The 71,409-nt window shown below is 49.3% G+C and overlaps 1 protein-coding gene across 1 annotated transcript; it reads left to right on the forward strand.

The window, feature by feature from the left end:
* Nucleotides 1-35,486: 35,486 nt before the first annotated feature.
* Nucleotides 35,487-48,467, forward strand: Dusp5 (dual specificity phosphatase 5). The gene is made up of 4 exons (XM_038317334.1): nucleotides 35,487-36,013; nucleotides 40,337-40,485; nucleotides 43,799-44,018; nucleotides 46,839-48,467. The coding sequence occupies exons 1-4, from the start codon at nucleotides 35,635-35,637 to the stop codon at nucleotides 47,243-47,245; spliced, it is 1,155 nt and encodes a 384-aa protein (XP_038173262.1). The 5' UTR covers nucleotides 35,487-35,634; the 3' UTR covers nucleotides 47,246-48,467.
* Nucleotides 48,468-71,409: the final 22,942 nt, after the last annotated feature.

The following is a 71,409-nucleotide window of genomic DNA, read 5'->3' on the forward strand; positions in this document are numbered from 1 at the left end:
CCTTTCTTCCTAGTAAGTCTAACGTTAATAAAGTGGAGCCAGCAACCCTTTCCAAAGTCTAGCAGGACTTGCCACGGAGCCCTGAGGACATACCCCCTTTAGGGAGGTTCATCCTCCCCCTACAGGGTAGGGAAGCCATTCGTTCTATTGTTCATGGCAAGCTGGTCACCACTCTGAACCTTAGTATCCTTATCTGCTGACAGAGAGTGAAGTTGGAATAGCCAAGCGGACGGCACCTGCAAGGTCCAACGTTATGCTGCTGCTTTCCACCGTGCTTCCGAAGGCCTTCGTCCTTCCCAGGCCATCTCTGCTGCGTCCACTGCACCTCTGCTCCAGCCAAGGTCTGCTTCCTTGCTCCGACTTCATACGTCTGGAAAGAGCTTTGCTGGCCATAGCCTGGCTACCTCCTCGACCCAGAAAATGCTGAGCACCTTTGCTATGACCACACACCCTGATGCTGGGGTCACACAAGTGTTAAAAGCTGAGACCAGAGACAAAAGGGGGAGGGTAACTGGTCCCACATATCATCAGGGACCTCTCTAAGCCAGGGACAGATGGAATCAGTCTTGGGGTCTGGAATGCTAGAGTGTCTGGGGTAGGAGCCACAGGTGAAGGACTCTGGTGACCCTGTCATCGCCCATTAGGGGGTTCTATACTCCCCTTTCCATTGCTGGAAAACTACAGGAGGCATGTCCCTCCGAGAGATAGCTATGGGCAAGCCGGTCCATGACTTCTACTTAGAGCTGGCCGCCCTTCCCCCACACGCAGGGGGGAAGGGCAGTGCTGGAAGCATCAGCGCTGATGTGAAGCCAGGCCTTTTCAGGTCCCCATCACTGAGCCTCTGAAAATGACGACCTTCACAGTGAGAAAAACTGAGGCCAGAAGAAGGTGAAGAAGCCTACTGGTGAATCGCACGCAGCTAGTGCAAGGCAGCAGGAAGTGGGTTCTTCCTACTGCTGTCTACATGGTTGGTCATAACAGGACAAAAAAGAGTAAAGACGCATTATCAAGGCATAGAGCGCCGTTGGGAAGAGCCTCATACATTTATAATGCTGATAAATGCATAAAGTATCTTCTGGAGGGCGCTGTACAGGAAACCACTAACAGCAGGAACCTGGAAGAAGAGGGATGGGAGTGGAGGGGAAGCCATGAGAGGTGCTTAACTCCCACCCTGCTCTTTTTATACCACCTGAACTGCTTTCCGGATGCATCTGAAAAAAGTAAAAATGGTGGCTTACCTGATGGGTAGGAGGCTCACTTGATTCTCTTCTCCAGACTGCAAGCACAGACCACACATCTAGCTGTTTCTCTGACCCTGCTGCTTGACCATCTGGTTAGGCTGGGACCGCAGGCATCAGGTACCACATCCAGCTTTTACGGGGGTTCTGGGGATCTGAACTCAGGTCCTCAGGCTTGAGCAGTAAGAAATTTATCAACCAAGCCAAATCCCCAGCCCTAAAAGAATGACATTTAAAACAACAGAAACCTTCTGAAGGGCCCAGGAGGAGATAGTTCAATCAATGGGGTGCTTGCCTCACAGTGTGGGAACCTGAGTTCCATTCCCAGGAGCCATATAAAAGAGGTGTGGTGATCTGGAACCCCAGCACTGGGTAGGGGATGGCAGGGGAAGGCAGGAGAAGCCCTGGAATGCTCTGGCCAGCCAAGCCTGGTCTAACCAGCAAGCTCCAGGTCCTAGCGAGACCCTGCCTCAAAACACAGGGTAGATGGTGGCCGAAGGAACTGTATCTGGGGCTGACTCTCACTACACACACACACACACACACACACACACACACACACACACCACTGTGGACTAATCCCAATAGCTTTTCAGAAGTACATTGTTTATATAAATAAGAAATCTTCACGGGACGCCAAGGTCGAGTAAGAGCTGAATGACAGTTCTGATGACGACATTGAGACGCTGCTGTCAATAATTTAAAAAAGAAAACTGAAGGCCTCCGTTAGCGTGGTTTCTGGGAGTATCCAATTTGGCTTTGCACTCTGTGTCTTAGATGGAGTTTTGGCCACAGTAAATGCTCCAAATGGTCCCTGAGCTAATGGATGATTCGGTTTTGCTCTCCTGGATCCTGAAGCAGGTGCCTGTCAACGCTACATAACAAAAATCGGGAATCAAATGACACCGTCCCAGGACACAGTTGCTAGTCCAGGCAGGAGCAAGACTGCTTTGTGAGACCCAGGGCTCCTGTCCCCCACACCAGGGCAAGGGTGACTGAGGACCAGCCTGCCGCTGCTGAGGGTCAGGAAGTGGTGAGCAGTGGCAGAGGTCACCCCGGACTTCCTCTAGGTGCAGAAGCAAGGCAAGCCAGGGACGGAACTGCTCCCAACATCTCCTTAGAAATCAGAATCCACCCCCAGAGAATTTCTTTCCTCAGACCTAGGATATGAGACACTTCCCAGAACATTACAAGTATTCACCCCTTTGACTCATAGGTGATGTGTCTCCACAGAGCAGTGACATTTTCCTATAAACCAGGTGACTTCCAGCTGCTTCTAGACCCTATGTGCTCTTTCTCTCTCTCTCTCTCTCTCTCTCTCTCTCTCTCTCTCTCTCAAAATTGTTTAATTATCATACAAAGAAATGAGATTCAGTGACATTTTCTCATATGTGAGATATATTATTATATTATCTATTATATAGTTATGCAATATATAAGAATATATGAGATATATAATTATACTCTGTTGCTGCTTATTTCCAGTTTCCTCTTGTCTGCCCCCTTCCTCCTCAAAAGGTCCCCTTCTCATTTCATGACTTGTAAATTTATTTAACCTCTCTTGTCCATCTCTTTAGGCCTCTTTCTCTCTTTTTAGTTCTTCTTTCGTGTTCTACACACACACACACATGCACACACACACTCACACACACGCACACACTCACACATGCACACTCACACACATTCACACACGTGCGTGCGCACACTCACACATGCACACTCACTCACACACACATACACACACACACACACACCCTAGGGTTTTCATACGAGGGAAAGCACATGTTATCGGTCTTTCTGGGTGGATTATTTGCTAAACAAAATTATCTCCAGTTTCAGCCATTTTCCTGTGTATGTCATCATTTCTTCCTTTACATAAATACCATTGTATTTAGGTCCCACATTTTTTTATCCATTCATCTGCTGATGCTCATCTAAGCTAGCTGTGTATCTCCGTTGGCAGTGAGCGTGGCTGGGCAGGTATGCTGACCTAGAACCCTTCTGGTTATCCAGGAGCCATAGCTGGGCCAAATGATAGTTCCATTTTTATCTTCCTAAAAGGACATCCATCCACAGATTCCCACAGTGACTGCACCCGTTCAGAGTGTGGTGGCTATGCCAGTAATTCTAGCACTGTAGGGTAAGGTAGGAGGATTTCTAGGAGTTTTAGGCCAGCTTAGTCTACAGAATTAGACTTTGCCTCAAATAAACAAACAAGCAAACAAAAAGCCAAAACAAATAAAAATGCTGTGTGACTCAGGAGGTGGACCTCTGTGAGTTCCAGGCCAGCCTGGTCTACAGGGCAAGTTCCAGTACAGCTACATAGAGAAACCTTGTTTTGAAAAATAAAAACAAAAAACACCTCTGTGTGTGTGTGTGTGTGTGTGTGTGTGTGTGTGTGTGTGTGTGTGTGTGTGGAACGGGGGTCTGCTCCTCTTTCCTCAGCAGCATTTACTGTTGTCTAATGTCTTAGTGATATCCATTCTGACTGGGATGAAACAGACTCTCAATGTAGTTTCGACTCGCATTTCCCTAAAGGCTAAAGGTGCTGAGCACTTTCTCAAACATGTGAGTCATCCTTGTTTAGACTTCATTAGCCCTTTCTTCCCACATGGTCCGGAATATCTGGCAGCTTCCTGCACCTTTAAGATGGAGTTTTACATGTTCACTAGTGTTTGCTTAATTTAACCACTCCTAGTGCTAATCATGACAGTCACACACACACACACACACACACACACACACACACACAAAGACAGTCACAGTAACACAAACCATGAAATCCCCACACTTAGGAGGCAGAGGGTTAAGATCAGAAGTTCAAGGTCATCCTCAACTAGGAGACCCCACCTAAACAAACACGATGATGTTACACCTCCTTTGTCTGTCCAGACATCTCCCCATTACTGATGGTTAGTCCTGGGGGTTTACACCCTGGTTCTAGTGAAAGTTTATAGAGTGGAATTGTTCTCTGGTCCCTTCCAGATCATGAGTTCCTGGGTTCTACATAAAGAATGCCACCCCAAACTCCTGCTAATCCCCAGCCTCTGTCAAGGTTAAATTCCTCTCCTCTGCCCTGTGCCCTCCACATACTCCCACGCCCTGGCCTAAGGCTGGGTCTACAGTCTGTGTTGTGAAACACAGCTTGTGGTCTTGAGAGACTACCTCCCCTGGGGCCAAAGAAAGAGCAGTTGCAATTCCTTCTTCTCCTCCCCCTAATAACCACTGGCAGAGGGAGTTAGAGAGCCTGATGAGTAGAGGTTACCCCAAGTGGGGACAAGAGTCAGCTAGGGTAGTGTTTGGGTTTTCTGGGGCAGGACAGGGAAGGTCTTCTCCACCTCCTGGTCTCCCACCTCTGCTCCCTGGGAAGCTACTGATACTTTGGCTGACTCATCCTGACCTTGGGATGCTTTTGTTCCAAGGTACAAGACCAGATGATAGTCCTCGGCCAGGGAAGGAGCCACTTTCTTTTTGAGCCTCTCCTGATTCTCCCCTAGTCAGGGCATCCCTTCCTCTCCGGGCGTTTGCTTTTCTGATTCATGTGCCTATCAGTTCCTTCCGATGTTCGGTTCGGGGTCATCACTGAGATGATGACACATCACTGCCAAAGAAACTCCAGGAGGAAAGGGTTCATTCGGCTCTGCTTCCACATCACAGTTCATCACTGAAGGGAGACAGGGCAGGAGCTCAAGCAGGGCAGTTTTCCAGAGGCAGGAGCTGATGCAGAAGCCATGGGGAATGCTGCTTACTGGCTTGCTCTCCATGGCTTGCTCAGCCAGATTTCTTATTAGAACCAGGACCACTGGCCCAGGGAAGGCACCACCCACAATGGCTGCCCCCCCCCCCCCCCCAATCAATCACTAAGTAAAAAATGTCCTACAGGCTTGCCTGCAGCCAGATTTCACAAAGGCATTTTTCTCAACTGAGGCTCCCTCCTCTGATGACTCTAGCTTGTGACAAGTTAACATAAAACTAGCCAGGACACTATTTTTTACTTTGTTTTTGCTGTTGCCTTACCACTCCACCTAGATACAAGTTTTATAAGATGTGTCTCCCTAGCTGTCTTCAGAATCCAGTTAAATTTACCAAAGTCGTCAGTTTGTTGAATGAAAGGATACAGAAAAGGCTGGGCTTGGTGCTGGCTGAGCTACAGTCCTAGCGACTCAGAGACAAAGACAGGATAGCAAGTCCAAGGGCAGCCTTAGCTGAATGTCACAGACCTTTCTCAGAAGAACAAAAACAAACAAAAGTCACAGCAAAAACAGCATGGATAAAGGACCCAGCGAATGACTCTTGTTTAATTGAGCAACTGTGCATGGGTCTGTTCTGCTCCCATCCCCCAGGCAGGGAGGGACCATCTGTGACCGCAGGCCACTGACACCAAGGACCCCTTTCAGCCAATGCCTTTGTCAAGATGCCAAAGAAACCATGCAGGCAGAGCTGGAGAGTCAGGAAACAGGGTCAAGGGCAGTGTGGTGTTGGTCCTTGTTTCCTGAGCAGAGATGAACAAAACCGTCTAGCTTTAATATCAACACAGTCTTTAAGACTAAGTCTTTCTTACCAATTTAACTGGCAAAACAAGTTCAATGTAGACATAAGTCCCTTGGCAACCATTCCCCCCGGCTCTAGTATGAGCCCTAAAGTGTAAGCCAGAAGCTGTTTTTGTGGACGATGGAGCTGAGTTTAGGATATGAAAGGACTCAGTCAAAATTATAGCTTCAAGCTCCACGGCATCGTTTAATAATATTTGACCTCTTTCTTCACATTTCAAGGGGTTCATTTAGAAAGAAGAGGCCCCTTAAGCTTCTCATGATGGGGAGAGGAGAAAGGAGGAGGAGGAAGTAGAGAGGAGGACATAAGGAGAGGGAGTGTTGCATCATTTAACATAAATTAGGTGTGGTGGAGCACACACACAGTCCTAGTGTGAGGCAGAAGGATCAAGAGTTCAAAGTCATCCTTAATTGCATAGTGAACTTGAGGCCAGCCTGGGCTACTCGAGACCCTGTTTCTACAAGTGTGTTGTGTGGGGGGTGCTGGGCTTGGTGGTGGTGCATGCCTTTAACTCCAGCGCTCAGCAGGCAGAGGCAGGCAGATCTCTGTGAGTTCCAGAACAGCCAGGGCTATGTAGGGAAATTCTAGTCTCAAAAAACTGGAGGTGGGCAGGAAGGAAAGGGGAGTCCTGATGACTGTTGAGTTTCTGGGGTTCACCCAGGATCCACGGATGTTCCTATCTCTTACCAGCAGGTGAAAGGAAGTGGAGGAAGAGGGCTTGGTTGCCCTCCCAGACTCCTCCCTGAGGAGGGAGCCGTTGTCTCAGAAGCCACTAGAAGTATGTGGTGTCTTTGAACCTCTTCCGTCACTGCCAAGACTGACTAGCACAGTTGAGCTTATCACAGCAGCAAAACATGGTGGGAGCCGCATGGGTCACCCACAGTGCTTTCCCAATGTGGCCCCCACATGCTCCAACCTGTACCTGTGCAACACCTGTGGAGCCTCAGAGGTAAAAGGGCTAATCTGGACTGATCTGGAGGAGAGTATACAGGGGCCCCTGGTGGTGGGTGCTTCCCCGCCTTGTACCTTCCACCTGCCCAGAGGCTCCATTCCATGCTCCATAATTCAGCAGCAGGTTCTGAGAGTTCAGTTAAGGAGAAAATGCCTGGGGCAGGAGGCATGCTCTCTAGTGAGCAGAAGAGAAATTCCACAGTGGAGTGCCCTTGGACTAAAGAGGACTGGGATCTGCCTGGTAGAGGGGATGCTGTAGAGTGGAAGGGGAATGGAAAGGTACCCCCAGGCCTCCCCTGCCTTCACCTTTCTTCAGTAAGCGTTCACTGCCGCTAACCGTCCCAGGCCAGGCCAGGGACACTGGTTTGTTCATCCAGTCTCCTATTCTTATTCTCTCTCTCCTTTCCTCTCCCTCCCTCCCTCCCTCCCTCCCTCCCTCCCTCCCTCCCTCCCTCCCTCTCTCCCTCTAAGAACCACAGAGCCCAGAGGCAGGAATAAGGGAATGGAGGGGCTGGTGAGACCTCAGACCTTTTCTGCCTTCCCATCTCCAGGCTGTCAGGACAGTGATACTCTCCACCCTGATGAAGAAGGGAATAGCTGGTCTCAGCCCAGGATGAGTGGAATTCAAGTCCCAGGCAAGTCAACAGCTAGAGGAGGGGTTGAAGAGCTAGCTTCCCTGACCCACCAAGCCCTGGAGTTGGTGGGGGGCTCCTTCTAGCTGAGCCCATCAAAATTCCCCCACTGTACTACATCTCTTCTGCCAGCCCCTATAGGGGGTGCAAACCCCTTCTCCCTGCCCAGATGGTCCACGGTATTTACTCCTCACAGACCCGTACACAGGACAGAGGGATGTGCCTTTGCTCCTGTTGATGTCCTTTCTCTGACTCCAGGTGGCCCCTGAAGACTGTGAAGAATCTTTACTTGCAGCAAGAGCTCTCAACAAAGTAAAGGGCTGGTAGAAAAGTGAGCTGGGACCTAACCAGTCAAGGTTTCTATGGCTATGATAAAACACCATGACCGAAAGCAACTCAGGGAGGAAAAGGTTTACTTGAGTTACAATTCCCAGGTCTCACTCTGTAGTAGCTTGAATTGGCCCCCATCATCTCAGGGAGTGGCACTCCTAGGAGGTGTGGGTTTGTTGGAGTGGGTACGGCCTTGTTGGAGGAATGTGTCACTGTGGGAGTGGGCTTTGAGGTTTCCTATGCTCAGGAAACTTCCCAATGAGTCAGGCGACTTCCTGTTGTGGGCAAGATGTAAGACTCTCAGTTCCTGCACACCGCCATGCGCCCCGTCATGATAAGAATGGACGGAACCTCTGAAACTATAAGCGAGCCACCCTCAGTGAAATGTTTCCTTTATAAGAGTTGCCACGGTTATGATGTCTCAGTAAGTTGACTAAGTTGCTCTTGAACTTCTAACCCTCCTGCCTCGAGCCCCAAGTAGCTGGTATTATTAGCATGCACCAAACCCTCACAGTCTTATCATGTTTTTTTTTTTTTTTATTTGCGGGGGTGACTTGGGAGTCAGTTGGCTCTGGGAAATATAGCAGCCTCATGCCCTCCCCTGGAAGTGATGCTGAACACAGAATGCCACCTGTCTAGACCGCAGACTAGAGGAAGGCCTAGGGAGAAAGGGTTGAGAAGGGCAGGTAGCCATGTAGCGTTCCTTCAGTAGCACCCCAAACTCATGTCCTTCCAAGACTCAGAATTGACCTCATTTGGGAAGTAGGGTTGTTGCCAGTGTGATTAAGATGAAGCCGCACAGGAGCACAATGGGCCCTTAGCTCCATAGGACTGGCATCCTTATCTTAAAACGGGAGATGCTGGGCTGCTGAGCTGGCTCAGTGGGGGAAGTCGCTGGCTGCCCAGCCTGATGACCTGAGTTCAGTCCACATGACCAACACTGTGGAAGGCAAGAACTGACCTCAGCAAGCCGTCCTCTGACCTCCACGCACACGCTGCCGTGGCATGCACATCTCCCTCCACACACACTGCCGTGGCATGCACATCTCCCTCCACACACACGCTGCTGTGACATGCACATCTCCCTCCACACACACACACACACACTGCTGTGGCATGCACATCTCCCTCCACACACACGCTGCTGTGGCATGCACATCTCCCTCCACACACGCTGCCGTGGCATGCACATCTCCCTCCACACACACGCTGCTGTGGCATGCACATCTCCCTCCACACACACGCTGCCGTGGCATGCACATCTCCCTCCACACACACGCTGCTGTGGCATGCACATTGCCCTCCACACTAAGCAAACAAATGAATGAGGTGAAAAGAAGAGGCATTGCTGAGGGAAGGCGGCTGTGGGAAGATGGAGTTGGTGCGACTGGATTTCCCCGAAGATAACACATAGATTGCTGGCAGGCACCATAGCCGGCGTAGTATCACAACACTTTTCCTGGGTCTTCCAAAGGAACCAGGGAAGCATGCACCTTTTTAAAGGCTGGCCTCCAGAACTGGAAGAGCATCTCTAGTGTAAGCCACCTGGCTTGCGGCAGCTTGTTACGGTAGTGTCCCACTTGCGGTGGCAAAGAGCAGAAGTCAACAGTGCTTCTGAGAGTCTGAAGTCCCCTATGTCACCAGATCCCAGCACTGCAAAGGCTGGGCCTCTTTGGGTCAGAGTTCAGTGCTGTGTCCTGTGTCCCGCGCTCCTTGGAAGCTGTGCTCACTCAGGTGTGCAGACAGCTCCCAGCTGGAGAGACTTCCCCTCATGAAGAGCCAAACCAAACATGCTCCCCTGGCCTCAAGTCACCTGCCACTTGGCAGTGAGAGGACCTCAGCCCAGTTCCTGGCTGGCAGCACTGACAGGCGTCCATCTGCTCCGGAAGAGCGTGGCCTGGATAAACAGAGTGTGTTCTGCCTCCCACAGCCACCCCAGCTTGGCGGGCGGAAGCCCTGGGCCTCGGGCTGCGAGCTCCACGCCCTCTCCATCACTTTGCTCTCCAATCCGGCCACGGCTGGTTGCTGCTGCAGCGACAAGATTCCTTGGGAATGGGGGTCAGATAGGAGAGGAAAGGAAGAGCTGGTCTTAGTGGGACTTGGCCCACTTCCTGTCACCTCTGAATCCCTGCTGGGTCCAAGGCCACTGCCCCCTCCATCTGCCTCCCTCCCACCCCCCATTCCACTCATGCCTGACAGAGCCATCTGTCAGTCACTCTCCCCCCCCCCCCCCCCGCAGGCACCATGGCCTTATGACTCAGCACCCAGCCTTAGCTGCTCTGTGGGTGGCCACTCTGGCACTTTGAACTGGGGTGGGGGTGGCGGGTTAGGAAGGGGGGTGAGCTGGGAGTGGGCAAAGGGAGAAGGCATGTGCAGAGCTCCAGGCCCGGACAGTACCGGCTTCATCCAGTTTTTAAGGCACACCACATAGCCTCGCCTCAAATGCTAGAACCTAATGAGGTGCACCCAATTCTCGCCTCCCCACCTCTCTACCCCAGCCCACCTCTGCCGGATTCTACTACCCGCTCTGCAGCCCCAACCCCAGGCTAGACCATGCTTTTCTCCAGGGTTTCAGTTGGTGTTTCTTCCTGTATCCTCAGATCCTGAGCATAGCTGCCCCACCCCCACCCCTGCCCTGACTGAGTCTCACTGAGTAGCTCGGGCTGGCCTCCAACTGTCAGGGCTAAAGCTGCACACCACAATATCCAGATCACCCACACGTGTTTTGAGTAGGACATAGAGATTCCACGTTACTTCTAACGAGAATCTTCACCCCCAGGGCTTACTTCAGTGGATTCGGGGGAGGGGGGCAGTGATGAGGTTGCAGGCAGCCTTCTGGGAAAAGGAGAGTGTGCCACCATCCACCCTAGAGGAAGTGCAAGGGTCTAGTCCCCCAACCTGGCATCCTGGGGAAGTGGCTCCAGGTCTGTCCTGAGTCAGAAGTGCCTTGCGTCCGTTGCTCCCAGTCAGGGTGTTTGCCTTTCCAGGAAACCCCACAGGCTGAGTTTGTCCTACAGTTGGAAGATCAGGAATTGAGGTCAGGCCCCAAGCCCAGGGTGAGGACAGTCCCTGCCCTGCAGGAACCTGCCTGAGAAGATGTCTCCGTTCTGCTCCTGCTGAGGCCTCTCAAGCCTCTCAAGACCCAGTCCCTCCGCTGTCTGGCTTCAGAGTGGTTTAAGATATGTCCTGGTTCTCTTCCTTCCTGGGTGACCCTTATGGAGACCATTTTAGATTCCTTCATGACATTAGTGGCCCTGCTTCTTCCTAACCCCACTGTCCCCAAACCAACCCTCAACACCATCTCTTTTCTTTGTGGTTGTTTTATTTTTGGCAACCACAAAGAAACAGGGCAGGGCTAACTAAGAATCCTAGGAGGGTCCTAGAAGCCTCGAAACTGTAGACAGCAAACCTAACTATACTTGCTTCTGAGCCCTGCAACTGAGACAGACCTCGGCAAGATCCCTTTCTGTACCCAGGTTCCCTCAATCAGAGGAAGGGCATGACAGGAGTATTTGCCCAAGTCGGCAGAGCTGGCACATACCTGTAGTCTCAGCTACTTGGGAAGCTGAGGTGAAAGCATTGCCTGAGCCCAAAGGTTCAAGACTATCTTGGTAACACAGCTAGACCTTGTCACAGGCAGGGAGGTGGGGTGAGTGAATTAGCCCACAGGGTTGTTATAGAAGGTAAATGAGGCAGAGAATTGTCTGAGGTAGTCTGACTTGTTCCACTGGAACAAATCCTATGAATACCCTCTATGGTATGATTGTGGTGACCATTCACTTACACCCTCTGTGTGCACACAGTGAGTTTGAGCATGGGGCTGAGGGTTCCACTTGTACCAGCTTCCCTGATGTTTGTCTTCCCTGGCCCAGTCTTTCACCTTCTTCTAGGTCATCTCTCCCAAAGCATCCCTCCCCTTCCTCTCCATCTCCCACTTCTCCGTTCCCAGGCACTGGGCTATTTTCCTGGCCAGCCCTCTCTCCAGGGAGAGCCGTTCCCAAGAACAAGTGTTGCTTCCCAGAACAGGAAGGTGGGCAGGAGACAGCCCCCGCTGGAAAGCCAGAGGACGCGCTTCTGCACCGCTTTAGAATAACAGAGTTGGTAGCAAAACCGCTACTGCTACCCACAGCTTGTCCTGTTTCCCTGCTTCAGAACATGTGATTTCTCCCCAAAGACACACAAGTAAGTAGCTGAGATTCTGCTGATACAGGGCACCTGCTGAGTGTTCCACAGGGTCACACCCATGCCAGTGACATTCTGTCCAGGCACGGGTCAGGGCCTGAAACACCAGAGAGATTAATGCCAACAGTGCCCCTGTGCCTCCAGCATTGACATTCTATAGGAAGAGATGAGAATTCCAATAAGCTAACCAAGGGGCTCTGACAATCACTATGAAGAAAACGTGATCTGGGCTGTGTAGTGGGGGGTGGGGGAATAGAGTGGCAGCTGGATTTAGGGAAAAAGCATCATCCTCTGCACCAGCGCGACCAGGGAGGTTTCTCTGAAAGGTGACATTCATCTGGGAGCCAGATGGTGAGGTACACTTAATAAGGAGAAGAGTGGAGAGGCCTTCAACTCCTGGGAGCAGGGGATGCAAAGACTCCAGGGGAGGGAGTGGGCTTGGCTCCTCTGGGGCAGGGACAAGGCAAAGATGCTTAGAGCAGACAGATGACAGATGACAGGGAGCAGGGGCTGAAGAAGTGGATCAGGGTCAGACCGGGCGCCTTTGTCAGGGTGCTGAGTTTGGATTTTAGTCTAAGAGCAGCAACTTACGGGTGGAACTTTCCTTTCCTTCCCTTCCTCCCTCTTTCCTTCTTCCCTTTCTTCTATATAATTGCTCATGTAGTCCAGGCTATTCCCTAACTCACTAAATGAGCAAAGATGACTTTGGACTCTTGGTCCTCCCGTCTCCACCTCCCAAGCAAGTCCTGGCATTACAGGTATTCCCCACCTCAATTGCCATTTTTTTTGTCTGTTTGCTTATTTGTCTGTTTTGAGACAAGGTTTCCTTTGTAGCTCAGATGGCCTTTGACCTGAAGATCACACCCCTCCATCTTCCCAGTCCTAGGATTGTAGGTATGTGCTAGTATGCCCAGTTTGGTCAGGAATTAAACACTGACCCTTAACTACTTACAACTGAGATAGCTCACTCTGGCAGCTGTGTGAAGAACAGACATAAGGGACAAACATTTGTTAGGCTGCTCTGGTGGCTGTGAGGAAGGAAGAAGGCAAAGCTGGAGGCCCGTGTATGAAAATGCTGTAGCAGAGCTGGAGTCTGAGGAGGGGGCTGGGGGCTGGATGCGTCCACAGTGAGGTTCAGTGACTGGCTTTCCTGCCTTAAAGTCACGGGAAACTTCTTTTGGAGGCACACTCACCGGCACCATCTGTGAGTACACGTCCTTGCTTGGTTCCCAGAAGTGTGTGGTAAATTTCCATTCTTCATAGGTCACTGTCAGAGCCGCTATCTCCATCACACGAGTGTTCTAGAAATAAACGGGGGGGGGGGGGGGGAGTCTGAGCAGAAATAACATACGTGCTTTTCCTTCCCTTTTTTTAAAATATTGGTTTGTTTGTGAGACGGATTCTCCAAAACATAGCCCAGGCGGGCCTTGAACTCTCTGTCCTCTGGCCTCCTCCACCGCATGGGTGTTGGTGTGGTTACACGGGTGTGATTACAGGCACACACCAGCACACCAGGCCTGTTTACCCTCTTCCTTCATTTCAAAATTTTGCTTACACTGCATATCTCTGCATGATAAAAGGTACAAGGGCACACAGTTTAACTCACCCTTCCACCCCGCGTCCTCTCCCTAGGAAGCATTCTCTCTCTTCCACCCCATGTCCTCTCCCTAGGAAACATTCTCTGATTTCTGCTTGTCTTTCAGTTGTTTCCAGAAGTAATCTCAGGTCGTGTGTGAGTCGGTAGCTGTGCAGGGATCACAACCTGTGCTCACCCCTGGGACAGCGATCTGCTCATCCTATCAGAAGGGGCAGAACAGTTTCTGCTATACCATTAACACTGTAGCAACAAAGATACGTGGGCCTTTGTTCTCCCTCCTGGCTAAATTCCTAGAAGTAGAATTCCTCGCTCCGGGATAATTATACTGTACTTTCTGCTTTGATAAGTGTGGATCCATTGCTCTTTCGTGAGGCCTGGAGTCTGTTTTCTCCTTCCCCTGCCCCAGCTCACTTACAGAGGCCTTTGCTGTGTCAGTAGGAGCCCTGAATTTCTATTTTACCTGTGCCGCTCCCATAACCTGACACTTGCACTTCTTAATGTAAGCACGCGCACATCAGTGCTGTGAGCATCGCCACCTCAACGCCGCAACTCAGAAACAGCAGGACTTGAAGCAACAGAGAGAAGACAGAAGCCACAAGCTGGAAGACCGCAGGACAAGGTGGAACAGAACAAACAGGCAATGCAGGAAGGAGTGGCTGTCTCAGACTCTCAGACCCTGGCTGCCTGGGTGAGCCAAGGATACACAAGCCACAAACCAAGAGTCAGTACAGGTCTGTGACCACTGACCAGGTGCTGCCTGTCTGTCCGTACTTCAGCCTCTGGGCCAGCCAGAGGTCTGCATCTGCATGTCCAAAAGTCAGATGAGGGCCTCGGGAAGTCAGCCATGCACTGGAGGAGCAGGAGCAGAGACAAGAATGGATGCTGATGTTAGCATCCAAAGCCAAGTTTCTATTCCCCATAAGCAGGAGAAAGCAGGAGGGTGGGGGGGGGGAGGGAGGGAGGGAGGGAGGGAGGGAGGGGAGGCCCTTCGATAAGATGAGCTGCAGTGGCTGAATGAGACCAGGTTCAGCAGCACTCTGACTGCCCATTCTTCTAATGGGGCTTCACTTCCGCACACGCCAAGGTAATGGAACGGGCATCAGCCAAAAGAATATTCTAAATAAAGACACTCAATCAAAGCTGATGACCTTACACAGAAAATTCTTACAGGCCGGAGAGAAAGGATGGGAAGAATGTGAGTCTTGAGAGGGGTGGGGGGAACATGCTTGTTCTCTCGTTGTGTGTGTGTACGTGTATGTGTGTATGTGTACGTGTTTGTGTGTGTGTGTGTCTAAGGCATGAGTGTTAACAGTGAGAAACTCATACCACACTACTAAGAGCTACTCCTTTAAAACACAGCTACTAAAAGGATTTGGTACCATATGTGAATACTCAGCACTCAGGAGGCTGGAGGATCAAGAGTTTGAGACCAACTTGGACTAAACAGGGAGGCTGTCTAGGGTTAGGGGACAAGGTAATCCAAACACTTTCTTTTTTTCTTTTTGGTTTTTTGAGACAGGGGTAGCTTTTGGAGCCTGTACTGGAACTAGCTCTTGTAGACTAGGCTGGTCTTGAACTTAGAGTTCTGCCTGCATCTTGCCTCCCGAGTGATGGGATTAAAGGCGTGCACCACTGTCCAGCTAATACAGACATTATCTAAGAAAATCATACAAAAGGCTTTAAAACTTTCTACACCAAGAAATAATGTACAAAAAACACTTAGACAATGGTCTGGTACATCTAGATCTTGGGCTGCATAGTGTGTTAAACGTCCCACCTCCAACCCCTCAGACAGGGTCTTACTTTGTAGCCCAAAATCTTGGCAATCCTTCTGCCTTAACTGATATGAAAAGTGTGAGCAACCACGCCGAATTTTTCTTATTAGTCACTGTGGTGGTTTAAATAAAATGATCCCCATAGGCTCATAGGAAGTGGCATTATTAGGAGGTGTGGCCTTGTTGGAGGAAGTGTGTCACTGGGGGGTGGGCTTTGAAGTTTCAGAGCTCAAGTCAGTAGTGTGGCTCAGTTTCTGCTGCTTGCTGATCCAGATGCAGAACTCTCGATTCCTTCTCCAGCACCACGTCTGCCTGCATGCACCACGTCTGCCTGCATGCATCACGTCTGCCTGCATGCACAGTGCTGTCTACCATGACAACAAGGGACTAAACTTTGAACAGTAAGTGTCTTAGTTAGGACTTTTTATTGCTGTGAAGAGACACCATGACCACAGAAAGCCTTATAAAGAAAACATTCAATTGAGGTGGTGGCTCGCAGTTTCAGAGGTTCAGCTCATCATCACCATAAATGGGAGCATGGCGGTATGCAGGCAGGCATGGTGCTGGCTACATCTTGACCAGAAGGCAACAGGGAGTCGCCTGGTTGTCACAGTGAGGGAAGTTCAAACAAAAGAAACCTCAAAGGCCATCCCTACAGGGACGCACTTCATCTAACAAGGTCACATGTCCTAATAGTGCCATTCCCTTTGGGGGCCATTTTCTTTCAAACCACCACAGTAAGCCATCCCCACTTAAACGTTTTCCTTTATAAGAGTTACCACGGTCATGGCGTCTCTTCACAGTAATAAAACGCCAAGACAGTTACCTATGTCATACCCCAAACCATAATTTCTGGGCATAGTGGCACATACCTGTAATGCCCGTGCTAAGGAGATAGAGGCAGGAGGGGCTTCAAAGTGAGATCCTGTCTCAAAACGGACAAAAACAACAAAAGGAATTTAAAACAGATTTATGAAACAACAAAAGGACGATTTTAGAGACTTGCTTCACGACTCCTGCTCTCAAGGGGACTGAGAAGACAGCTGCCTCAAACGCATTTGGTATGTCTTCACACAAGATCCCTGGCCCTGACAGGGCATGTTGGGACTGGTGACTGCAAGTGGCCGGCACCAAAGGCTAGTCCAAACTACAGTAACAAGTCAGTGAGTGACTAAGAGGAATGGCATCACGGATGCAGGGAGAAAAAAAAAAAAACCCTTTAAAATGAGTTGCTTACGTTTTCACTCTGTCTCTTTTTGTGTTTGCTTCAGTTTTCCTAGGACGATAGCAGTCCCTCTCTGGCAAGGCAGGAGAAAGGACGAGCAGCCTGTAGCCTGCAGTTTATCAAATCCAAAGGAATGACAGAGACCTAGTTTTGTCCCTAGGGTCCTTTATACTAATCCCAGGCCAGTTCTGATTGGGCAGTATGAGTCACGTGTCTCTTTCTGGGCCAATCACGATGGCTGAAAGAAAATGCGTTGTGTGATTGGTGGCCCCACTTAAATCTCAGGGCGTTGAGGCTGAGCAGTGTATGGGTCACTAAGTGCAGAGGGATGCTGGGCCAGCGTTAGGGCGCGTGTGTTCCCTAGTAGTTCAGACGGCTCGGTGGAGTCTGGATGGTGTCTTCTGTGGAAGAGAAGATCTTAAGAGTGAAGCTGAGGAGGGCTTCCTTGTCAGACACTGGAGGCAGGAGAATGTGTGGTGCAGTCATTGCACTGGGTACCTCAGGGGAGCCATTTTAATTGTTCTATGCGCTGTTTGGCTCCCGGGTGAAAAAAAGAAAAGAAAAACGAACCTTGATGGGAGGAATTCCCTGGGAATGGAAAATAGGTATGCAGAAGGCAGAGCACAGGATGTTGCCGAAGACCAGAGGACGCCCCCACGCAGGCCTTGGGCTGACTCAGGCAGAAGTCTGGGCTGTGGAGGGGGCAGACTGGAGGCAGGATGGGAACAGAACACAGCTCTGGGCCAGGAACTCTTCCTTCTGGCACAGATTGCCCAGCTGAGCGGCTGTGGCTCACCACCCTCGGCAGTCCACACTCAGCAGTCAGACAGGCTAGTGGGGGCCGCTCACGGTGGGAACCAGCAGCCAGGAGGCCTAGCGGGTGTCTCATGGCCTAAGGGTACACTGTGACCTCCAGACCCAATAGTTCATGCAGTAGCGTGGGAGAATGGGTAAGGGATGGCAAATTATATCAAAACAAGCCTATCGTGTATCAACTGACTATTGGGAGGAGATGGTTTTTTGACTCAAATTTGCATTCCTCAGAGTCAGCACGGTCCCCCGTCAGTAAAATTCTGTGAGGGTTAATCTTTACTGTCAGTCTGACAAGGGTTAGAATCGCTGAGGAAGCGGCCTGTGGGGCGTCTGTAAGAGCGTTTCCAGAGAGATTTAATTGCGGTGGGAAGAACTGGTCTCAGTGTGAACAGCCATGAATCCTGTGGCTGGGGTTCTAGACTGAATAAAGGAAGTGGAGGGCTGGAGTGTGTCTCCGCTGGGGTCACCAGCGTGCACAGGTCCTTGGATTGGATCCCCAGCACCACACAGAACCGCACACATCAGCAATACCCGCACTGCAGAGGTAGGCACAGGCAGGAGGCTCCGATTTAGGTTATTCTTGGCTACATAGCTACAGCAAATCTGGGGCTAGCCTAGGCTACATCTAAAGACAAAAGAAAGAAGGAACAGAACACTGTGATACTCAAGCGAGACAGAGTTGCGTGTTGGCATGTGGTTCCACTGAAGCTTGCCGCACCCACAAGCACTATTTCATGATTACAGAGCCTCTGAGTTAGAGCTGCGGGCCCCTAGGGGATGCACACAGATACCCAGGGACAAGGGGTACCTCTTGCTTAGGAGTACCTTCCTACTTCAGCACCTCTGGATCCTCAAACTCAGGCTTAGCTTAAAGAGATTAAAAAAGAGAAACAAGAAAGTAGAAAAGGCCCTACTGGGGGCGACAAGAAGGGACCTAGTGGGATTGGGATGGAGCTGAGAGGGGGATGGGTGGTATGATCAGAGTACAATTTGTACATGTATGATAATATGACAAAACCCATAATTCCATATTAATAATTATGCTAAAAATATCCTGGAGCATGGCACTGTGTACCCAGGGGCAAAACGGGGAGACCAGAGAGATGGAGATTACCTTCAGCTACCTGAGATCTGTGAGATGCTGTCTCAAAAGAAAAGGAGAATACACGCCATACATACTATTAGTAAAAGAAATTCAAATAAGCGTTAAGAATAAAAAATCTTAAACCAGGTGTGGTGGTGCACGCCTTTAATCCCAGCACTCGGGGCAGGGGCAGAAGCAGGTGGATCTCTGTGAGTTCAAGGCCAGCCTGATCTACAAAGTGAGTTCGAGGACAGCCAGAACTATTTGGAGAGATCTTGTCTCAAAAAAAAAAATGATAAATATAAAAATTTTAAAGCGAAAAAGGGAAGGCGTGGTCCCTGGTGTTCCCCGCCCCCGCCCTATTACTCAGTTCTGTCTCTTTCATCATCTCTGAAACTAATTCTGTATTTTGCCTATTGTCTGACCTCCCCAGTACAGACTTCCCATTGCAGCCCTTGCCGGGCTGGGCCCATGGTAGTTGCTTAAGTACTCGTTTTGTTTGTCTCTACATAAAGTTTTATTAGTACACAGCACAAACTGATCCTGTGACCACAAAGCTGAAACTCCTTGCTGTCAGGGCATATATAAATACTTACTGAGTAAACAGCAATGGCCTGTAACGTGAAGGCCTTGAATTTCAAGCCAGGGTCACAGGGGAAGTCTATTCAGGCATTAGAACCACATCCTCATCCCCAACACACACACGCACACGCACACACACACATACACACACATTTCCCGTGGCCTCCTTTGCATCTGAATTCTCTAGGCTCCAGGTTATGAAGTCCCTATTCCAGTCAAGCCACGGAGAAATCAGAGCTGGGAGCCATCTCCTAGACTCCCATTCTAGCCAGTCCTCTGGTTCATGTGGGCAATTTATACCCTTTCTTGGGGTTCAGTCTAGCCGGCTGCAGGGGTTGGCTGGAAAAATCCTCCTGTATATCAGGACATTTGTTATAGGGAGCCTCTTCCAGGCCTAAAGATGAAGAGAGGGTGCTCGGCATCGGTGGTTGGAGAATGTCTGGTATGGTCTGGCAGAGACATGGCCTGTAGGATGGAAGCCCCCTTGGGTTGTACTGTCTCCTTCATGGCACTTACGGAGTGGCTTGATGTCCCAGTGTCTAACCTCTGATGTCCCAGTGTCTAACCTCTGATGTCCCAGTGTCTAACCTCTGATGTCCCAGTGTCTAACCTCTGATGTCCCAGTGTCTAACCTCTGATGTCCCAGTGTCTAACCTCCCATGGTGGTAGGAATAAGAATGGCCCCTACTGAGCCGGGCGGCGGTGGCACACGCCTTTAATCCCAGCACTCGGGATGCAGAAGCAGGCAGATCTGTGTGAGTTCGAGACCAGCCTGGTCTACAAGAGCTAGTTCCAGGACAGGCTCCAAAGCTACAGAGAAACCTGTCTCGAAAAAACAAACAAACAAAAAAAGAATGGCCCCTACTGGTTCATATATTTGAAGGCTTGGTTCCCTAGTTGATAGAACTTTGGGGAAGAACTGGGGGGTGTGGCCTTGTTGGAGGAACTGTATCACTGGGGACAGACTTGGAGGTTTCAGAAGCCCACAGTGTCATTCACAGATAGCTCTCTGTCTTTCTCTCTGCATCAGGGTTGCCGTCTCAACATGGCTGTTTGCCTGCCTGCTGCCATGCTCCCTGTCATGATGGTCATGAACTCTCCTGCCCTCTGGAACCATGAGCCCCCAAATAAATGCTTTCTTGTGTGAGTTCCTAGGTCATGGTGTTTGTCACAGCGCTAGAAAGGAACTAAGACACCTTCAGGAACACCTTCTGATTTCACAGGCAGCCATGATAGCCCAGTTTGACCATCTCTGCCTGGTGGCCATTGGTTTTCAATGTGTGCTCTACAGACCTTAAGCAAGTAACCTTAAGATTCCTGTAAAAATGCCAATTCTTAACTAGCCCTGACTTGCCAGACCAGAACCTTGGCACTTAGCAGATAGTAAGTAAACATTTCTGTCTCTCTGGGTTTCACCTTCCCCAGTGCGGCAGCTAAGACGAGGTAAGTCTCCTATGCTCAAAGACTGGAACCCATTTGATATTTCGCTTTCACCTCTGCCCCAGAGCCTGATCCCGTAGAATGCCATTCAGCTCAGGCCGGGCTCTAGTCCACCTGGAGAATACAGAATCCTACAAGTGATTGGCAGCCCATTTCAAGCCAATTCCCATTGTATGCTCACCAGTCTAGAGTTCCAGCCTCACGGTGTCCCTGGGGCTTAGGCCAACAACTCTCCATGTGGGTGCCTGTTTCCTATCTACTGTAATAAGGCCAGGAACTTACTGGCTTAAAACAACATCAATACAGTATCTTACAGTTCTGGAAGTCCAAAATAGATTGTACTGGGTTAAAAGGGAAGGGGCCAGAAGGAGTATCCTGCAGGTTTTTGCCAGCTCTTGGATGTCTGCTTCCCTGCCTAGGATTCCTTTCCTTTACCTTGTTTTTAGACATGGGCTCATCAAGCAGGCTGGCTGGCAGGCCTCAGACTATGGATCCTCCCACCTAAGTCTCCAAAGTGCTGAGATTACAGCTGTGCTCTGCCACACCTGGCTTTCCTCCTTCTGTCTTAAGTAAACGCAAAACCGAGCCAAATGCAATCCTTCTCTCATCAAAGCCCTCTGACTCTGTCCCTCCCTCTTTGGTTTTTAAAGTCCCTTGTGTTTACAGTGACTCACTGAGATAATTCAAAATAATTTCCTGCTCTCAAAATTCTTGGCTTAATTGCATCTGCAAAGTCCCTTTCTCTAGGTAAGGCCACGTGCTACGTGAGAGCAACTGTTGGGCCCTTGTGCAGCCTGTCACTGTCAACGTGAGCGCACTGGAACCCTTGACCTTTCTCCCCCTCGTTCTGCTCTCGCCTTAGCCTTATTTTCGCAGTCTCAGGACATGTTACTCCCACGAAGCCCTTGATCTTGGAGATCTGCTTGATTCTCTCCTCACGAAGCCCTTGATCTTGGAGATCTGCTTGATTCTCTCCTCCCGTGCTCCTGCCTGTCATTGCAGCCTGAAAGGCTTGCAGGCTGCCTCTCTCAAATTCTTCCTCTACTTCTTTCCAAACCACCGTCAGGCCCTATCCAGAAGGTGACAATGGCCTCCTGACTGTTCTCTGCTTTCACACCGTCCTCTCTCCTGTCACTATCCCAAGCAGCTTGTGAGGTCCCACCATCATTCTTTCTGTTTTCCTTTGCTTTGCTTTGTTTGTTTGTTTTCATGTAGCCCAAGCTGACCTCAAACTCTCTATATTAACACAAAAATTACTTTGGGCTCATTGTTCCTCCCTCCCCGACTACTTCCCAATTGCTGAGACTGATCCCCGCCTTCAGGCATGCTAGGCGGGTGTTCTATCAGCAAGACTGCACCCCTAGCTCATGGCTCTGCCTTTCAAACTGCCCTAACGACTTCCTGGCTTGGTCAGAAAGTCTGGTCTCTTTGCTATGTCCTTCAAGGAAGACCCCATACAATCCTGCCTGGCAAACATCTCTTGGTTCCTCCTCCCCATCCCTTAATTCCATAGCTGCAGGCATATCAACATACGTAAGTCCTAAGTGTGGTCCAGACCTAAGGACCTGCTAGCTCATCTTGGTCAACCCATGGCTGATGTGGGATTCTTCTCTGTATGCTGTGAATATGTTTTATTACCATTGGTTAATGAATAAAGCTGTTTCAGCCAATGGCTTAGCAGAGCAAAGCCAGGTGGGAAATCTGAAAAGAGATATAGAGAGAAAGTAAGTGAAGTCGAGGAGACAGACACCGGATCCTTACCAGTAAGCCACAGCTCATGCCGATACACAGTTTACTAGAAATGGGCTAATTTAAGATATAAGAGTTGGTCAGGAATATGCCTAAACTATTGGCCAAGCAGTGTTGTAATTAATATAGTTTCTGTGCTATTATTCGGGTCTGGGCAGCCGGAAAACGAACAAGCAGTCTCCATCTACACATGGCCATTTCGGAAGCTGACTCCTCAGAAAGGTCTCTGTGGCCTCCAGTTCTAATGCGCCTCCTGGAACCGGACCCGGAATCTGGTTTGGCTGAGTAGGTTCCTCTGTCTTTCCCACCACACAGAAGCACCAAGACATCAGGAAACTCAGTTGCCTTGTTTACTATTGGATCCCTGACACTTGGTTCTTAATAAATTAAATACAAATAAATCTGAGTCATAGAATATATATATACAGTCCTTGGTTTATGTTCACAGAAGTCTGTAGTCCTTTTTGAGGGGTGGTGGGTTTGTGTGTGTTTACAAAAGTGTGGGCCTATGCATGCATGTGTGGAGGTCAGAGGTCAATTCAGATATCTGCTTTTGTCTTCTTCTGAACCTGGGGCTCACCAACTTGACTAGCCCGGCCAGTGTGCCCTGAGAGTCTGCCTGCCTACCTCCTCAGGGCTGGGATCGCAGTCATGTGTCACCACACCTGACTTTCTCTGTGGGATCTGAACTCAGGTGCCCATGTTTGCACGGAAAGGGCTTTACTTACAGAGCCCTCTCTGTATCTCCTAAGTCTTAATACTTAGGAGTCGGCGCGCCGTGAGCCTACAGTGTGCTGTTCTGGGGGAGACAGCACTGGGCCAGGACTTGTCAAAAGGAAGGGAGATCTGGGAGTTCACATGCCAGTACCTTCCAGAAAATTCCACAGAAGCTACATGGGGCAGAGGATTTAGGACCTGGGGGCTCAGTCCAGTTGTCTTTCTGGGCGACAATCCCAGCCCATTCAAGAAGCTTTGATCTGAGGAATACAACCACAAACCCCACTTTTGCCAAAGTAGTTTGAATATAATGACTAGGATAAGCGACAGAAAGTGAACAGTTCAACAAGATCAAAGTAACTCAGGGAAGTGCCAGAGAGCTTGGGATTGGGGTCAGATGAATCTGTCACTCCGCACTCCATAGGCCTAATTTCCTTACAGGAACTTTAATTTCTTCATCAGCTTGTTTTAAAACTTAAGGAAAAGCAATAAAGGTAAAATTATCAACCTGGAACATTCCAGCATAAAGACATATTATGACTAAAATACATAGATGTGACACTAGACTGAACACCTAATATTTTTGAAATCTAGGGTCTTGAGGCTGGGGCAGTGTGGCCAAAGGTGGATGATTCCATCACGGACTAGGACTATTGGAAGGCCCAGTGCAGTCCACAGCCCAGCCCCCATCCAGGAAGCTGTGAATCAAAGGGGAGTGGTGGGGTTCACACGTAAGTACTGTAAGAGGCTCCTCCAGTCATACCTGAGTCACACGTGTGTGATGTGGTCGTGCTTAGCAAGACAGCTTCTTCTGGGGTTTGCCTTTCGGCTCTGGGATTTCTTTCTCTTGGAAGGGCCATGCAAGGCTGGGTGCATGAAGCCACCTGCAAGGTCCTGGACCTGGGCTTTGCAATGTGTGACCAGAGCACCGGCCTTGCAATTCTTGAGGCTGTGAAACATGCCATGTTAGCACTAGATCTAGGCCTTCCGCATAAATGTGGCCATTTGCTAACAAAACAGTTTCGTTTATTTATTTGTTTGAGGCAAGGTCTCATGTAGTCCAAAATGACTTGGAACTTATTATGCAGCCAAGGATGACCTTGCGTTTCTGATCCTTCTGCTGCCAGAGACCTCCCGAGACTTGGGATTACAGGCATGCACACCCAGCTATTTCAGTGCTGATGCTGGCCAGGCACCCAATATGCAGTCCCTGCCATAGGCGGATGGATGTGACTGACAGTCCCCCTCCCCTACTTCTGATGCTCCCAGGCAAGAGAGAAAACAAACTCCTGTCCATTCTTCAGTCTTCCCAAAGACTCCCACAGTGGGAGTCAAGACTGCCTGCTGGCTCTTTATCGCCTCCAACAGCAGCCTTTCTCTTAATTGCCTTTCTGGAGAGTAAAGTGGTTTTCACAGCTCCCGAGCGGTCCTTCTTTCCAGCTCTTTCTTTTTCCCTCTTTTTAGTGTAGTACTAGGAAGCTAAGCCATCGCCTTGTGCACACAAGTGCTCCACTGGTCTACATCACACCCCTTGTCTATTTTTCTGTATGTGCATGTATGAAGGTGAGAGCACACACATGCACACACACACACACACACGCACACACATGCACACACACATGTGAGGATGTAGAGGTCAGAAGTCAGTGATGGCTACCTTCCTCAATTGCTCTTCACCTCATTTTTTGAGACAGATTCTCTCACTGAACCTAGGGAATACTGGTTTGTAGAAGCTGAGTGTGTGTGTCTCAGTCACTATTCCATTGAACCTAGGGAATCCTGGTTTGTAGAAGCTGAATGTGTGTCTTAGTCAGTATTCCATTGCTGTAAAGTGAGACCTGACCAAGGCAACTCTTAAAAAAGAAAGCGTTTTGGGCTGGAGAGACAATTCAGTGGTTAAGAGCACTCACTACTTTTGCACAGGTCCTGAGTTCCATTTCCAGCACCCACGTGGCAACTCACAACTGTCTGATGCTGTCTTTTGGTGTGCAGATGTACATGCAGACAAAGTATCCATATGCATAAAATGCATAAATAAACTGAAAATAATAAGTAAGAAAAGCAAAATACACGAAAGGAAGGAAGGAAGGAAGGAAGGAAGGAAGGAAGGAAGGAAGGAAGGAAGGAAGGAAGGAAACACACATTGGATTGGGGGCTTGCTTACAGTTTTCAAGGACTAGTCCATGACCACCACTGCACAAAGCCCAAAGGCATGGTGCTGGAACATGGAGTTGCTGAGAGTTTTACATCCTGACCCTTGGGCAGCAGGCAGAGAGAGAGAGAGAGACACTGGGCCTGGCATGGGCTTTTGAAACCTCCACGCCCACCTCCAGTGACACGCCTCATCTACAAGGCCACACCTACACCAGCAAGACCACACCTCCTAATCCTTCCCCAACAGTTCCACTATCCTAGGACCAAGCATTCAAGCCTATCAGCCTTTGGGGGCCATTCTCATTCAAACTCACCCACATGTCGGACACACATTTGCAGGTGCCAGATGTTGATGCCTGGGGTCTTCTTCAATTGCTCTCCCCTTTATGTACTAGGGTAGAGCTTTTCCCTGAACCCATAGCTAGCTGATTAGCTAGCAGCTTGCCCTGAGGATCTCCTGTCTCTGCTTCCAGAGAGCCAGGATTGCAGGCACTCAACCCACCCAGCATTTACCTGCGTGCGGGGGATCCTTACTGCGGTCCTTGAGCTTGTACGGCAAGCACAGTGTCCATTAAACCATCTCCCTCTTCCTGTAGCGTTTGATATCTGGTCTCACTGTATAGTCCAAGTTGACCTCTAACTATTCATCCTCCTCCCTCCACTTCCCACACGCTAGGATTACAGGCATATGCTGCCATGCTATACAGCCCAGCTATACAAGTAATATTTAGTCCACTTTTGAGTGTTTACTGAGTGGCAAACCCTGTGCTGGGTGTCCAGCTCCAGATCCTCCTCTTTAGCCTGACAAACAACCTAATGGGGTCAGTTTTATCATTGCTGTCCTTTTCCTTTGTTCTGTGCAGTCCAGGCAATGATAGGACAGCTACACTTTAGGTTGTGAATGAGTGAGTTTATTAAGTTTATACAGCCAGAGTAAAAGAATAAATAACAAGGGATAGATGGATGGGTGGATAGATAGCAAAACATCCTGCAGAAATTGAGTAGGAAAACTGGAGCTCCCGATAGAGATCCAGGGCAGAGGGAATTGTCCCATCTGCTCAGGTCTCCATGAACAAGAACAAAAAGGGACAGATAGAGATGATATCATCAAATCGAGTACTCATAATACCCCACAGACTGACTGGGGAAGCTGAGGCAGTCTACCAGGCTTCCCATTGGGCTTGCTCTCCACAGCTCTGCTTCCTGTGCCCGAACTTCTGGCTTTGCTTTCTTGCTACAGACACTTTTACATCATGGAATAAACAACAGTCACATCTGCTGCAAGTGATTTACCTTCTGACTGTCTTCATGAATGCAGTGTGGTTTTTTTTATTTCTTTTTTGTTGCTGTTAAAGATTTACCTTTATTTTTTAATCATGTGTATGTGTGTGGGCAGTGGTGTGTAACCCTCGGAGGCCAGAGGCATCAAATTCTCTGGAACTGACGTTTAAAGGTAAAATTGTGAACTGTCAGGTAGGTGCTGGGAATTGAACCTGGGTCCTCTAGAAGAGCAGTCAGTGCTCTCATCCAATGAAACATCACTCCAGCCTCCCCTTTTTTATCTTTAAGATAAATTTTTCAGTATGAAATTCAGCTGGCCTCGCACTCCAGGCAATCCTCCTGCCTCACCCTCCCAAGGGAACGCAGGTGTCTGACACCCAGCTTTTGATTCTAATAACACATCTTGAACATAGTCTTTAAAGTTCACTGAGTTGATACCGTTCCTCTTGGGGATAGATTGGTGTTCTGGCTGCTGATGCTAAGCGGAAGAGATCGGAATGAGATAAAGATGAAAAGGAGATGGACACAATGTCCTGGCCAGCACAGAAGCAGGACAGGTTTGGACTTCGCTTTGTTTAGGAACTGCCTTCAAAAAAGTGTTTGCTTATGGTCGATTTTGTCTTTTTGCTTACGTGGCTTCAAGCTGCCATCTCACAGACTGAGAAATGAGAAGGCTTTCCAGCCTGGACCAGAAGTTCTCAGACAGAGCTCTCTGTGGGGATAAAGGAAGGCAACAAGGTTTCCTTCCTAGGATACATGGATTGAACCCATGACTCATCATTAGTCTCCGATGTAGACAGAGTGTTGACTGGATACCCAATGGCAACACATTTACTCCATACAACCTTATCAGGTAGCATCCACGAGCACTGCACATAGATGAGAAACTGGCTTGCCCAAGATCACAGAGCTGGTTGGACCCCTAACTCCAGTCCTTTCCTTCACGTAATTGAAACAGCAGCGCATGGCCCCCAACAAAGCTGGCTGCAGGCCACAGGGCAGGTGTAAGGAACTGGCTGAGGTTCCCAGGTTTTCAAATGACATTTGCTTTTGAAATACCTCCAGGGAAAGAGAGGAAGTGAATGAAGTGGAATCACATTTGCATCCTGGTGCCCTGTGGGCAGCAGAGAAACTGTCTTTCTGAAGAGGATTTGCCCAAAGCTAAACAGAATCAAGCAGCTTAGCCAGGCATGGAGATACCTCGTTAATCCCAGTACTAGGGAGGTCGAGGAGGACTGCCAGGAGTTCCAGCCAGCCTGGGTTGTGTTTGGAGCATCAAACCTTGAAGGTCAAGAAAAAAGGGCTAGGGGTATAGATCAATAGTAGTTTATCTAGCGTACTCTAGTTTGTGTGATGCTTGGTGTTACCATTACATACACATGCATGCATACCCACAAGTGTATGCACATACATTTATGCATGTCCACGAGTGTACACACATGCATATCCACAAGTGTATACACACATGTATATATGTCACACACATGCATAGCCATAAGAGTATACACACATGTATGCATGCCCACAAGTGTACACATATATGTGTGCATACCACAAATGTATACACATACATGTATGCATGCCCATTAGTGTACACACAGACATATGTATACCCACAAATGTATACACACACATATATGCATAGCCACAAGTGTATACACACATGTATGCATGCCCACGAGTGTACACACATATATATGCATACCCACAAGTGTATACACATACATGTATGCATGCCCAATAGTGTACACACAGACATATGCATACCTACAAATGTTTACACACATATGTATGCATAGCCACAAGTGTACACACACACACATGCATACCCACAAATGTATACACACATGTATGGATATTCACAAGTGTACACACACATGTATGCATAGCCACAAGTGTACACACACACGTGTATGTATACTCACAAGTATATACACACAAGTATGCATGCCCACGAGTGTACACACACACATGCATAGCCACAAGTGTATACACACATGTATGCATGCCCACGAGTGTACACATACCACACACACACGCAATACACACCAGAACCACATCTAATATCTGTCAAGGGGTGGCTGTCAGAGATGGAATGGGGGTATCCAATCTCTAACTTCCCTCAAGGAGAAAAGCCCTGGACGTGCCCTGGTGAGTTCAATGTAGGAATGTTCTGAGGGGAAAGGTGAGGAGTAGGTGGGAGGGGGATATGCTGAGAAGCTGCTGCCTTAACCACATCCTCACCTTTGTTGGATCCTGACGGTAACTCCATGGCCTTCGTGCAGCACTGATGCACCCCAGACCGCCATTTTAACAATGACAATCATCTTTTCCCATGTGGGTCCCGCAGTGAACTTTCTGCACCCTCAATCTGTGAAAGCCCGTCTTTTCTCTGAAAAGCAAATACTTTGTTTCTAAAGGAGGATAGCCTGGACTACTTGAGACCTTGTTTCAAAAACCCAAAATAAACCAATTAAAGTTAGAAACCTCAATGTCCTTCAAGGTAAATAAATTGTGTCAAATCCACACTTGAAACAGTCTGTGTTTCGCCTAAACTCCTCCTACAAAAAAGGTCAAAAGCACTGGAAGACGATAACGTCACCAAGACCTGCAGGAAAGGGAAAGTAAAGCTAACTGCAGACTGACAAGCCCAGTGGACAACTGAAAATCGGGAAAGGACACAGAAGATGTCACAATTCCATTAGGAAAATTTTAGAAAATTGGACCAGTGAGATGGCTTAGGGGGTTAAAAGCAGCTGCTGTACAAGTCTGAGGACATGAGCTCGAGTCCCCTGAGCCTAGATAAAGGTGGGAGAACCAAGTCACTAAGCTGTCCTCTGACCTCCAAGCACACACTGCACCATCTGCCTTCCTCTCTGAATAATAAGAAATAAAGCTTTAAAGAAACTAATTTAGAAAATGAAGAAAATTCGGGGGTGTATGTGGGGCGGGGGGGGATTGTACTTCCTTTATCTAAGAAAGAACCATTGCTGTAGTTGATGCTTTTCTCACCAGTGGGGGCGGTGGGGGTCTTGCCGCCTCTGGGCCTAACACAGAAGGTAATGGTGGGAACACACTGTTGGAAATTCAGGCTCAATCCCACCGTGTGCACCCCCTACCTGGGTGAGCCTCCGTCTCTAAATCCGTAACATAGGAAAGGTCCTACCCTCTCTGGGGTGTGAGTGGACAGTCGATGAAAAAACCCCCCGTCAGTGCAGTAGACAGCAGCAGCCAACAAAGGGCCGCTACTGTTTCGCAAGCTGTCAGTTCCCTTACTGTGTTAGCGTAATTGATTGGGAGTGTTGTGCCGTTTCTGAAGGTGGCTTCGGAATATACTATTTGCCTTTCTTTGAGATGTGTTGGCTGCTTCCAATTTTATTCTTATAAATAGCTCTCTGATAAACACTCTTGTGGATGTACTTACTTCTCCCTCCCACGTATTTCGATTTTAAGATTATTTCCCAGAATGGGAATTACTAGGTGAAAAGGGAATAAACATTTTTATCCCTGGTATGCGTGATGCTTGGTGTCACACAGCAGGTGCTATGTCTTCTGTCTCACCTCCCCCACCTTCTCAGCATTCTGGAACCTCCCTGCCCCCCACCAAGGAGGTTTCATCCTCCCAGGAAGTGACACAGGACTGCTTCCTTCCTCCCACTCCCTGTGGGACAGTATCTCCTTCAGTTACAGCCTTTCCCCTCTTTCTGCATGAGCAAATCCTCCCCGTCCAACCCTTTTTCCAGCCTTCCCAGGTCAGGACCGAAGTCTACCAGTCCCATTCAGCACAGGGTGCTAAAACTCAGTCCTTGGGCAGTGCTTTTCTTGGGTAAACTGTCTTCTCAGGCCCAAAATAGAGTACGTGAGCTGTGGCAAAGAAGCCTATCAGCTGACTCCTCGGGCAGTGGGAGAGTGAAGCCTAATGGTGACTGCGAAGGACAGGGCCTTTGGCACAATTTCCTGACCAAGCGAGAAGGCACTCAGCTGGATGGTGTTAGGTCTCGGGGTTACACTTGTCAAATGTTCTGTGAGACAGTGAGCAGGTCACTCTGGCTCTAAGAAAATGAACCGATTCGCAGCGGTGACGCTGCTGTCTCTATCCTGGAGTGAGTATTAGCTTTGTTGGGTTCTAAGATCCTGGGAAGGAGAGGTGGGAGTGGCCACAAGGAAAGAAAGGCATATACGCTATAAATAGTAATGATATGATGTGGGTCAGCAGAGACCACATAGCAGCAATCGAGAACTTTGATTCCTAACAGTTCCCTTTCCTTCCTCTAAGGTCAAAGCAAGGTCAGCTCTGGATCTGTCAGCTGAAAGAAGCTGCACCCTAAAAAAACAAAACAAAGGCTGGAGAGATGGCACAGCCTGTCAAGGTGCTTGCCACCAACCCTGACAACCTGAGCTCAGCCCCCAAGAACTCCACAGGCATGCTGCGACATGCTTGCGCCCATCCCCACCGGTAAACACATAAATGTAATAAAGAGTTTTTTAAAATCCCACCCATTTTTCACTTCTTTGGATTTTCTAGTTCATCACTGAAAATGCTGTCGTCGGCAAACACACATTTCTCTTACAGTGCGGAGCAAACAAGTGAATCGCGGGGGAGTGGGGCAAGATACAGCCTTCCAGGAGGACTGGCCCTGGGCCCATCGTTGTTTTGCTCTGAGCTCTGCACTGTGGACACTCGTTAATCCACCCCTCCATCTGCCTGGCCCACATAGGACAGGCAAGAGCCCCAGGGGCTCCTGCTGAGGATGCCAGGAGCCCATACTCACCACAGTCCATGAGCTCTGGAAGTGTTAGCTAAATACAGTGTGTGCTGTGTTCCAGAGAGAGACCCAGGGTTGACAAGGGCCTTCCAAGTGCAAGACACTAATGAACAAAGCATGAGGCTCAAACACAAGTCGGAAGCCCTCAGAAAATAGGAGCTTACTCTGGAGATAACTGGCCGAAGGGAGAAAATAACAAATGGGACAAGATCCTGTCTTGTGGCTTCGTCATAGTAAATTCCACTTTTGTCTTTACTTCACCTTCATCCCATTCCAAATGGGTGGGGGGGGGCAGTCATGATTATTATGCCATTAAGTATCGCCTTACTGAGACACCTCTTCTTCCACTGAGACCTATGGCTGTGGACTACGGATCTTCCTTGCTTCCTTCCCAGCGTCTCTGGCTTTGATTCCCGTTGCCAACTTGCTCTCTGGGTGCCTCCCACAGGGCCAGCTGCTCCACGTCTCTCAGCAAGCAGTGAATTCCATTCCATCAGCACTGGCTAGCCGGCACCATGTGAGGGACACTCAGAGGTCAGACAGGCCCTGAGTGTGGCAGGAGAGATAACACTCTATCAGGCGGGGGGGGGGGGGGAGCTGAGCTGTGGCTGCACCTATGTGGAGGGGAAGGATCCTTGCACAGGGACAGGAGGAGAAAGGAGGTTACATGGCATCTGGACTTGTTGCTTATTTGAGACCAGCCTCACTGCAAACTCACAGACACTTGTCTGCCTCTGCCTCCCAAGCAGTATGATCGTGTACCCATCCAGCCCAGTGGAATTTGGATGTTTATCTGCACACCATCGCCATGGAAGGTTGTGAGGAACAGCAGGTGGACTCCCTGTTCAAATTCATTCTTCAAACCCTGCCAGAGAAGAAGCATCTGAAAGGCTTGGAAAGTGAGACACAGAATGCTAGTCCTGTGGGGTTGGGGGAGGACGGTAGTGGCCCAGCTCTGAGCAGCATCAGCTACATAATTTATGGGATTCAACTGCAAAAGAAATATGTGGGGTTCCTTGTACAAACCTTAAACATTTCAGGATGACAGTATAGGGTTAAAACTCTGGGGCAAGCTTTTAGATACAAGACTGTGTGGGAAACAAGCTGTGTTGGAGAAGCCAGCCCTGGTGACATGACAGAAGAGGACAGGTCTAAAGACAGACCTGTACAGCAGTTCCAGGACCCGGAGAAGAAACAATACAGCAAGGCAGCTGACAGACCTTTGTACCTTGTTTCCCAGGCCACCTTGATGCTTACCAGACACCCCTACAGTAGCCGTGACAAGCTCTGACTTGTAACTATGTCTACACCACACCGCAGCCCCCCTACTTTCCCTCCAATCCCTAAATCTGTGCTGTAGGTCTCTATCTAATGGTACTACCATCCATCCAGTCATTTATTAAACTCTGATGTCACCCTCCCATGTGTGTCACTCACCCCTTGTGATGAAGGTGAAGATCACATCTCCTTGGGCCATTTACATTTTAATCTCTCATCTGTGTGGCTTCTTTTCTTTCTTTCTTCCTTCCTTCCTTTCTTTCTTTTCTTTTCTTTTCTTTTTTCTAGACAGTGTTTCTTTGTAGCTTTGGAGCCTGTCCTTGAACTAGCTCTCGTAGAAAAGGCTGGCCTCGAACTTACAGAGATCCACCTGCCTCAGCCTCCTGAGTGCTGGGATTAAAGGCGTGTGCCATCACTGCCCAGCTTCTGTATGGCTTCTTCCCAGCTATGATCATGGCCAAGTTCAAGAAAGTCCTTACCAACTCAATTGACTCCCTATAGAAACCCCCATCCCTCTCCCTGACCTCAGTCTGGATCCCACTTCCCTTCTCAAATAAACCCTCCTTCCTCCAGTGCTGCTTCACTGTTAACCCCAATGCTAACCCACTCAGCTCACTACGGCCAGTGAAGCCAATACCTGAAGCTTATGTCAAGAGGCCTGTGGATGCCTTTTTACATTAGGAGGTGTGGCTTCAGGTATGTAATTCATGCCTCTTGAAGGAGGGCAGTTCAGATTGGCTGGTGTGAATTCTAGATCTTAGTGTGAGCCACCAGGATTATAACTTCCACTTGAGCAATCTAGATGTACAAACCAGAGTAGCAATGAGTGAGGGGCTCAGGGCTCCAGGCTGCAGCTCAGTGGGGCCAGTCCAACCTGGCCTGGCTTTCATCATGATCTTCAGCTTTGTAGGGAGAAGCGCCACCTAAAATATATTTTCATGGGCTGAGGAGATGGTGGGTGAAGGCTTAGAGGCAGAGTTTGATCTCTAGGTGGAAGGGAAGAAAGGTTATCTTGTAAGTTGTTGTCTGACCTCCACACAGGCACCGTGACACACATACAAAGTTACCAAGTAAAGAAATAGAATAAAAACAAATGAAAGCATGTATTTATAGAAGTCAGTGTTGGGTGGGGCCCGGAGGATCCTGAAATCCAGGGAAGCTGGAAAGAGACAGCTTGATCTTCCTCCCTGTCAGGAAGTAGGGTGGGGGGAGGACAGGAACAGAACTGCCAATCAAATGATAAATGAGACTCTGCCTCAACAACACAAATTATAGTAATAATAAATACAATTAGCAAATCATAAACAATGTAAATAAACAAAAATCGGGGAAAGAAAATGAATCAAAGAGAAGGAAAAAACAGGATTCCTGCCATCAACCAAGCAATTCCAGCTTTTTTTTTCTTGGTTGTTTTGTTGTTTCCTTAATGTCAAGTGGTTTCTATTCATTCTTGGAAGTTTGTCTTAGCTGTCATCTCTGAAAAACTTTCTCTAGCCTCCACCCTAGCCCACCCACCGTGGGTGAACAGACACAGACACCTAGAGACCTGAGACTAGGCCAGGCTTCTCTGGGGCTCTTGGAGTGAGTCTTGCCTACAGTGGTGTTATCAAGCTCCTCACAGAGTCTGGGCCCTGTGGCTGCTCCACATCATCTGTGAGGCCTTAGAATGAAATGCCTGGGGGTGCAGACTGCTGGTTACACAGACAGAACCCTCTGGAAGAAGAGCAGGTTATGGGGAAGCTGCAGTAGATAACCCAACCTATTGCAATAGTGTGACCCCACTACCAGGGTTAGGCCAGCATCTTTTGTTTGCTTGCTTTGGTTTTATTAGACAGGGTCTATTTCATTTAGACTGGTCTTAGTTCTGTGATACTTTCATTCCTGACCCACTCCCAAATGCTGGGATCTCAGGTCAGCCACTGAATATTCAGGACAGGGCTTTTGGTTGAATGCAGCTATGACCCAGAAACAATGTCAGCTATTCCTGTTGTTGGGATGGATTGATTTGATCTCGGAAATTGATTTCTGCTTTCTCTTAAAAATCTTGTTCCCTTATGTCAGTTGTAATAAACCCCCTCTCTAATGGACAGACGTTTTCTCATCAAAAGATAACAGTAAAATGGCTTGCAAAGGGCTTGGAGATGCATTTGCAGCCCACGTGTCCTGGGAACTAGCAGAGTCCTCAATAGACACTTGCAGAGGGGAGGGGCGAATCACACCTAGCCCCCCCACTCCATGGAGGCGGGCGCAGAAAGCTCCAGAGAGAAGGGCAGGAGTAGACAGCCTGGGATTACACTGATCCACCATAATCCCCCAAATCCAGAAGCCACCTGGACAAGTTTACGGGACTGAGACCTTCTGTTGGATCCCTGTGGACAATGTTGCTACTGGGTTCAAGACAGGCTTCCCAGAACAGCTCCTAAATTGGTGCATTGTTCTTGTTTGTTGAAACAGGGTCTCATTAGCTCTGAAGGTAGATTGTTCTTATCAATGGAGAGAGTCAACAGAAGAGGGCGGTCAATCCTTCTGAGACAGAATCCGTTTGATTCTGACAACTTCCCCCTTTGGGTTGGTTGGTTTGTTTACTTTCCGGAACTTTGTATTAAGGAAAATGAAAACGTAACAGAAGTGGGGAAAACGTGTTAGAAGCCTCGATTAAGAGGATCAAGCCATGCCCCACGGCGGCTCATCTCAGATGCCACCTCCTTAGACTGGAGTCCGCTCGGGATCCACCGGGAGGCCCCAGAGGCTCCAGAGCGCGGCCCCGCGTCGGGTTCCAACCGAATTTGCTTCCTCCTCTTCCCGCACAGCGTGGGTCACCTCGGCCTGCTGGCGTTTCTGACAACCCACCGGCAGTGCCGGGTGATGTGTGAGTGAGTCTCTCCGCGCTGGGCCCCCCGAGAGCGAGCAGGCGCCCGCCACTTCCTCTTTCTCGCTCTGACTAAGACACCCTCCCTCCATCCCGCTCCTGGGGTGGAGGCGGGTGCCCTCACGCCCCGCCCAGGAGGCGTGGCCAATGCCGAGGGGCGGGGAAACACCCATATTTGGCCTTATATGGGCAGTCACGTCACAGGACGCGCACTCATTCACATAAAACGCTGCGCTGCCGGCGGAATCCCCGGCTTTCTGGGGCAGCGAGTGGCGGGGCCTGGTGCGGAGCTCGCGGGACGTGAAGAACAACGTCGCGCGGCCCCTCGCGCCGGCCGGGCTAGGTCTTTGCAAGGCCACAAGCACCGCGGGGGGTGCTCCGCTCGTCCACGCCGGCCTCGGGCCGCTGGGTGGCGGAGGCATGAAGGTCACTTCGCTCGACGGGCGCCAGCTGCGCAAGATGCTCCGGCAGGAGGCCGAGGCGCGCTGTGTGGTGCTCGACTGCCGGCCCTACCTGGCCTTCGCCGCGTCGAGCGTGCGCGGCTCGCTCAACGTCAACCTCAACTCGGTGGTGCTGCGGCGGGCCCGGGGCGGCGCGGTGTCGGCGCGCTACGTGTTGCCCGACGAGGCGGCTCGCGCTCGGCTGCTGCAGGAGGGCGGCGGCGGCGTGGCGGCGGTGGTCGTGCTGGACCAGGGCAGCTGCCACTGGCAGAAGTTGAGGAAGGAGAGCGCCGCGCGCGTCGTGCTCACCTCGCTGCTGGCCTGCCTGCCCGCCGGCCCGCGGGTCTACTTCCTTAAAGGTGAGCTCGTCCCGGGAGCCGCGGGTCCCTTGCCGTCTGCCTCCTTCCCCCTGCACCCTGGGCCTGGCCACCGGGGCCCCGGGGTTGCCTCGTTGCGTGGGAACTCTGGCCCGGGGAAAGTCACAACTCGAGGGAATGTGCACCCCGGGGTTTCGCGTGCGCTTGGGAGGTCCCTGCGAACGTCAGCGTCCGGGGCTTCCTTCTCCCCACCCCCGTTTTCCTCGAAAGCGTCTGGCAACCTGTCTGTCCCCTTGGCTGGGTGGGCTGGGAAGGTGCGGCGGGCCGTGCTCCTTAGTTCCGGGGGCCGAGGGCCCCTGCTGGCCTCTGGCGCAGTTTGCATACCACGGGGGTCGGAATCTTTCTTAACAGATCTGGCGCGATCAAGCAAGTCGAGACCCTCCCCCGGGAGAGTGGCGCCGCAGAGTCCCCTTTCTTCCCGCCTAGACAATTACTGTACGTTAGGTTGCGTCTTGGTGGGCCTCTTGCCTTTTTGACCCTGGCAAGTCCCTCCCCTTCCTCTCCCTCTATTGCTTTTTATTGTTTTCCTCCAGCCTCCTTCTCCCACCCTAGGCCTTTCTCGAGCTTAATTTGGAACTGACAGCTTTCCCAGCCCTTTTATCCTCCCTTCCCCGGCTGGGATTATCCCTGGGACCGTCTCAGAGACTGCCAACCGGCCAGCCCGGTTAGGAGAGGTGCCGCAGGGGCTGTGAGATGTGGAGATTCTGTGGCCTTTGATTTTAGGCCTTCAAGGGCTGCCTCCAGGCCCGACCATTTCACCTGCTGGGGAGATAACTTTGGCTTCCGGTTGTGGGTGGGTGATTTATTCTCAAACCCCACATCATTGATTTCTGGGTCATTTCCTGTGACTGCTCTTGCCTTCTAACCTCAAACGTGTGGGAACCCTGGCCGGGGTGCAGAGGTGATAGCAGAACGGATAGGGCCCCACAGCTCTGTTGACTGAGTACCTGGCGCGGGAAGCCTGACGTCGTTCAGAATTCGGGTGCAGTGAGCTAAGACCCTGTTTCAAATCGATGCAACCTGAAATGTCACACCACACTGCAGGCCAGGAAGATTCCAGAGCTCCTTATCTATTAACACCTCTTGCTAACTGTCCCTTGTTGATCCCATTGGGAGATAACAGCTGCAGGGTGTTGGAAGGGTGGCCCTCTCTAGGCTCTGCAGAGGTCTCTCACTTTTTAAAAATGAAGTAATGTGTATTCAGGTGAACATGAGCAGCACAAAGTATGTATAAAGAGATGCATGGCTTCCTCACACCCTAAAACAGGTTCCCTCGTGGATAGCTTTTAAACCAATTGGAACCATCCATTTCCCCAGTTGGCCTCTTTTACCCAGCTAGATTCTGGACACATCCATGCTGCTTGGTGATAGGTAGTGCCCCAGGATGAGCTGGGCACCCGGGTTGCTGGGTTGCTTCCGGCCTGGCTGTGTGAGGGAGAGGGGAGATGTCGTTGTAAGGTGCTCTGGCTTGTGCAGTCTTGCCTCTCATTCAGACCATAAAAACGCTAAGATCAAAAGTGGTGTGCATTTGGGATTTCAGTGGAAATTGCTACCCTTATAACTGCCGAAGTTCAAACTGTTGCAGGGGAGAATGCCTTTCTCTTACATAGCACGTGTCCAGATGGGCATTCGGGGTTTGACCTGGTGGCATCCAGATGTTGGTGTCAGGCCTGCCACACTTCCTCTAGTCAGTCCCCTCTCCCGCTGATGAGGCGATGAGGACCTCATCAGTTGGGTAGTTGGAGCTCATACGCTGTCTGATTGTGCCCTAGCGTTTGTGTGTGCCGTCTCTGTTCCCTGCAGTGCAGGGATGTCTGAAGGAGGTCGAAGCAGCCGGAGGAATTGCTAGCACTCTTGTAGTTGGAGTGAGGTGTGAGTGAGACAGCACAGAGGAATGTTGTCTCCACACCTCTGGTGGGAGTGGGTGGAGGGCAGAGACCTAATCTCCTGACCCCAGTTTGAAGAGACAAGCCCTGTTGTTTATCTGTCCTTCAGCTGCGTGGAGACACTTGGCCTGTTTTATTTTGTTAACTGGCAAGCAGTATCCCACCCTGACCAGCTCTTCTCTCCACTTTCCTGCCTACCAGCTCTTAAATGCTCTATTGAAGGCCTAGAGATGAGGTGGCCTGAAGGCTTCTCTTCCCCGAAGCCTTGTCCTCAACTTTGGGAGTGCCTGAGCTATTCTTTGTCCAGATGCCCACAAACCTGTCATTTTGTTTCCTGGAACCCAAACTGTGGAAGCCAGGCCTACCCCCGTGATTTATTGACTATGAAATGCAGCCCCCCCTCCTCCACCACCCCTAAGGCTGTGTGGGTTGGTATAAGTCTGTAACATTCCCTCTGCCTCCTAGAAGGGAAGGGGGCTGCCAGGGGAAGCTAAGACACCAAAGCCTTCACCTCTGCTCCCTTCCCCTTCTAGCCAAGCCCCCTGTTTTCATGGCAGAGAACGTGACCATTTGTGGAGGACCAGCAGTTTCTCAAGGGCGCTAGTGAGCTCTTTGTGAGTGACCACAGGGGAGATTTGGGGGTACTAGATGGGGGCAGGGGCAGAAGCTGAGAGGAAGCCAGAATGACAAGATGACTCATTCTAGGAACTGGCTGTAGCTCCCAGGAGGGTGTAGGAGACTGCCATCTAATCCATTAACCCTTTGCTGACTGCAGAAGGGAGGGAGCCCTCTTACTGGGCTGCCCGTCTAGCACCCAGAGACAGAGGCATAAAGGGAGCTCCTTGGGAAGGACCTTGTCGCAATGTGCTTATGTTACTGGTGGCTTGGACCCTTGAGACTAGTGAAAGATAGGTGGGTTTTCTGGAGGCTCTCAGAAGTACCTTGGGTTGCTGTTGGTGAAACAGAAGGTTCCTAAGCAAGATGTTCAGTCTACCTACTATGCCGAGGCTTTCTGTGGGCCTCCAGGCCAGGTTTACTGATTCTTCCCCGCTGGTCTTGAGACTATTTATTGATGTGGGTACGCTTCTGTTACTGGTCATTTTTATACCTTGGGGTGCGGGCAGAGTCTTGCATATAGCCCAGGCTGGCCTTCGACTCATGACCCTCCTAACCACCTGCTCAGATTGAAGGCATGTGCGCCATGCTCGGCTCTCCAGGATGCCCTTTGACCTCACGGGAGCCTTCTGGAGGAATTGAAATATAATACCAGCATCCTCCCATGCCCAGAAGTCTGCATTTTTCCATTTGGTTTAAAGTGTATTAACTTGATGTGTGACTAAATTGGACCTATAGAAGGGGTTGTCAGTGACCTTAGGAGTGAGAAAGGGCATGCTTCTATGAATGGAGGCCGGTACAGCTATGATTTTTGCCTAGAGCAAATGGACTAGGAAAAAAGCCAGTTTAGGAGTCTTCTTAGAAATCAATGAAAGTTCACATAATCACGCCTTTGTTTTAGGTAAACAAGAGAAGAAAATTGCTTTTGTTTTCTGAGGGGATATGGTTAATATTTACCAAATGCCAGATAAGCTGCTTCTGATAAACACAGAAAGTTAATCATTGCCTCTCTTTGAGAGACCTTTAAAAACTTGACGTATTTATTTATGTGTGTATGTGTGGGTATATGTGCACCATGTGTGTACAGGAACCCAAGGAGGGAAGAATAAGGTGTTAGACTCCTCCTGGAGTGTGCATTACAGGTGTTGTGAGATTTCATGTGGGTGCTACAAGCTGAAGCCCAGGTTCTCTGCAAGAGCAATAAGTGCTCTTAACTGCTATCCATCCCTCTAGCCCCAGATGACAGACTTTTAGGAGTGTGTGTATGTATATAAGTGAGGGAAGTCCACTTTTTTATTCTAGAACTGATGGTTTTGCTCAGTTTTCTTAAATTACATTTATCAGCCGGGCGGTGGTGGTGCGTGCCTTTAATCCCAGCACTCAGGAGGCAGAGGTAGGCGGATCTCTGAGTTCGAGGCCAGCCTGGTCTACAAGAGCTAGTTCCAGGACAGACTCTAGAAACGACAGGGAAACCCTGTCTCGGAAAGAAAAAAAAGAAAAAAAATTACATTTATTTACTTATGTTTTTATTGAGCATGCTTATGTCATAGCACACATGTGGGGGCCAGAGAACAACTTGCAGGAATTGATTCTCTCACTCTGTTCTGTGGTTCTCGGGTGGTATCAGTTGTCAGGTTTGGGGGCAGGTGGCTCTACCCACAGAGCTAGCTTTAGCTGCTCAGAAGTTGCTTTGCCTTAGCCGGTTTGTTGTAGCTCTCTTATAGTCGCGATGGATGTTTGCTGACAGTCCGAGAACCCAGTGCCTTTGCTTGTCTCACTTTCGTTTGTTTGTTTGTTTTTGAAGGGGGGTACGAGACGTTCTACTCACAATATCCCGAGTGCTGTGTGGATGTGAAGCCCGTTTCCCAAGAGAAGACCGAGAGTGAGAGGGGCCTCCTCGGCCAGTGTGGAAAGCCCATCCTCAGTGTCACCCTCAGGCCAGCTTATGACCAGGTATGTGACTCGCCACTGCACCGGGGAACCGACGCTGAGCTGACGGAGCTGCTGTGGCTTGCACACATGCGTTCCCATCGCAGAGCGAGTGGGCAGTCTTCCAGCACACGGGGCTCACTAGGGTCCCTGGGCCACAGGATGCTGGGCAGCTTCTGAAGAAGAGAGGAAGTGAGAGAGATCATTGTTATTAGCTGGCTTGGGCAGTTTGGGGAAGCTTGAAAATACTGGTTTAGGTTTCCCTGAAGACATTCAGAGCTGACTCTGAGGCTTCCTGTGTTGTTCTGTTTTTCGCTTTTTAGATTTGTTTTATTTTATGTGTGTGAGTGTTTTGCTTGCATGTGTGCATGCAAGTGCTCTTACTTAGCTGCCGAGTCTTTTGTTTTGGGAGGATAGGCTTGCTGTGTATGTGTAGCCCAAGGCAGCCTTGACTTAACTCCCTGAGCCCAGCAAAGGCTGGGTTTGTGGGCTTGTGCCCCATCTTGGCCGACTCCTGAAGGCTTCTGGTACTTATTTCCATACATTCTGGTGCCAGAGGAAATGGAGATTCTAAAAGGCTAGATGTTTCTGTAAGCATATGGGGTTTTGTTGGTTGGTTTTTTATTTTTGCTTTAAAAAGGTATACTTTATACAACTCACTGACAAGAGGCTAGGTACCTATAAAATGATAGGGGAAGGCGGGGAAAAAGCAGGCGAAAGTCCAGGTCTGACAGAAACTAGAGTTCAGGCGCTACCTTGCCGTCTCACAGAGGGCAAGGTTCTTATCATTGGCCAATGGAATGTCTGACATTTGCAAAGACTCCAGCCACTGGCCCACAGCAGCCCCAGACTTAGGTGGCCCCTCTTCAATTCCCTGCTCTGGTTCTTTCAGGATCTCTGTATCCCATCTGCCCTTTGGCCTACACATCTGACTTGGAAGTTTTTCAGTCTTTGCTCAAAACAAAGAACATAGCAAAGCCTAATAGAGATATGACTGAAAAATGCCAGCTCCCTGCCGTGGGCAAAACTCAGGCCCTGGAATTCTGAATACAAATGTGTGACCTTGCTTCTAATGGGACTCTTGGTCACTGCAAGCCTTAGCCTGACCACATGCCAGTCACAGGTTATGTTTGTCTTTCAAGAAAAATCAGCATGTGCGGTGAGCCTGAAGCCCCAGCACGTATCTAAGCTGGATGCGGGGTGTGTGTGTGTGTGTGTTGTGTTGTGTTCTGCCTCTTTCTCAGAAAGTGAAAGAGAAGTAGGAGTTGACAACAGGTTATGAAAGCTCTGTAGACCTTTGGCCTACTGGGGGTGGGGTGCTCTGATGTGTCCTCAGCCCTCATCTGGGAAACCCCCGTACACTGAGAGGCCAGACAAGCTGTCATAGTCTCCGGGTTTTCTGACAGCTTTGGTGTCTTCCTCTTGAGTTGAACAGAAGATTTGGAAAAGGAGAGAAATAGAATTTCAGGGGTGTGATGGGCCAGCTGCAGGGAACTTTGGATGGTGTCCCAGGCTGGTGTGTCAGCATTTTCTAGGAAGTGTCCAGCATGCTTCTTTGAGGGGGTGGCTATTGGTGCCATGGGGAAGGGGTGGGTCTATATCTGATCAAAGGTAGAATGGAATTAGATTGAGTCTCGGGCCTCTTTCCCAAGCAGAGTCTACCATCTCTACCATTTTTTCTAGTTTCTAACCAGTGGGGTGCTTGGGCAGGGCTGGGCAGGGCTGGGCTGGGTGCAGGGGACAGTCTGCTCTCAGGCCAAGACCAGAGCTGTTGGGATTGCTGGGCTTCAGGATCTGCCCTGTGTCTTCTCCAGGATTCTAAAGACGGTAGTCGCATAATATACAAGTTAATGCAGCTATTTCCAAAACAGCTATGACTGTTACACACACACACACACACACACACACACACACACACACACACACACACAAACCCTGTCTCGAAAAACAAGACAAACAAAAGAAAAAAGAAAGAAACTGTCTGTAAAAGGCATTATTACCTATCTTACAGATCTGTTTTAAGATTAGTACCTATAGGTATCTGAAGCCCCCGAAACGCTGGTGAGAATAAAAATGCTGATGTAGATATGTATGTAACTCGGTTGCTGGTTGCTAGAGTGCTTGCTTACACACTGGACCCGGCGTTCAGTCTAAGACCACAGAAACCGGGTGCGGAGGCATACGCCTATCAGGCCGGTATTTGGGAGACAGAGGCAGAATATCAAACTACACCCTGTGCCCAGCCCAGCTATGTGTAGAGTTTGAGACAAGCCTGAGTTACATGAGACCCAACTCAAAAAGTGTGCATGTGTGTGTGTGTGTGTGTTGTGTGTGTGTGTGCGCGCGCGCACGTTACCCCTTCAATAAATTCTCTGTTACTTTCTTCTGTGTAGTTGAATTGGCTTTTGCTTAAATACCTCAAGTGCTGGGTGGGTTGCCTGCTGCTGACCCCCATCTCTTGGTCCCTTACCTTTCTCCTTACTATGGGTCTGGCTAAGAATTTCCATTCTACCGTTTCTGTGGCAGGAAATGGGGGTGTGTGTCTCCAACAGTCAGTGGCCTTTGCTTGGCAGCTTAGAACCCTGTAAATGCACGCAGATTACTGAGTCTGTCTAGCCTAGAGCTCTGTTCACCTAGGGGTAGACGGTCTTTGACTCTGCCTCTTTAGGAGCTTCTGAACTAGAAGCCTGGGGTGTGGGCGATGACCTCACCCTGTCTAACTCCTACACTCCATGTGAAGGTCGGGGGTGGGGAAGCCCCTCTGCTGTGGTCTGACAGCTTTCCTGAGTCTAGATTCTGGGTAGGTAGGGGTTATTTTTAATTCTAAGAAACATACTTTTTTGGGGGAGAGGGGGAACGGCACCTTTGCCATCCCTAAAATGTAGATGGCTGTGTGTCAAGGTTTATGCAGTACGTGATATAAAACGCTGTAAAGGGAGGATACTTTGCCAAACCATTTTCCGTGTTCGCTATGGCTTAGGAAGCTGCCCTGCAGAGCCCACTGGCTTTCCCTGGTTGTTTCAGGGGGGAGTTTGAACTTAAACAAGAGCCCTTTCAGTTCCGACCACTTCCCACCCCGGAAGTTAGCACCGGAAGGCTGCTGTGTGACTTCTAAGCTCCTGGTCCCTGAGAATTTTGCTGTCACTGAGTCACAAGGGCTTGCCAAGATGGAGGTGCCACCCACTCTTGGCTGACTTGCCCTGGCTCTGAACTCTCTACCTGGGAACCAGAAAGGGAACCTCACACTTAAACAAATAGGTCAGGGCTTTTGTTTGCCTTCTCCCAAATGAATGAGCTAATCTAATGTCTCCTGGTTGTCCTCTGTCCCTGCTTCCAGGGTGGCCCAGTTGAAATCCTTCCCTTCCTCTACCTTGGAAGTGCCTACCATGCATCCAAGTACGAGTTCCTCGCCAACCTGCACATCACCGCCCTGCTGAATGTTTCCCGCCGGACCTCGGAGGCCTGCACCACCCACCTGCACTACAAATGGATCCCTGTGGAGGACAGCCACACAGCTGACATCAGCTCCCACTTCCAAGAAGCAATAGATTTTATTGGTAGGTTCAGCCACCTCCTCTCCATTGTTTTGGGAGTCTCCTTGGAGTGGAATATGTATTCTTTTCTTTTGATATCTTGGTATGGTTACCTTCTTGGAAAGAAAGGAGTCTGTTTTTTGGAAACAGCAACTTCTGTAACCCTAGGTGGCCTCAACTGTGCTATGCAACCAAGACCGGCTTTGAATCCCTGATCTTCTCCCAGCTCTCAAGTGGTGGGATCAGGAACCCACCACCGTGCCCAGTTTAAGAAAGGGTCTTGTCTATGCAGCCTGAAGACTTGGGGCGAAGAGCAGGCATTTTAGCCATCACAAAGGCAGTGGGAGGAGCCGAGTTACTCCTGTTAGGAGTTTTAGTTTACAAGATAAATGAATTAATATCATTTTATGGCAATACTTTGCTGCTCTTGTTATTGTTTCAGTGGTCGGGAGCAGAGTGCAGCCATGTGTAATGTTCTGCAGAGGGGAGCCTCCTTCTACGTAGGTTAGGCTATTTTTAAAGCAAACAGAAGGATGGAGGGAACACTCCTTACACACCAAGCCTTGAAGGTCCCAGCAGCTTTGCATAGCTCTGGCAAACAGCTTTGGAGGCAATTGATTTTGCATTTTCAGCTAACTCTGGGTTAAAGATAGCACTTGACTCAAAACCCCGTGCCTTGTGCACAGAAAACTTGGCATCGTTTGCATCCCTGTATCCTGCGAAGCAGTTATTGTCTTCCCATCATACGAGCCTGGAGGCTGGAACCTTGGCCTCTAGTCCCTCTGCCCGGACAGAGCTTGGGCTCTCAGTGTGTTGTCTTGATTACCCTCACATTCCAGATTGCTTCCCCCATTGTGTTTAGCCTGACTTCTCTGTCTCCCATGTACAAACACACTCAGGATCCTGCCCCCCTTTTCTCTTCCTTCTTTCTCTTTAACATGCATAGTTGCTGGGATTGAGACATCATTTTCCTATGTCTTGTTAAAGGCAGGTGTTAGGCACAAGGGTAATTATTTAGTGCAGGCAGCAATTAAAGGCTCCCTTCAGCCACGTGGAAGGGCCTGCTTACCACACACGGTGTCATAAGAAATCTTGACAAACTCGTCAACGGCACAGACTGAGGCTTTCCTTGTCGCCCAAGTCTCTAGGCTGAGACTCTTTTTGAAGCCTGAGAAGCAGCCAAGATGGTGGGTTCTAGATGGGAACTCTTGACTTTTCTTCATGCCCTTGGGAGGGTTCCTTCTCAGCCTGTTACTTAATTACCTGCATAGCTACCGAATGAGGTCATGCAACCTGCCCCCGTCCAGTTCTGAGAAACCTCCCTCCACATCCTGTGTGTATGTTGTGTCTATATTTGTGGACACAGTCCCACAGTGTTTCCAAAGCCTTGTACTCAAATAAGCACTGACATCCAGGGGAGGATGATGCTGTGGGTAGCAGGAGCCTGAGGTTTGGAAAGTTCTGGAAACGATGCACTCCATATCCTTTGGGTCCTTGAATGTGGCAGTAGTCCACTGAACGCTCACAGACAGCGGAGGAGCAAGGGGAAGTGAGACACAATTCTGTAATTGCCCTTGACCCCATAATCCCAAGGACTGTGAGTCTGGGCTTTGAACCGACTTTCGGGGACTCTTGTTGGGGACCGGCTCTTTATTATTCCCTTTGTATTGATGTGTTGCTGTACCTCCAGTGAGTTCCTCTGGGCATGCTCTGGAGGTTTGTTGTTTGGATTGGAAATCTCAAAGGTTCCTCCCTGACCCCTTAGAACTGTGATCTTTTAGATACAGAGTCATTTTCAGACTTCCTGAACTCTAAGCATATGGGTGGAGGGTGGTAAAAGAAGTAATATTTTCCCCTTCATTTTTTTGAATACTGTGGTCTTCCAGAGTAGCAGTTATAGCTACATCTAACTTCCCATGAGGTGATTACTTCCTCACTATCAAGAGAGGGAATTGGGGAGACTTGTGTGATTTTGATTTGAGATATATTCACCTTCCCTATTTTTAGCATGTTTTTGTTTTGTGGGGGAGAGCAGAACAGGAACAAAGGACCGACCCTTCATGCACGTGTGCGCGCACACACACACATGCACACTTGGTCATAGTAAGCAAGAGATGGTGACTCTATAGCAGTGCCTCCCCTTTGTTGAGCAAGGTGGGGTTTGCGGAAGCCGATTATATCCATCCAGTGAGCGTCACTTAGCCAGGACTGTAATTAGTGACCGGGCACTGTTTGTTGTATGTTTGGTGGTGAGAACCCTGGAACCTCACCAAGCATCCCGCCCTGTCACAGCAAGACAGGGTGCTCAGGGAATCCAGAAGACCTCTTCCAGCATGGGCCTGTGTCGTCACCATTAGAATCAGAACTGGAGAGGCTAAGTCTCTGAGCCTTAGACACTCAGGGAATGACATCCGCCCAACAAAAAAAAAACCCGCGTGTGATGTTAAGGATGTTCCCATGCCCCTTTGAGCTGAACCTAGAACACGGATTGAGAGGCTGTGTCTAGAGGGGACGTTTCTGGGTCTAGCCCTGTGCAAGGGCCCTGCAAGGACCTGTGCAAGGGCCCTGGGAAACAGTCCTGCCTGGGACATATGTCATTGGGATTTCAAGCTCTATTACAGTCTCATTTGTAGCCCAAGCTTGCCTTGAACTTGTGGTCCTCCCATCCATCCCTCAGATGCTGGGATTATAGATACATGCCGTGCTCAGCGTGAGGACCATGACCCTTGAACTTGCACTGTGGAGGGCTGTCAGGTCGCACAGGTTGTCCCTCGTGTGTCCTGCAGTTGGTGTTCCTTTTAGATCCTAGCTCTGACCGACTGCCCTTCTCTCACTCCCTTCCAGACTGTGTCAGGGAAGAAGGAGGAAGGGTCCTCGTGCACTGTGAGGCTGGGGTCTCCCGGTCGCCCACCATCTGCATGGCGTACCTCATGAAGACCAAGCAGTTTCGCCTGAAGGAGGCCTTCGACTACGTCAAGCAGAGGAGGAGCGTGATCTCTCCCAACTTTGGCTTCATGGGACAGCTTCTTCAGTATGAGTCAGAGACCCTGCCTTCCACCCCCACCCCTCAGCCTCCCTCCTGCCAAGGGGAGGCAGCCAGCTCCTCGTTTATGGACCATTTACAGACACTGAGCCCTGACATGCAGGGTGCCTACTGCACATTCCCTACCTCGGTGCTGGCACCGGTGCCCACCCACTCCACAGTCGCAGAGCTCCACAGGAGCCCTGTGGCCACGGCCACGTCCTGCTGAGACTGGGATTGGCTGCCAGTGAAGCCCCAAGAGCAACTGTGATTTTTGTTTTTTTAAACTTGCGGACATTTCATACCTGTGCAATACTGCAGACCTCTCTCTGTCCGCTGCCCCAGTGAGACGGTGGTGGTCACCAGGCTTGCAGGTGCACTTCGGACCGACCCCGAGCGTAGCTTCTCGGGACTGTAGGAAGGCCAAGCCATGCCTCCAGCGCAGCGCTTGCTGACCGCTCTGCTCCCAGAGCCCCTGCCCACTCAGGACCTCCCGGTCCGTGCATCTCAGAAGTTCGCCTTTTCATTTCAAGCATAAGGCAATAAATCCCCACAGCCCAGTGGGGGCAAGACACCACTGGACCAGGAGAGAAGGCAGTGACGAGGCCCATTCATTTTGAAGGAAGCACAATTCTCACTCTGTTTTTTTGAACTTTGGCAAACTTTTTGTCTGTCTCTGTCACTTTAGGGAATAAAGCGGGTCACCACCCAGTCACAAAAGTTAGCCCTGCTAGATTTGTCAAGACAGAAGTACCTTCCGTCTGACCCCAGAAGTGTTGTTGAGATTCTGTCTTGGGTTCCATGAAAGCTGTTGGCTGAAGAAGATGCTGAAAAGTCAGGGTTTCTTATCAAGGGTTCTGTGACCGTGGACTCTGGCATAGTTTTTGTGCATACTTGAACCTGTCCCATTGAATCTCTCTTTAAAGCCACTCTGCTGTCAGTTCAGAAAGTTTGCAGCCCCTAGACCAGAAATCACCCCTTTGAGGAGGTGGCAGTAAGTGCCTGGAGAAAGGGGGTGCGCACTGTGTTCTGGGTCAGTGACAGTAAGTGCCTGGAGAAAGGGGGTGCGCACTGTGTTCTGGGTCAGTGGCAGTAGTGCCTGGAGAAAGGGGGTGCACACTGTGTTCTGGGTCAGTGACAGTAAGTGCCTGGAGAAAGGGGGTGCGCACTGTGTTCTGGGTCAGTGACAGGACTTGTTCAGTTTAGTGTCCTTTGTGTACTGAGTCGTCGTCCGTTGTGACTGTTTCCCTCCCTGCTCCTGGGGGGTTGTCTTCGAGCTACTGATCCTGGGGTTTGTCTCTTTTGCAGTGTGGTACTACTTCTGTTCTTTGATAGGTTATTTCTCCGGGGGAAAGGCAGTAAGCCCCCCCAAAATCCATGTGAATGTGAAGAAAAGCAGTGTGTTGCTGGTTGTTTTTTACGTAGTGCAAAATAAAAATAACTTAAAAGTGCTTGTTCCTGTTAGTGGTGACGAGTAGGAGGGAATGCTTTTCAGGCAGAGATTTAAGCCTGCCTTACTGTTTTGTGTGTTTATTTTTAATTTTTTTGTTTTATATGAGTGGGTATTTTGCCTGTACACCACATGCACACCCAGTACCTGCAGAGGCCAGAAGAGACACTGGAGTTAGAGACAGTTGTGAGCTGCCGCGTGGGTGCTGGAAATCAAACCCAGGTCCTCTGGAAGAGCAGCTAGTGTGCTCTCAACTGTTGAGCCAATCTCTTCCACCTCCATTTATTTCCAACTAGATGTCAGGGTGGTGGTGGTGGATGTGTAGCACTCTCTGTGTTTGCTCTTGAGACTGGTTTTTTTAACAAGGACACAGAATGTTGCTAGAAAAATCCTCGAGGTGGGCAGACCTCCCGCCTAGGCTCTCTCCTTAAACAGCCTGCTTGAACTTTCGCTTCATCCCTGAAGAAAGGGAGCTTGATGCTCTGCAAAGTTCCTGGAAAGACAACACCCTTCTTTCTGGAAAACCCAGATGCCAGGCTTGTGGCAGCCCCCTCTGCCCTGCCTGGCATATGGTAGACTCAGGAAAGGCTGGCTCAGATAGCTGAGGGATAAAGGTTCCCCTTAATGTCCTGCCTCCCTCTTTTTCCTCTTGTAAGTAATTCTTTAAGATAACTCCCTCCGGAGTTCCTAGGTCAATCCCTTAGTGAGGGGGTTTCAATCCAAGTGAAGCTTAACTTGCCTTCTGAGTAATTTCCTCTGCGTCAGTGGAGGAAGGAAGAAGCAGAATCAGCTGTGCGGTTGGTACAGACTAAGTTCCAGATTCGGGGCCTGGTCCCTAACCAGGCCAACAGGAAAATAATGGCTTTTGTGCCATCCTGCTCACCTGATGCTTCCAGCCAAACCTCTCGCTTCAGAAGGGCCCAAAGAGGTCTCCAGCTACCCCAATGTGTGCTTTGCTGGCAAACAGCAAGACAGCCGCCGACTAGCCCTAAGACTGCATGGGACCTTGTTATCTTCCTTTCCTTTCCCCAAAGCGAGCTCCATGGGCCCCTGGGAAAGGCTGCAGATGGGAAGGCCACCCAGACCAAGAAGACCTAATCACTTTGAGTCACTCCCTTAATGCATCCAAGTCTTACTCTGTGTAGAGCAATGGACAGGGATGAAGAATTCCTCACCTTCCCCCTAACTCCTGTTTTGAAGCCAATCTGCAGCCAGCTTGGCTTGCCTGATTCATGACTGCTTCCAAGTCCCACGTCCCTTAAGCCTCTGCTCAGTCTGGAGTATCACCTGGTAACTTACCGTGCAGGACTGTGCAGGTGCTAGAGGACCTTGGAGGGAGAACTGGGGAATAGGCAGCCAGCTGCAGGCTGGACTGCTGTGCTAAGCCGCATCCCACTTGCTGTCGTTCGCTTTATTGCATTAAAGTCTGTCTCTAAAGGGTGAGTAAGTCCTCTAAATCAGGATATGAGGATTGTCATAAGCCCCGTGAGTCATGGTGGGGCAGAGGGGGGCAGAAGTGAAGCCCCACAGCTGGGGAAGGCTCCGGGACTACTGCTCCATTTGCTAGTCTATTAATCTCACCTCCATTTCTGCTGGGATCAACCACGTGGGTGTCCAGCACCAGGTGGAGAAGTCAAGCTAGTGTTATTGTCAGTTAAACTTCAGGGTTTGGGAAAGCACACTCTGGTCTCCAGCATGGTCTCATGTGAAGATGCATCTGAGCCTGAGAGAATAGGAGCTCATCTCCCAACTACACAGATGCACAAACTGTCTCAGGTTCACCCTAATTTCTGAGCTGGGATTGATGGGAGGGTGAGGTCACATGACTACCAAGAGTGTGTCAGGAGCCCTGTGCACCCATGGCAAGGACCCTTAGGAAATGTCTCCCCAACTTCAACAGCCTGAACAGGGGTACCTCTCAGAACTCCTGCCGATTCATCTTCTGAACAACCTGAAACTCACGACTGCCTGTCTCTCTGCTCGGGCTATGTGAGTTCAGAACTAAACTTTCAATCTACAGATGCTGATAGCACTGTGCTTTTAGTTTAGTCTTATTTTTGTTTGGTGGCAGGACCTGCTGTGTAGCGCAGACTGGCCTCAGGCTGCTGAGTGTGGAGATCGGGGAGCACACCACCATGCCCAGTGCTGAGATCGGGGAGCACACCACCATGCCCAGTGCTGAGATCGGGGAGCACACCACCGTGCCCAGTGCTGAGATCGGGGAGCACACCACCGTGCCCAGTGCTGAGATCGGGGAGCACACCACCGTGCCCAGTGCTGAGATCGGGGAGCACACCACCGTTCACAGTGCTGAGATCGGGGAGCACACCACAGTTGCCCAGTGCTGAGATCGGGGAGCACACCACCGTTCACAGTGCTGAGATCAGGGAGCACACCACCGTTCACAGTGCTGAGATCAGGGAGCATACATCATCTGAGATCGGGAATCAACACCTACCATGCCCAGTGCGGAGATCAGGGAGCACACCACCGTGCCCAGTGCTGAGATCAGGGAGCACACCACCGTGCCCAGTGCTGATGAGATCAGGGAGCCACACCACCGTTCACAGTGCTGAGATCAGGGAGCACACCACCGTTTCACAGTGCGGAGATCAGGGAGGCACACCCACCATGCACCAGTGTGGAAATCAGGGAGCACACCACCATCTGAGATCAAGGAGCACACCACCGTTGCCCAGTGCTGAGATCAGGGAGCATACCACCCATGCCCGGTTGTGGAGATCAGGGAGCATACCCACCATGCCCAGTGCAGAGATTGGGGAGCACACCACCATGCCCAGTGCAGAGATTAGGGAACACACCCACCATGCCCAGTATATAGAATATATTCCTTGTTATCAACTCAACCTCAGGTCCATTAAAAAAATGCAATTTTCTTTTTCTTTTACTTCCATTTTCTCAGAGACTTAAAGTAACCACAAACCCTTTAAACCCCATTTGAGAGACTAAATGTACCATTTATGGAAAGAGGTGGGGAATATGTACCTAGAGTGGCCTTTGAGTTGCTGTTTGTCATTTGAACCTGAAATGTTCCCTGCCCCCCAACAGGCTCATGTTTCAAATGCATATTCCCAAGACAGTGGATGTGTTTTAGGAGGCTGTGGAACCTTTAGGAGACTGGGTCTAATTGTCTGAAATAGATCTAGGGTGGGCTTTTGGCTACACGTGCCTCTGGGTCCTGTCTATTCTCTACTTCCTGGTTCCCCCTACTTCCTTCCAAGACCTGAGTTGATGTACCACGCCTTCCTCTGTTATGGCTTCCCTGCCGCGATGGACAAGCAAGGTGAATCTTCCCTCCTGTAAGGTCTGTCAGGGATTGTGGTTCAGAATACAGAAATAACAGATGCCCTGTCTGCCATCTCATTCGGAAGGACTCATTGATGGGACTGGATTCCTTAGTGACTTGGCCAAGTTCTGTAGAGTGGGATAAAAATTATGTAAATATATTATTCAAAAGGTACTTATTAGATGGGTTCATTTGATAGGGTGAGTAGTCCAATCGTGGCTGTCTTAGGGTTTCTGTTGCTGGGATGAAACACCATGACTCAAAGCAAATTGGAGAAGAAAGGGTTTGTTTCAGCTTCCCACTTCCACTTTGTAGCCCATCACTGAAGGAAGTCAGGACAGAAACTCAGCAGGGCAGGAACCTGGAGACAGGAGATGCAGAGGCCATGAAGGATGCTGCTTACTGGTTTGCTCAGCCTGCTTTCTTTTAGAATCCCAGAACACCAGCACATGGGTGGCCCCACCCACAATGGGCTGGACCCTCCCCCATCAATCACTAATTAAGAAAATGCCTTACAGCCGGATCTTAATGGAGGCATTTTGCCAATTGATGTCCCCTCCCCCCATCAGATAACTCTAGCCTCTGTTGAGCTGACACAAAACTCGCTGACACGGCCCAGTTTAGGGTGGATTTTATGTGGACATTTTCTGGGTTTTCTTATGAAACATGGAAACATGGCTCATTTAAATGGACGTCCTAGAAGACAAGCTGCTCATGGCTTCTAGCTGGAACCGGCTTATTGTGAGGCCCCTTCTCATTGGATCTGAGTAGACAGTCTCAGAACTGAAGGAAACTGATTGATCCCAAGGTAGACACCTGACTCAAAGACAGCCCCACCCATAGGCTGATAAGAGACCAGTGAGTGGTGTGGTGTCACGGGTTCTGAGTTTTATCTCTGTCACTTCCCAGCTGTGTGGATATGGACTAATTGTTTCATTTCTCTAAGTCCAAAAGGGATTTTGCTTTTGGTTTCGGTATTTTTGTTGCTATTTTTGTTTGGAGACAGGGTTTTTCTGTGTAGCCCTGGCTGTCCTGGAACTCTCCCTATAGACCAGGCTGACCTCGAACTCAGATATTCGCCTGACTCTGCCTCTGCCTCCCAAGTGCTAGGATTAAAGGTGTGTGCCACTATGTCCAGCCAATGGTTGGTTTTATTATTTATTATTGTTGTTGTTGTTTTGGGACAGTCTCACTGTGCATCCCTGGCTGGTCTGGCACTCACTGTATAGAAACTATGTAGACCTCACAGAGATCTGTCTGTCTTGGTAATGCTGAGATTAAAGGCCTGTGTCATCAAGTCTAGCTGCGGACTGCTTTTTTTGTTTTGTTTTGTTTTGTTTTTTGTTTTTTGAGACAGGGTTTCCCTGTAGTTTCTAGAGCCTGTCCTGGAACTAGCTCTTGTAGACCAGGTTGGCCTCAAACTCAGAGATCCGCCTGCCTCTGCCTCCCGAGTGCTGGGATTAAAGGCGTGCACCACCACCGCCCAGCTGCGGACTGCTTTTTAAATACTGATCAAATCTTATTTCTGGGGAAAACCTCCTCTGTGTTGTATTTCTGTAGACATATGGCTGCCTTTAATTTGCTAATATTTTGTTAAAGATTTTGTGGTTATGAAGGATATCCATCTCTAATCTTTTCTAGAGATGCATTTGTCTTGCTTTGGTATCAGAAATGATGCTTCCCTCGCTAAATTCTTAGGGAGGGGTTGGTGAGATGGCTTGTCAGGTAGAGGAACGGACGGCCCAAGCCTGACACCTAGGTTCACTCCCCAGGTCCCACTTGGTGGAAGGAGAGAATGGACTCCTGCAAAATTGTTCTCTGACCTACGTATGAGCTTGCCACATACACTGAAATAAACGTAACTTGTTTTTACTGTTGTGTGTGTGTGTTGTGTGTGTGTGGCCCCAGATGTGGTCTCGGTGGCCACTGCATGCACACGGGAAATGTGTGATCTGCTGCTTGAGACTGGAGTGACAAGTGTCAGTTAGGTCCAGTTGATCGATAATGCTGCTTAATTCTTGTTCATCCACACTGGCTTTCTGTTCGCTGTTCTATCAGTCATTTAGACATGAGTGTGCTCAACTAAATTGGAATTTTACCTCTCTTTTGGTTCTGTTGGTGTTTGCTTCATGAATACTGAAGTTCTGCTTAGAATCAGTATGTTCACTGGATAAATTCATCCCTTTATTATTAGGACATGTTCCTGCAATGTTTCTTAATATGTTGTGTATCATGCTCAATATTATTATTCTTGTTTCTTTATATTAGTGTTTTCATGGTGTACACACATACACAAATATATATATATATATACATATATATATATATAGACATGTGTTGGGGGGCAGAATCTTGCTATGTTGTTCAAGCTGGATAAACTTGTCATCCTCCTCTCTCAACCTGAGTAGTTAGATTACAGACATGTCCTACCATACCTGGCATGGTATTAACTTAGATTTTATCTTTTTTTTCATTTTATGTGTGTAGGTGTTTTGTTTGTATTATGTATGTATATATGTATGTATGTATGTATGTATACTGCATGCATTCAGTGCCTGCAGAGGCCAAATGAGGATATCAGCTACCCTGGAACTGGAGTTACAGATAGTTGTTAGCCTCTGGGTGTGTGGTAGTTTGAATGTAATCGGCCCCCATAATCTTATACAGAGCTGCACTATTAGGAGGTGTGACCTTGTTAGAGGGAGTGTGTCACTGTCAGGGTGGGCTTTGCGGTTTCCTATGCTCAGGATACTGCTAGTGAGTCAGTCAACTTCCTGTTGCCTGCAGAGGTAGGACTCTGTGCTCTTCTTCCGGCACCGTGCCTGCCTGCACGCTGCCATGTTCCCCACCATGACAACAATGGACTGAACCTCTGAAACTGTAAGCCAGCCCCCTCAATTAAATGTGTCTCTTATAAGAGTTACCATGGTCATGCTGTCTCTTCACAGCAATAAAAACCCTAAGGCAATGTGGGTGCCGGGATTTGAACCCCTGCCCTCCGAAGAGCAGCTATGCTCATTCATTGCTTAGCCATCTCCCCAGCCCCTTTGTTTTTCCTTTGTGGTTTTTTTTTTGGGGGGGTTGTTTGTTTTTGAGACAGGGTGTCTCTATCTAGGCCTGGCTGTGCTGGAACGTGCTATGTAGACCAGGTTGGCCTAGAACTCACTTGTCCTTGCTTCCCTTCAGAGTGCTGGGACTAATGGCATGTGCCATCGTTTCTCTCTGTTCTGTATGCAAGCCTGGTGTGACGAAAGCATGCATACTGTCACCCAGGACAGTACAGAGCCCTAGACAGGGAGTCGGGGCTTGGGTTCCCAGTCCAGCTTCTCTGGGGACTCTCCCTATTCTCTATTCTGTCTTTCTGTTTGATTTCCTTTTAATTATGTGTATGTCTGCCTAGTAGGTATACGCGAGTGAGGTGCCTGTGGAGACCAGAGACATCAGATCACCCAAGAGTTGGAGTCACATGCAGTTGTGAGTCTCTCAACGTGGGAGATGGGAATTGATCTCAGGTCCTCTAGAAGAGCATTGTGTGCTCGGTGCCATCTCTCCAGCACCCATCTCTTCTTCTCTTTTTCATCTTGTCTTTTCTTCCTTTTTTTTCTCCGCCTCCTCCTCTTCCTCCTCCTCTTCCTCTTCTTCCTCCTCTTCCTCCTCCTCTTCCTCTTCTTCCTCCTCTTTCTCCTCCTCTTTCTCTTCTTCCTCCTCTTCCTCCTTTTCCTCCTCCTCTCCCTCCTCCTCTTCCTCTTCTTCCTCCTCCTCCTGTTTTTAACACCGAGGGTTGAATCCGAGCCTCATGCCTGCTAGGCCAACGCTCTTTCATTATACTATAACCCCAGCCCCACCTTTTACTTCTTTCTGAGTCAGGGTTTCACTAAATGCCCCAACTGGCCTCAAACTCACTCCATAGCCTAGACAGGCCCTGAAGCTGTGACTCTCCTACCACAGCCCCTTGTGGCTGGGACAGCAAGCTGTAGGCCTGTGCCACCACTCCTGTGGCATCCATTTAGGTATATTATTTAATGGTCTCGGGCTTGTGGCTTCTCAGTAGGAAGGTAAGGGGATTGAACAAGATGACCTCAGTGGCTCCGTCAAGAGCCACTCACCCTTCCAGGAGTCTTCATCTGCGGCCTTGCTCACAAAGCTAATGAGTACCTGACCCTGGCAGCACAGCTAAGATTTATTTACTTTAATAATACTTATCAAAACCACAGAGCTCACTTCACACTCATACATCACTGCTGCCTTCCTGTTTATGCCACGGGTTATCTTTTCAAACCGCCCTTTGGGCTTATAAAAGCGCCTCTGTGCTCCTCACATATGATGCAGTGAACAAAGAGCCGGTTATAAAACTATGTCTCGGTTAAGGCAGCTGTGGCCGTGAGGAGACCATGACCACTGCAACTCATCTAAAGGAAACATTTAACTGGAGCTGGCTCATAGTCCAGAGGTTCAGTCCATCATCGTCATAGTGGGAAACATGGCGGCGTGCAGGTGGACATGGTGCTGAGGGGTAGCTACATCTGAATCTACAGGCAGCGGGTAGAGAACTGAACCACAAAGCCCACCCCTTAGAGACACACTTCTCCGACAAAGCCACACCTCCTAGTAGTGCCTCTCCCTATGAGCCTATGGGGCCATTTTTATTCAAACCACCACAAACTGACAGTAGTATATATGTATATTTGTATAAATTTACTTATTTATTTAGTTTTAGTTTTTTGAGACAGAGTTTCTCTGTGTATCCCTGGATATCCTGGAACTCACTCTGTAAACCAGGCTGGCCTTGAACTCACTGACCTCTGTCTGCCTCTGCTGGCATTAAAGGCGTGCACCATCACTACCCATCTTTGTGTGTGTGTGTGTGTGTGTGTGTGTGTGTAGAATACATTAAATATTTTCATGTGACTACAGTTTATAAATGTGTGATTGTAATCATATAATCTGAAAGGTTCTACACATAGCTTTTCCTTTCTCTTTGAGACAGTCTTTTAAAGAGCACACAGCACATGGACAGAGCAGTCTCATCCCTGGAGAGGCCCCAGTTTTCCAGCCACCCTCACTGCCCTCATGTAGCCCAGATGGGTGGCCTCAATGTACCGTGTGACCAAGGGCAACCCTGCCTCCACTCCTGAGTACTTGAATTACAGGTAAAACATAATCTCACTTGCTCTAGGCCATGCTGGGGCCTGGATCCGGAACTTGCACATGCGTGGGCCAATGCTCTTCCAACTGAGCTAGACCCCTAGTTCCTTTATCTGGATGGTGAAATACCTGTTTATTCCCCTCCACACCCCACCCCCTACCCCAGGTACTGGGGATCGATCCTAGGGCCTCTGCAGATTGGATAAGCACTCTGTCACTGAGATCTGGTCCCTAGTCGTTTCTGTTTTGTTTTATGAAACGGTTGTCTCAACTAAGTTGCTCAGGCTTGGCCTTGAATTCACTAAGTAGCCTTGACAAAGCAAGGCCTTGACTTGTGATCCTCTGTCCCTGCCTCTCTGCCTCTGCCCTTGCCAAGGACCTGGGATTATAGGTCTGTAGCACCAGACAAAGCTCTTTTGTCAATGTTTGTTGACATAGTTCATTATCACGCCAAGGTTGGACTTAAAAATTGTATTTTATTTTATTATTACGTACGTATATGTGTATGGTATGTTCACAGGGTAACTGGTGTCCCTCAGAGGCTTCAGATCCAGCATTACAGATGGTGGTTAAGCCTGCGTGGATTCTGAGAACGGAACTCAGGTCTTCCGCAGAATTAGAATGTGCTCCCAACTGGGGCCATCTCTCCAGTCCACCAAGGCTGGGGTTTGAACTTGGGAGCTGAAAAGACCCATGCACCCTCAGCCTACTGAGCAGCTGGGATTAAGTTATACCGTCATACCCAAACTTTGGTTTGTTTATTTATGCATTTTTTTGTCCTTTGTATACTAATTTTTGTTCAGGGAAACTGGCTGTTTTCTTAGAAATGGGAAACTCACATAGACCAATAAATACTGTTTCCACTGGTCCAGAATCTTGGTGCCCCTTCAGCTTCATCCCTGATCCCAGGTTGCCTGCGTGCTTTTTTTTAAAAATCTTTAAATAGCAAGACAACGGCAGAGGGAAGACATAGCACATGGACAAAGCAGTCTAATCACTGGGGCCTTATGCTCGGGTTTCCAGCCACCTTCTTTCCCTCGTCTGTGTTCACTTGCCCCCGTTTTTCTGTCTTTTGTGGTCAACGAAGACCAACAGCATCCTCAGCTGCCCTGCTGACCTCCAATCCCCACCCCCACCCCCCGCAGTCAGTCTTGTTCACCAGCATTCATCATTTATCATAGAGATTGGATCAGAGGGAATTGTCTGGCCAAGACTCCGAGACCCCATGGGAAGACCATGCCCAAAGCTCTTACCGTTGTTGGGGAGGGTAGAGGCTGCCTGTGCAGGGGCTGGGAGGGAAAGAGAAACCACACATCCAAGCCAAGAGACTGCCAGATCCCACACAGGAGCATGAGTCAAACATCACCATGGGGCCTGGGGCCCTGGGACAGAAATAGTGATGCCATCATTCCAGTTATCCATCTATGTATTCATTCCACAAATACACTCACAGCATCTGCCATTAGCTGTCACAGGTGCCGGAGAGGCAACAGCGAACAAAACAAGATAATGATCCCCCACCTACCCTATTTTGTTTATGTTCCGTGGGACTCGGGAGCAAAGGAAGTCAGCATGTGTATAAATGATCGTTGCTGAGGGTGTTAAGGGCCATGAAAATAAAACTGGCTAGTGTGTCAGAGGGCACCGGGGGAGGTGACGTTGGTGCTGATGTATCACCAGCTAAAATAGAATTTGGGAGGGTTGGAGAGGGAAGGCAACGTGATTCGCCTCCTGGCACATCTTCTCCCCCCCCACCCCCTGGCTTGCATCATAGCATCATATCCTCCTAGGGCTCAGAGACTTAACGGGGGTAGGGGTGTCTCTGGAGTCTTCTGGGCAAATCCTAGGCCTTTAACTTGGCACTTCACCGCCTCTATCGTCACTGGTGCACCCCGCCTGCCTGTTCACCAATCCCACCCCATCCTCTTGGGAACTTTCCATTCTGACCCAGATGGGCTGTCTTCCTAAGGTTCACTTCAGCTGCATGCCTTTGGGCCTCCACACCTGGAGCCTGGGACAGCTTCCGGACTTCTCCAGTTCCGAGCACAGGCCGGTCCTAACTGTTCCCTTAGGTGCTTAAGTCAGTCTTCCTGGGGGAGGGGCTGGAGCCTTCAAGGTCCTCTCTTACTAGAGGTGGCGATTATGCCTATAATTCCAGCACTCAGCGAACAGAGCAAGAGGACGGAAAGTTTAGGTCAGCCTGGTCTTTAATGCAAGACCCTCTCTGAAAAAGAAGGAAAGAAATTTTAATTAAAATACATTTTTAAAAACCGTATATAAAAACCTGGTATGGTGGTGCACACCTGTAATCCCGGAGCGTGGAGGCAATGTCAGGAACTGGAGGCCAGTTGGTCAGCTACCTATCAAATTCAAGGATAGTCTGGGGGCTTCATGAGCCCTTGTTTTAAAAAACCAAAATCAAAACAAAATTTAAATTCAGCCAGGCATGGTGTTGAACGCCTTTAATCCCAGTCCTGGGGAGGAGGCAGCAGATCTTTGTGAGTTCAAAGCCAGCCTGGTACAAAAGCAAGAGCTACACAATGAGACCCTGTCTAAACTAATAAATAAACCAAAGACCTCCCCCGACATTGGATCCACTCTGTCTGCCTGGCTAGAAAGCTCACAAGGCCCTCACAGCTCGTTTGTCACCGTGCATGAAGATGGAAAGGCAAAAGAAGACTTAGCGAGAAAATCAGAGTTCTCCAGCAGGGAGGAGTAACAGGACCCCGTCTTCTCAGTACTCAGGAGCCATCAGCAAAAAGTCAGTGCAGTTTGCAGGAGAAAGGCATTGCCGCGGACTCCACCTGATGTCAGCATATAGGGTGTGAGCTGCCAAGTACTGGTGAGACCAGAGCCAGAACATTCTAGAATTCCTCCCATTCCTCAACTCTAAAGATAGAGTTAAAGTTCAGGGTTCTAGGCTGGCACAAACGAGAACTACCTCGGAAAATCCCATAACCCCTCTCTGCAAGCCTCGGTTCCCTAGCCTTGCTGTCCTCCCCTTTAACCTGAGAGACCCGAACACCTGGATAACACAGGATGCCTGACACCTGTCGCAAATCCTTCCCTTCCTCCTCCATTATCTTCCCCCCTCGCTCCTCCCCCCACCTCCGGCACTGATTCAATTCTGAAGCTCGAACTTTGACACTTTGAGGCAGGATGTCCAGGCAGTGGAAGGCTACGGGAGGGACATGTGATTGTTATGTCGGATGTTTAGGATGAAAGTCAGTACCGTAAACATGTATTCATCATGAGTCTCCTTCTGCTGGGTCTTTCATCTGGGGAATCTCAAAGTTCCAGACAAATGGTAATTAATTTTCACAACAGCTTCCATGGGAGGATGGGAGCAGCCAAAGGCCAGGGGCATTTTCTCGCATCCTTTCCCAAGCCTTCTACTCAGCACCAGTGGGTTGGCCGCCCCAAGGGGACAGTGCCACTTAGGTAGGAGGCCTAGGTCTTAGACTCCTTCGACCTAGAAGGCTCCAGGGCCAGAAGGAGGCTCCTTCCAACTAGCTTCCTGCCCCTGCCCCCTGCTCTGATCTCCCAGAGGATGACTAAGAATGACCTAGGCAAGAGTGGGAGCATTTCTCGCCTCCACTGGCCAGCTGAGGCTCCACGGTGTTAGGTGACTCAGCAGAAACCTCACGGCCCCAGGACTACGACAGCCTCTACCCTGCCCCACCTTTCTGTCCACACTGTGCACACAATCGCTTGTCTGCCCCTACCCTGGAGGGGAGAAGTTACTTGAAATTATTTTTGTCTTTAATGCACATTATAGAGGAAATACACGCTGGTTGTGTAAAGCTTGGAAAATATTAGGCCAGATGTGGTGGTACACACCTGTAATGCCAGCACTTGAGAGACAGGAACAATATAAACAGTATTTCAATAATTCTGCTACTGCCAGCAGAACCACTACTGAGACATCGTTACTTTATTTTTGTCTGTTGCTGTTGCTATTTTTGTCTTTTTATTTTGTTTTGTTTTGTTTGAGGCAGGTCTCTATGTAACTCTGGCTATCCTGGAAGGAACTTACTATGTAGACCAGGCTGGCCTCAGACTCAGAGATCTACCTATCTTTGCCGCTGGAGTGCTGGGTTACAGTGCGCACTACCATACCCAGCTGATATTAACATGTACTCACAGTGGAGCTAGAGAGCAGACTCCACCAGTAAAGCTTTTGCTGCTCAGTCGTGAGGAGCTGGGTTGGGATCCTCAGCTCTCACCCGGCCTGGTGGTGTCTTAGGCTACAGTGAAAACTCGAATTCTCCGCGTCAATTTCCACAGAAGGAAATCACTTAGAGTTTCTTGTAGACTCTTCCAGAAGCTGCCGATTACATATACAAGCATAAGCATGCAGCAGGACATATGTAAACTTAGCTCCTTTTCCATCTCACGGAAATGCGCATTTTCTATGCCACTGGAAAAACATACTGCTCAAACTTTTTATCAACTACTAATATTTTCTCGTCTTGCTGGCAGGCTCTAGTGTAGCTAACCTTTTCCTCATTTCTGGACTTTTGCTCAGGTGAGGAACAGGAAGGATTAACTGAGTCAGAAGGAAGCGTGGGAGGAGGAAGTAGACCAGGCTGGCCTGAGGGCCCACGACACTCTCCAGGTGAGGAAACGAGGCACAGGAGAGTCCGCTTGTGGGTTAGAGGCCAGGGCTCCAAGCACAGTCTATCGGTGCTAAAGGCCAGAGCTGTTTGACTTAACCAAGACTTGTTGAGAAACCCTAGTTTAATGGTGGCACGCGGCTCGGCTGGAGACGGGAGAGCCCTTCCGGCACTCACCTCCCATTCACTCTGACATCTTGTGACAGGGATTCAGGGTGGAAAAGGCCCAGTCTTTGTCCTGTAGACGTTAGCAGTCACATGGAGGTGGACATGGACACAAGCTGCCACAATCCAGCATAGGAAAGGGACGTGTAAGGGGCCGTGGGGGCCCAATCCACCGTGGCTTCCTCTCTCAGACTCTAAAGGTCAAGGAAGGCAGGGAGGAGGCCTATCCTGAGTCAGGCCTCTGGTGCTGGGCAGGATGTGCCAGGGAGGCTGACCCACCCCTGCACCCTCTCCATCCTCTGCATCAGCTCCCCCGTCCCATTCTGGGTTTACCCCTAGCCTCCTGTCCTTCACAACATGGTTTCCCCCCCCCCCCCCCGTTCCCACAGCAGGAGAGGAGTGCGCCTAGGCTTTCAGCTTCTGGAATGTTTTCAAGAAAACAATTCTGGTTTGTTTCTAGAAATTCAGGAAATTTCCATCACACTTAGGGCAGGAGTGGGAGGCCCAGGGGGCTTATGTGCATAGGGTGTGATGAGTATTTCCCATTGGAGCTCTGCTCTGGATACTGGAAAGTGGCTGGTAAGGATCAGGAGGTTCGCAAGGCATAGAAACACAGCCTGGCCATCTTTTGTTTTTAAATATAAATCTTTTAAAATGTCAACAGCATATCACAAGTCTTTAAAAAAAAACTAACAGTTACCACAAGTATCATAAGATTCAGAAACATTACATTTGTCTTAAGTAGATTAGGTGCATAAATATCGAGGATTGGTGAACAGAGGGAAGGGAGCCTGATGTTTTCCTGTATCTATTTTAAACTTTCACGTTATACTTATTAATCGTGGGAGTGGTATGTGTGTCATGGAATGTGTGTGGCGGTCAGAGCCATCTTTCAGGAGGTTCTCTCCTTCCATCAGAACGGCCTGGCAACCTTAAACAGCAAGAGGGTCCCCTGCCTGGAACTGGCAGTCCTGGAAATAAGCCATAAGTTAAAACATCCAGAGGCCCAAAGCAGCAAGGCCATAAAAGTGAGTGTGTTCAGGAAGAGGTCACCGCAGTGGAGAGCACAGTGAAGCGGGCGGCAGCCGAAGGCCTTGGGGGCCAGGAGCCAGGCCTTGGGCTGCAAATGCTGACCGGACTGACAGTGCTCTGCACCAGGCCTGCCACTGGGTCTGAAGGCGGCTGATCTGCCCTTGGCCTGAGACAGGAGGAGATGGGGCGCAAGGGGAAGGCCAGCCTGCTAGACAGAGGGCTTTGAATCTTGTTCCCCCTCAGAGATGTGCGCATCTCAGCAGTGCACAGAGATTTAAAGGGAAACATAAGTAAAGTAAAATACAGACCGTTTTCACTCTGGATAGCAAAAAGAACACATATCGCTTGTGCCCGCAGAAAACCCGCCAACACTGGACGTCTAAAGTCTGGTTTCTGGGCATTAGATTTTCTTTTTTTTCTTTTTTTTGAGACAGGGATTCTCTGCAGCTTTAGAGCCTGTCCTGGAACTAGCTCTTGTAGACCAGGCTGGCCTCGAACTCACAGAGATCCTCCTGCCTCTGCCTCCCGAGTGCTGGGATTAAAGGCGTGCGCCACCACCGCCCGGCCTGGGCATTAGATTTAGTCTTCCTCTGGCACCTCCTTCCATCCATCTCCACTCCCTTCTCCTTGGCAGGCGAGGATGGGGCACTCCATTCCCAAGCCTTTGAGCAGGTATGGTGGTCTGTATACAAGCTGGGCACCTTACCTTGTAGTGTTTGAAATTCCCTATATTAAACTCGGTATCACCATTCCTTAACAGCTGGATTGGGGGGGGAGGAGTGGGATGTGTGTAAATTACGAATATCCTTTAACAAAAACCACTTCAGATGCAGGAATTATTGTTTGAAATACTGATACTTAATTGACATTTGACCCCGACTAATGAATTTTATCTCTAGGGGCTTTGGGGGAAGTTGTTTCCTTCAGTTCCCAGAATTCAGAGTAGATGGGCGGGGAATGCAAGTGGGCTCCTCATCTCTCTCTTCCTCTTCCAGGGGTCCTTTTGATGTCGCCAACAGAAGGCGTGTCCATGGGCCCAGTGTCATCTTGATTAGTCTGCCCACTGCTCTCTCACGTTCTCAATATGCTCAACCACTGATTAGGCCAGAGTGGTTTTTCCGGCTTGTGAAATTACCTGCCATTAGTGGAAAGTGTCCCAGCCTTGTCTCTTGCCAGGTTGGGACTTCGGGCAATTTTCTTAGATTTCTCAACCTGTTTTGGTAAAATAAAGAGTCGTGTACGTCTGCTGGGATTAAAGAGAAGCACGCCACACCCCGATGCTAAGTATTTCTACACTCTTCTTCTCCCCGCCAACACGCCCCTCAACCCCCACCCACCCGACCTGCCTAGGCCCCCTGTATTCGCGGTTGCAGGCTGGGTTCCGGGAAGTGGCTCTGCCTGAGTCTGCCTCGGAACAGCTGTGGAGTCAGGTGACCCGGCTCCCCATGGGGTGACTAAAATACCAGCCATGCAGATTATTTGAACTTCCTGGGCAGGGCCCGCCACCGCTGTGACTGGGGGGACCTTGGAAGCAACAGTAATTAATATTTTGCCAGGTGTCATTCCAATGGCCCCCGCCAAGCAAGGGCTCCCACCCCGAGCAAGGAGCCCGTGGGAACTGCCCGGGCTGCATTACCCGCCCCGTGATTGTGCCACGTGCTCCGAGGTTCCCCACTGCAGGCAGGCAGTTGTTCTTAGCCTTGCCCCCAGGGCTCGGATGCCCAGCAGAGTGGAGCCGCCAGTCTCCAGGAGTGTGCTCTGAAAGAGTTCCCTCCTAATCCGCTGGAACCTGTCCCTAGAGCCCCCAGGGTAGGCGTCCTTGTGACCATGGTAGAGCCGTCATGGGAGGTAGGGACAGGGTTGGGGTCTCATTCGTTCCCACACACACCTTCCAAAGTTACATCTGCGCTAGAGACATGTGGAGGGCTCAGGGGCCATACTCCCCATCGTCCTCTTTTTATAGAGAACACCAAGTGGATTGTTCTACTTAGGATTCTATGAGAAAAGACCAAATGAGTGACTTGAAGTTGCTTTTTTAATATTTTTTTTAATAAAATGTGTTTGAATGTTTTGCCAGTATGTCTGTTTTTGCACCACCTGTGTTCCTGGTGGCCAAAGAAGACAGAGGAGGCCTTCAGGTCCTCTGGAATTGGAGTTATGGATGACTGTGAACCACCACGTGGATGCCTGGAATAGAATCCAGGTCCTCTGGAAGAGCAACGAGGTATTCAACTGCTGGGCCATCTCTCCAGCCCCTGGCTGAGGTTTTGAAAGAGTCGTTGTTTTCAAAGAAGTAGAAAGCACTCCATCTCTAAGGCCTATTATCCCCAGTACCTCGAATCTAGCCCTGAACTCACACTCCTCCTGCCTCAGGCTCTTTAATGCTAAAACTATAGGCATGGTGTACCCTACCATACCCAGGCTAAACTACCATCCCCAGTTAAACTTCAAGGCTTTGCTGCCAATTTGAAAGAAACTTCTCCTGCCAGGGACCACTTTCCACATCACTTAAAAGTGGGGTTTCCGGAAGGGAAGGTGTGAATGCGTACCCAGCCAGAGCTGGCAGGAGTCCTGTGGCCGTTCTCCATCCGTGAAGGCTGATTAAGATTACATAGTAATCTGCCATCTTGCAATGACGGGGAGCTCTTGGTGTCAGTCCTGAGCAGCGGAAGGTTTAGTAACTTTCAGAGGACATACAGCTAGTAAGTGCCCCATAGGACTGGAATCCTAGCAGGGAGCTGCACCCACAGCCCAGCACCCATGTGTAGTTAGTGTTCATATGTTTAGTGGCTGGTTTAAAAGAAATATGAAAACAATTCCATCTTTGAATGTGGGAGGGGTCTTAGGGTAGACAGTGCATAACACTTAACTTTTCTCGTCAAATGTCACAACAGTGCCCAAACCCCCAATGTGTCGGGGAGAAATGCCTAAGTTCTTCAAAGGTGAGTGTTGTGTACCAACATTTTCCTGGGGAGATGAAGCAAGTGTGCTGTGTCTACTGGCCCTACGTAGAGAACCCATGAGAGACCAGAGTACAGATACCATCAATGAGATTTACTGGGGTTACTTATGGGAGCAGAAATGACTCAAAGACAATTGCATCACCAAGGCCGAGCAAACCTGGAGCGCATTGCACATACTACAGGCAGCTCAACAGGTTGGAGAGTGTCCTTTCCCAATGCTGTAGTTTGTCTAAATCTCTTCCAGGCAGACGCCTGGTGTTTGAGTCTCCCAGACAGTGGATCTAGTGCCAGTCTTCTTTGCAGGTTTTCTCCTGAGTCTGCTTTGGTGCCTCAGCTCTTCTTCCTCTGAGGCAGACTCCAGGCTTTGTTTACTCTGGTAGGCAGTGGCCTAGTGAATCCGGTCAGTTTCAGGGAGTTCTTGAAGCTATTTTTTAATTGTTTACCTCCCTCCTTAAGGAGCTCCCCTGCAGGATGGAATGTTTTAATCTCAAAAGAGACACAACAGTGAGCGTCTGCCAGGGCAAGGAGCCAACTGGTGTCCATCTCTCCGTGTTTGATCCACTACTGTATCCATGGTGTTACAGTGTATGCAGCAAGAAGAAGCCAATGCATTTTGCATTCAAGAAAACTGAGGCTGACAGCATAAATAATGGTAGAGCCTAGACTAGATAATAGGTTTTCTGTACCCGGACATGCAGTAAACCAGATCAAACCTAACTGAAAAAGTAGAACAGGTTTATTGGAGCAAAGCAACTCCCAGGTAGGTTCTCCAGGCCCAGAGATCCAGGCCGAAGAAGCCACACACCTGAACTACAGCAGGGAGATTATATAGCTTGCAGGCAAGGGGTGATGATGTGCTCACCACAAGTGGGGTTTGTGCCCAAGCATGGTCAAAAGCTGAATGCTTTAGGTGGGTTCTTGGGCTGCTGGCAACTCCAGGGGAGGAGCTGTTGTAGCCACCAAGAATGCAGAACTGGGCTTTTTGGTGCCTTCTTTTTGTTCAGAGATTCTCTGAGTGGTTGGGGTTTGGAGAGACAGGAATGGGGCTTTCTGGATCATGCAGGGACGAGCTGGAGGTTCCAACGGAGTCTCACATTCCTGGGCTGGAGTCTTTTCCACTTCCATTTATTCATCCAACTATGAAAAGAGACCTAGCACGCGTTGGACTCTGGTGACGCAAAGAAATAAACCAAGGGACAAGGTGGAGCAAGCGAAGCACTTGCTCTGGGCACAAAATCTCCTTGGAGGGTACCCCCTCCCAGTAATCAAGGTAGGTAATACTCGGTTATTTCTTTTTGTTTATACGGGAGTTTTGTCTGTATGTATGTCTGTGCACATCCTGTGGAGACCAGAACATGGCATCAGAATCCTTGGAACTAGAGTTACAGATGATTGTGAGCCACGCTGTGAGTGTTGGGACTGGAACCCTGTCCTGGAAGAGGAACCGTTCCCGTTCTCTGAAAGTTTGAGCCATCTCTTCAGCCTGTTTTTGTTTTTGCTGAAGAGATGGCTCAAACGATGGGGGGCTTTGCTAACGAGTTTTGTTGTTGTTTTGTTTTTGTTTGTTTTTGGGGACAGGGTTTCTCTATAGCTTTGAAGCCTGTCCTGGAACTTGCTCTATAGACCAGTTTGGCCTCAAACTCACAGAGATCCACTTGTCTCTGCCTCCCGAGTCCTGGGGTTCAAGGTGTGCGCCACCACCGTCCAGCATGCTGATGAGTTTTTTTGTCAACTTGACACAAACTAGAGACATCAGGGAAGACTGAGAAACTGTGCCTCTCAGATAGGACTGTAGGCAAGTCTGTTGTGAGTTTTCTTAATTAGGGATGGATGTGGGAGGACCCGGCTCACTGTGGCTACTGCCTTACCTGAATAGACAACAGCAGGCTGAGTGAGCCACAGAGAGCAAGTGAGTAGGCGGCACCTCCCTCCATGATCTCTTCACAGTTCCCACCTCTGGGTGCCCTGCCCTAGCTCCTGCCCTGACTTCCCCCATACTGGACCGTAAGCTGTAAGATGAAACAAACCCTTTCCTCTCCGACTTGCTTTTCGTTTTTATCACAGCAATAGTAAGCAAACTAAGATAGGGTCTCACGTGACCAGCTGGCCTAAATCCTCTATCATCCTCCACTTCCCAAGTACTAGAGTTGAAGGCAGGCATTGCAATGCCTAACTTCAAAATACAGTTTTGTGTGTGTATTCATGTGTGTATGCACTTGTATGTAGGCACATGTGAGTGTGTATTTATGTGTGTACATGTGGAGGCCAGAGCAACGCAATTGGGTGTCTTTTTCAACGGGTTTCCACATTATTATATTTTAAAAATTTATTTATAAATATAGTATTCTTCTTGCATTATGCCTACTTGCCAGAAAAGGGCATCAGATTGCATTATGCATGGTTTCTGGGAATTGAACTCGGATCTCTGGAAGATCTCTGGAAGAACAACCAGTGCTCTTAACCTCTGAGCCATCTCTCCAGGACCCTCCACATTATTTTTTTTGAGACAGTCTCTTACTGTTCCTGAAACCCAACTGTTCCTGCTATACTGGCTGGCCAGTCAGTCCCACAATGACTGTATTTGAGAAGTTCAGCCCCTTAACCTGTGCCTGGGATCCTAACCCAAGCTGCGCATACCTTGCCTGAGCTATTTGAAGTCAGGGGAAGTCCAGGGAGCATGGTAGCGGAGGAGGAATTCTCCATGTTTCCCAAGAAAAAGATAAAGATGTTTCATGGACAACTCTCAGAGGCAAGCCTGACATAAAACAAGGAAACCATGGCTGCTTAGGATTAAATTACTTTATAATGTTTGACATGGTTATGATTTGAAGGATCCTCCTATGGGCTAGAAGGATATTGTCTTTTTCCTCAAGTGTTTATTGGTTGCTGGTTGTTGAACTTGCTAGAGAAGACTGTGTGCAAAGGGCTGAGCTGATTTGGTGTTTGTGTGGTGGATGGGTGCCTGGGGGAAGATTGCATCTCAGAGGACTGCCCTGGAGGTGGGCTGGAGATGAGGAACTGGAGAGTCTTGCTGCCCTTGGGATGAGGTCTTCCCTTGTCCTGACTGACCTCAGCCCCCTGAACAGCTGGACCACAGGCATAAGCTGCCGTGCCCAGCTGGAAACAGCTCTCAACAGGACCGATGAGTGATGGAAGCATTTTGAATGGCATGGGAGCCTAGAGATGGAGCCACTTTGCAACTCTTGTCTGGGAATTAGCTGACATCACATACACAGGTGATGACCGCTCTATAGTAAGACAGACAAGGGCAGAGTAGGGAAAGACAGACAGAAAGGGCCAGAGCTGTTCTTAGGTCCAGCTGTGCTTCTGTTTCAATACCCAGGGACATCACAAACCATTCATATTTCAGATTGTTTTTCCCCTGAAAACAAGTCATTTCGACCAAGGTGTCCACTTCTCTGATTATAATAGCGCAATGACTGCCACTGTATACTACTTTCACCCACCGTAAATCCTTATTTCGGGGTGGGTGGTATGTGCATGCACATGCCTGTGTGTTATTTGATTTTCACGACAACCCTATTAGTAGCTACAGATTTGGTGTCCCTAACATATATACACATAATATATATAATATATAGTTATCATATTATAGATATGTATAAGGAACACACACACACACATATAGAGAGAGAGAGAAAGAGGAAGAGGGAGAGGGAGAGGGAGAGGGAGAGGGAGAGGGAGAGGGAGAAGTAAAGTGACCTGATAAACAGTAACTCTGTCAATAAGATCTGCAATTCAGGAAAGCAGTGAGAAGCTGTCTTTTAGGGATCATCCTTCTCTTTAAAGAGTTTTTTTTTTTTTTTTTTTTTTTTTACCATGACTGAGGCTGAGGCTGGCCCCAAGGTCCTGGAGATGCCTACACAGCAGGAGGCTGTACTGTTTCCCCCATCCACCCACTCTCCAGTTTCTTCATAGTGACTTTCTCCAAAGACTGTGTCACTCTTGACAGTGACGCTGCAAGAAAAGCTTGTGGTGAATCACAGTGACCACTTCCTGTCCCATTCGGGGTCCCCTGTTCTCGAATGCTCTTATTTTGCCACTTAGTAACAACTACCACAGTGATTATGGCCTCCGGACGGCTCTGGAGGTCTGGTCAGTCCTTCTATAATCTCATACGTACGCTGAGTGCCACTACTCAATCATGTCAACAGGGGGCCCGGTGGGACTCGCTGTCCCAGGAGGCTGGTGGAGATGACCTCAGCCATGAAGTAAGGGAGGTCGTCACTGACTGTGGGTTCCCCATGGGTGCCTGCTCACTGAGTCCTCTTGTCTCTAGCATCTGTGTCAGAACATGCGTGGGAAGACAGATACCAAAGGACTTGGGGGAAACCCTGATTCTCTTCCAGTTGCTCAGAAAGGGCTTCCTAGAAGCTGAGAACCACCCTGATGATGGAGCCCAGGAGGCAAGGGAGCCATGAGTAGCTGAGGATCAGCTGGGAAGGAGACTTCCCCTGCCTGGGTAGATGGGGTCAGGGAGAATCTAAGACCACTGAGCTGCACGGAAACCTCCAAGTCTTTTGTTGCTTTGAAACAGGGTTTTCTGTAGCCCAGGCTGGCCTTCAACTCACTCTGTAGCTGTGAATGACACTAAATTCCTTCTGATCCTCCTGCCTGCACCTCCCAAGTGCTAGGATTGCAGGTCTGCGGCACTGCACCCAGCTGAGAGCTCTTAAAAGTCTAAAGGTTAAGGTATTTCTGTCCTAGAGCCACCCTCACAGACAAAACAAAACAATCCAAATCCTAACACACATGCACCCCCTAGACATGCACTCCCCCATACCACACACACGCACGACACACAACTACACACATACCCCCCACATGCATCACACACACACAACTACACGTGCACCCCCCCACATGCATCACACACACAACTACACATACTACCCCACACACATGCATCACACACACACCTACACATGCACCCATACACACACATGCATCACACACACAAATACACATACACCCATACACACACATGCATCACACACACACAACTACACATACACCCCCCACACACACGCATCACACACACAACTACACATATACTCACACACATACATCACACACACACAACTGCACGTGCACCCACACACACATGCATCACACACACACAACTACACATATACTCACACACATACATCACATATACACAACTACACATACACCCACATACACATACATCACACACACAACTGCACGTGCACCCACACACACATGCATCACACACACAAATACACATACACCCACACACACATGTATCACACACACGCATGCATCACACACCAACTACACTGCACCCCCACACACATGCATCACACACACACACACACACTCATACACACACATGCAAAAATTGTCTTGTTTATGTGTCATCAAAGATGTGGCCAGATTCACAGTAGACATTAAATGAGATGAATATTCTATTGAATGAATGCTGGAAGAGGGGAGTGCTGGACTCAGGCAGGCAGTCCATAGTCATTGCTTTGGGCCAACTTCCCCTGTCAGTTCAGGAGAACACAGTTGGGGCTTTAGAAAATACTAACAGTTTGTTTTGTTTGCTGACCACTTGGGCAACTTCTGACCTAAAGAAAGGGTTGTTACTGAAAGCCTACTCTTTCTTTTTTCTTTCTTTCTTTCTTTCTTTCTTTCTTTCTTTTCTTTCTTTCTTTCTTTCTTCTTCTTTCT

Source organism: Arvicola amphibius, chromosome 1, assembly GCF_903992535.2.
Source record: "Arvicola amphibius chromosome 1, mArvAmp1.2, whole genome shotgun sequence".
Taxonomy (NCBI): domain Eukaryota; kingdom Metazoa; phylum Chordata; class Mammalia; order Rodentia; family Cricetidae; genus Arvicola; species Arvicola amphibius.

What these genes read in the sequence shown, in the direction of transcription:
- Dusp5 (XM_038317334.1), top strand. Translation starts at nt 35,635, where the DNA reads ATGAAGGTCACTTCGCTCGACGGGCGCCAGCTGCGCAAGATGCTCCGG. An exon ending in GCGGGTCTACTTCCTTAAAG is followed by an intron (nt 36,014 to 40,336) that starts GTGAGCTCGTCC and finishes TTGTTTTTGAAG; the next exon opens with GGGGGTACGAGACGTTCTAC. An exon ending in AGAAGCAATAGATTTTATTG is followed by an intron (nt 44,019 to 46,838) that starts GTAGGTTCAGCC and finishes ACTCCCTTCCAG; the next exon opens with ACTGTGTCAGGGAAGAAGGA.